This window comes from Mytilus californianus, unplaced genomic scaffold (genome assembly GCF_021869535.1).
Source record: "Mytilus californianus isolate M0D057914Y unplaced genomic scaffold, xbMytCali1.0.p SCAF_8, whole genome shotgun sequence".
Taxonomy (NCBI): Eukaryota; Metazoa; Mollusca; class Bivalvia; order Mytilida; family Mytilidae; genus Mytilus; species Mytilus californianus.
In genome coordinates, this window is record NW_026262734.1 from 113,420,263 (window position 1) to 113,492,351 (window position 72,089).

Below are 72,089 nucleotides of genomic sequence, written 5' to 3' on the forward strand. Positions count from 1 at the left end.
TTCAGGAATTCTGGATTGGGACTTTATTTTTGCCAATTCTGGATTTACACTTATCAAGAATCAGAAATTAATGATTTATTTTCAGGATCAGAGAAAGAATGCTTCATTTTTCAGCTGTTTTTTTTTCCTGTGAATTCAAGATGACACCCCTCCTCTTGGTACTTGGCCTGGTCTGTTGAACTACAATATTGTTTTGTAATTCCTGATATCTTATACATGTTTTCAGATAACAGAACTAATAAATGAATCAACAGTTTTCCAATTAAATCCATGAAAAGCAGTGTCCCATAAATAATAATGAGTCTATAGTTTATCATTAGTTTTCATTGAAAAGGAAGTTGCATTCAAAAGACATTTTAAAGTTATTTCCATATTTTTATAAAAAAATATCTTTTAATTTTTACTGTAAAGAGAGCAATCCTCCCTTCCTAATCCTCTCTTCCTTCTGAAGCTGCAATACATTTATATTGCACATAACAATGGTAGTTCCATGTCAGAGTAAAATTTCATGATGGAATGTTCCATGTGTTGTTGCTATGGTAACTACTATGAGTAGATATTCCTTGTTACTATGGATTTCTTTACAATATTAGAGAAAGTTTGTCTGACTATGCTGTGTAGTTCCTCAAATTGTAAAGAGAGTTCAGGAGAAAGTAAACTATATCTTGATTTCTTTTTGCTGGGTTCAAAGTTCAAATCTGTCTGTTCTGTTGCTATGATATTACTGTTACATGATAACTGAGAAACACAGACTCTACCAAGTTGTAATAATAGGGAAGTCACATCCTCAAACAATGGTGGGAAAGCCTGACACACCTTTACCAAATATGGAACGGTCTCAAGGAAAAACTCCAATTTGTCACCAGCTCCCAACACTGCAAAGAAATTAATAAAATTTGTTAAATTCACTACATAAATTCAACTGAACAATCATAAAGTATGCACCAAAAGCTGGATGTGATTGATTGACCGATGGCTCAACACCAAATATAACATGCATATTTAGGATGTTGATACTAATGAGAGTCTGGCTTGTAGAAAAGGTAACATTCTGGTCATTAAAGAATTTGGATTTCATTCAGGGTATAAGACACTTGTTTATTGCTGGTGATTATATAATGATCGCTGTACATCTTTAGGTTTTTTCTTTTTTTTTTTTCTTTTTATTATTTTCAAGAATTACAACAAATACAACACATCAAACATACATACAGTAATATTAGCAATACATTTGAATATCTATTTATTTATAACAATAAACATTGTTGAAAATTCAGTTTTATATTTATATGAAAAGAGAACATAAATACGGAAGAAAAGATAATTTGAGTTAAATTTTTAGTTTTAGGTTTTTTCTAGCTGGATTGTTGTCTCGTTGGCAATTACCCTCCACCACTTTTGATTCATAATCGAAATGGTAGTAAAAACATAAACAGTACCAATTTTTCTGCACCAGATGCGCATTTGGACAATAAATGTCTCTTCAGTGATGCTTGAGGCCAAATGGTAGTAAATGTAGATTTGCTATTATCTTTATTGAAGTCATTTTATATTTTCAAATTTACAGATTTTATTCAGGTAAGCATAGGTTACATTTCTCATTTCCACAGAACCCTATGTTGCACATGCGATTTCTGTTGTAAGTGTAAATGGGTAATGTTGATTGCCAAAAACTAAATCTATTTATTAGTAAAGTACGGAAATTTTCTTTTCTTCAGCTGCTATTAAGACAGAATATAGAACTGTATGTTTTTCTTCAGATGCTATTGTAACAGAATATAGAACTGTATGTTTTTCTTCAGATGCTATTATGACATAATGTAGAATTGTATGTTTTACTTCAGATGCCTTCATGACAGAATGTAGAATTGCTATGTTTTTCTTCAGATGCTATAACAGAATATAGAATCGCTATGTTTTTCTTTAGATGCTATTACAACAGAATGTAGAATCGCTGTGTCTCACTTCCACAACAAAATGCTGCAGGCTAGACAAAAACATTAATAGGACGATGTCATATTGGTTCATACTTACCATTAACCATTGTAAACATCACATTTACAGCTAGCTTGGCAATATTTAGAGATTTAGGCAAAGCATATTGGCAACATAAATGGGCCATCATCTTAATGGCAAATATCTGCAAAATAAAGAGAAATCTTAGCAAAAATACCTCATTATCTTCAAATCATATAATTCCAAAAAATAAAGATCAAGTAAAAGAAATAAGTAGTATCATATAAAATTCTATTTAGCAGCATATCAACAGACATACATTGTACATCTTTGCAGCATATCAACAGACATACATTGTACATCTTTGCAGCATATCAACAGACATACATTGTACATCTTTGCAGCATATCAACAGACATACATTGTACATCTTTGCAGCATATCAACAGACATACATTGTACATCTTTGCAGCATATCAACAGATATACATTGTACATCTAAATGTGAAAAATCTGAAATTCCAAATACTTTGTTTAGGGCATTGCACAAGATCTTGTCTTTCTGTACTGTTTATGGCACTGCTGTATGAAAGCCTCTATGGATGTTGGATGGCATGATTTCATATCAGGAGATTAAGCACTTTTAGATAGCTTTCTTAAATTGCAAATATTCTTGTATATGGTATTGTTAATAGTTGTTTTCTTTGTACTGTGTTGTGTTATGTTTTAATTATACAGAGACGTACAAAAAGTATTCGGTCACAATGGCTGCGTGTTTATGTTCTTACATGTTTATGTTCTTACAGCTGACTCAATTTTAAATGGCCTTATCCTTTGTCATTCACTGATGATTAAAGTATTTATCTTTAGCGTTGGGCATCACATGGTCTACCCTCATGTTACGTTTGATGTTGTCTGCTATTTTAGTATCGTTGGAACAAGTTAAATAACAAGATGGGTAGAAAAGGTCAGGAAGTTTCAACGGGTGTCAAAAACATCATATTAGAATTGTTCCAGAATGTCAGAGTATTTTTTGTCGAAAATTGGTGACATACTTAAAATCCCCAAGTCAACAGTTATTGACATAGTTTATAAATTTTCTCAGATGAGAGTAAAATTATGATTTGACATGATCAACGTGTGTACGTATGTTGAAAAAAGGCCAGGGGTGGAGATTGGACTTTGTTCAATTTTACAAACAAGATTTTGGGGTAGAGATTAATATTGATTCTGTTTAATATCAAGAAATATTCGATGAACATTTGGGGCCAGTAACCTGCTCGACATTTTCGTGGAGGGGATTATTTTTTCAAAGATGACAACACCCCTGTCCATCATGCAGAGTCCAGCGGAGATTTTGTAGCCTGGAACGGAACAGAATTAACAGTATGACCTTGCCTGCCCAGTCTTAAGAGCTTAATGTGATTGAAAACGTAAGGCTATTTACCAAAAGAAAACTTCAAACATGTACTAGGATGTATACATAATACTAAGAATACCAATTTTGGCAAAGGTAAAGCATGAATTTAAAGATTCAATGAAGTTTAAATTTTCTATAGGCTTGTATGCAGACTTTGGCAAAACCATGAAATTAAATATCAACGAGAACATAATTTTTCCTTAATCCATGAAAATTGTTATTCATGAAAATAAATGAATCCACTGTAAATTTCTTCAAAGGGCATAGAGATATGAACATTTAAGTACCTGTTTATTCATCTGAGGTTGACTCAGTAGCTCTGGTACAAAGTCTAAACAGATATGCATGGAAGGAATCCCTGGTACAGTTATATTTAGTAATTCTTCTGGATAACCCTATTTCAAAAATAAACAAATGGTCATATAGAATGAAAGTTATCATATATATGAATCTTTTAAGAGATAAACTGTTTTTTTCAATCAGAAATAAAATCCTCTTTCAGCTAAGTTCTTTTTTATACTCTCTTAAATGCATCATAACAAATATTAGATTATTGAAGATTACTTAATATTTAAAAAAAAAAAAGAACTCAAATAGTAAGAGTGACCTATTTTTGTTGAAGCCTTCTATACTCCTCAAATTGCAACCTTACTTGAAGTTATATGATTATAAGTCACTTCTTTTAATCTTTGAAAACTGAATCCCTGTGTAAAATTAAATCAAAGTCAATAAAGCTTAAAATATAGCTCAGAGTGCAGGATGATATACTATGAAAAACCAAGTTATAAGATTGTTTGTCACTTAGTATCAAAGATCACACAAATGGCTGTGGTACACCAATTGTGTCTCTTAACTTCCTCAAGGAAAACTTACTACATTTGAATTTTGAAAATATCAAATAAATTACCAAAACAAACTTCATCTGACTTTTATCAACCTATATTAACGGTAAGTCTTACTGTAAATTCTAAAATTATTGCGAGGTTTTTATTAATGCGAATAATGCGACTGGGTGAGTATTGCAATAATAAGAACTCACATTCTGATAACTGAATCATAGATCTGTATGCAGATTTTTTTGAAATTGCTTTTATTTAACTCGCATTTTTTTGTCCATTCTTGAAAAATTGCAATAATAAATGCATGCAATAATTTCTGAATTTACAGTATTACAAATTTTACCTGGAAATGTACAAGTTTAGCAAGATGTGGATCAGAAATAAATATTTTATGGATGAATGAGCATGTAACACATTGAATTTCTCTTCTGTTGTGAAGTAGACCTTCTTCCTCCTAAAATAAAAATAGTACAAATTATCACAGATGTCTTCATGAAATCAGTTGATTTCTAGAGTTTCATATCATTTTATATATTAAAACAATTTTTTGGCAGAAGGCAAATAATGTAATGTTTTTATACAAAACACACAAAAAAATTTCTGCTTCAAGTACAATTTCAGCTTGTTAATTCAGATAATTTATAATAAAAACTTATTTCAGGTTCGAGTCCCATAAGGAAAATGTGTAATTTTATGTATATCTTTCAAATTAGCACAAAAATGTGGTTTTTGAAGGATACACGTTGAATATAAATAAATGACATAAAAATCTCATCATCTTTTGGCAGACAATATTGTCAAATCCACCTGTTGGTTGATCCTTACAGAGAATTGATGTTAAATTTCAATATTGTCAAAGGCCTAGAATATGGATTTTTGATGATATTCAATACCTCATCTTCCTTTGGTAGACAACATTCTAAGAGTATTTGTACAACAGCACTATCTTGGGCCATGATCAGTGCATTTTTGAGATCCCTTCTCTCCTGGTCATTCTGACTGGCATGGTCAAGGATTGGGTTGACCAGAGTGTGGTTATGTAGATAGACCTTAGAAGCCTGCATGTACGCTGACAGAATACACAGGACAATCTCCAATATTGGTGGACATCTGGATTGAAAACAAACAATTACCTTAATTTTAGTCTTTAAAAGAATCCACTTAGTTTCATATTTCTTTAAAACTAGTTGATCTCTTTTTAGAAGCCTTTTTACTTTACATTCAATGTAATTATAATTCTTACCATGATGAATTCTTTTAAGAAAATGTTTAATTTTTGTTTATTTGCAAAAATATGCAAATTATATGCAAATGAGCTATACCCTGCTGCTGATGCATATTGATTCCATTTAATCTAATATAGATTTAAAATCAGATTCTGAGTTACATAATCTTAACATGAAATTCAAATTTTGCTATGCATTTTAAAAAAAGTCCCTGCATGAAAATAATAAAATATCATAAAAGTGTCTTCTTAAGGCCACCAAATTTATTGAGATGTTAAAACTTGAGGTGATTTTGTGGAAATTTTCATTTTTTCATATTCATGTATATCAAACATAAGCAAACAGACCTATCTCTATTTCACCTAACTTTTTACATTTTCGTCACTGAATGAAATTCTGTTGTTTCAAACTTCAGCAGAATTTTTTTTATGGTAATGATTGAAAAGGAAGCAAGTACACCTCAACAAGAGGCAAACCTTTCATATATAACAGCCACTTTTGAATGATTATTGGGTCCAATATAAGAAGATAAATAGACTCTAATAACTGTTTGCGAAAAAAAAATTGTACTAACCTGTATACCCTGTTATCACACCTGAGTATAATTAGTGGGTCTATAGTCACATCATTTTCTGTATACTGTGTAATGACTGCTCCCCTTTTATTACTTTCTCTTAACGCATTTACTGTAGCCAGTCGAATACTGAAAGTAAACAATTCCTTTCCATTTATAAAGCTGTAATTTTTTTTTACCTCCAAGCAATTATAATATCAAAATTATTAAATCTTAAACATGTTATTTTCCCTCAGTCCTTTGGGACCTCAGGGATACAACCTTTTCTCAAGGCCATGATTATTTTGTTATAAATAATTGTTTATAAGAAATAAATAATAACAAGAATGCAAGGGTTGTTGTGATAAGCATATTCAAAAATTTTAATGAATGGAAAACAGGCAGTAGATGTCAGATATACCCATAAAGCATGCACATGTTACAACTCATCTATTGAGCTGCAGACCAAATATGACGTCATTCTGTTCAGTGGATTTGGAGAAATTTATGACAAAAAAATTGAATTCTGTCAACATATTGAAAATTCAAAGTAAAGGCATACAGGAAGAAGGTATCTGACAGATCTAAAAGTGTTCACATGTTACAACTTATCACTGTCAAGTCACTCATCAAATATGAATTTGCAATATAGAGAAGGGGTATAATATGCCACCTCCCCCAAAAAAGACTGTCCCCAAAAATTGCCTAAAGAACAAGTCAACAGCTAGCACACTTTTATAGGCTCTTCTATGAGAAATTTAGACCTTGACATTTTGTACCAACTCCGGTCTATTGTTAAAGACCAGATGTTTACCTGTAGTTGTTTTTCAGCTTTTTGTGTTGTTGTCTCATTTACGCTTATCCAACTATATCTATTATTCTTACCTTCTAGGGGAAATAGAATGTAGTTTGATCCAGACCTTCCTGACAAGGTCTACAACTTTCCTGGGAATTCTTGTGTCTAAAATTAGTATCAAACAACCAAGGAACTTGTCTGAGAACTGTAATATGGTATCTACTGGCATCCTTAATAACGTCTGTAAGGCTACAATCATTTCTGATGTTCTCATGGGTAAACCATCTATAGCTAAAAATACATCAAAATGAAAAAATGATGTACAGGTAACTAAACCGTCCATAGCTCTAAAAACAAATCCTTAAAATGTTAACAGCTTTGTGTCTGTTCTTTTTTGTGTTGTTGGATTGCTGCCTCATTTAATCAAATTAAAATCATCTTTTAATCGTAGAAAAGACACAAAAACAAAGAGTATTCATCATACCTGATTTACTGGTATGAAGACTGTCTATATGATAAAAATTTCTTAAACATTTTTGTACATGTATACTGGGAATTACAACTAGAGGCTCTAAAGAGCTTGTGTCACTCACCTTGGTCTATATGCATATTCAACAAAGGACACTCTCCAACATTGTAGACAAGAATAGAAATGATGACAAAAATATCTGTTTTGTTTATTTTGTATTGCTGATGATTTAGTCTCTTTAGTTTCTCTCTATTTTCTTTAGTTTTTGCTCAAAACACAAAAGAGGATAAAAAAAAATCCTAACTTAAGGGCAATCACTCCTTTAAAGAATGACAGTCTACTAACTATATCGGCAAAATTTTACTTGTTAGTAGATCTTGTCTTGCTGATCATTTTTGCTTATTTAAGTTTCTATCTATCTATTATAATTTTTACCATATAAGGCAAAATGCCAAAAAAAAAAGGGAAAAATCGTCATTAAGGGACAATAACTTCAATAAAGGAGTCTTTGGACAATTTCCTCCAAAATTAATGTCTTGATTGTAGATCTTGTCTTGCTGATCATTTTTGCTTATTTAAGTTTCTATCTATAAATAAATAAATAAATAAATAAATAAATAATCTTTATTTCAAGAGGATAATCCCATTAGTTAAAACTAATCTTCCTGAGAGTCCTCAAAATAATAATACCGTATTTTGCGGATTAAAAAGCGCACCCCTAAATAAGGCGCACGGCCGTTTTTGGGGGTGAGGATTGTTTTTTTCCTTACATAAAACGCACCTGCATATAAAGCGCACCCTGAAGAAAACGTACATGCATTCTACTGACCTTAGCGTAATGAATGTTCACTCCTTCTTGTAACTCACTCCGTAACATGTTTCATTTTTATTTTCAGATTGTTGAGAAAGTTGAAAGACATTTTGTATATATTTATTTGTTTCATATTAAAATAAATAAATGTTAATAAAATTATTATAATTTTCTTATTGTTTTAATCATGCCAGATTCATTAGTTGTTTTTTGTCAACAATGGCCATGTGTTGACAGCTTGGGTGTCCATTGAACCTTGTTGTTTTGATTAAAATTAGTTCGGTGTTGATTGCTTATTTATTGTTTGAATTGGAATCAAGGATTTTAATTAATCTTGAAAAGGTATTCATTAAAAGTTACCCAAGCCATAAAACTGCCATTGTTTACCTTGATTATGACCTACTTAATTACCTGTACCCACGTGTGAAAACTGTTCACCCATAAGTCAGGAAAAAAATTATTAAATTAAATCTAAAGAATTTTATTGTTGTTTATAAAATAAAAGTTTAAGTTTTATAAGTAACAAACATTTTTCAATTTAAACTTGGTTGAAAACTGCAAAAAAACCATTCAGTTTCTGCAAGTCATTGTCTATTTTTAACTGAAAGTGAGATGGGCCACGGAAAGGGGAATTCAAATAAGACGGCGATATATAAATGTCTTATCATATTGAATTATGAAAATTAATATTCATTTTTTTTATTTCTTACACCAATATGTGGCTACAATATTTCATAAAGATATTCATTTTGAAACAATAAAACAACAAGCAGTTACTCCTCAATAGTATATCCTGTATGGTACCTCTTTTCAAACACGCTTATCTTTCTTTGTTTATGAAACACTTTAAAGGGTTCATTTCAGCACATGGTTATCACCATCGTCATTAAAAGAGACTTGAAATATTGGAAAGAAACACAATCACTTCCTTTATTATTTCTAAAGAAGATTTTATTTAAAAACACATTACAACAACAAACAATTACATATTTATTGTAAATACACAATTAATATCCTGTATGGTACCTCTTTCAAACACGGTTATCTTTCTTTGTTTATGTAATAAACACATGGTTATCAACTCCGTAAGCCAACAATGAAATAAAGAACAAATGATAAAGTATATATATTTTTATTCATAACAAAATATGCCACATGAACAATTTATCAAGTCACTGCAAGCACTTGACAATCTGACGGTCTCCATAAAAAAAAATACAGATATATATTTTTTTTCACGCTTGCCCTGAAACTGAAAAAAATACATACATAAAGCGCACCTGAGTATAACACGCAGGGACAATGACAGAGAAAAAAACCTGCGGCTTATTTAACGAATTTAACGGTAACATATTTATAAGTACATACAATATTATAATGATATATTATACACAATATACAATTGTATCTAGATAATAATGAAAAAGCATATTAATTTGCACAATTGATGAAAAATTTGTAACATTTTGTTTTAAAAGATACAAGTGTATTACTCATTTTTATTTCTATTATATCTATTATAGTTTTTAAGATATAAGGCAAAAACGCATAAATTTGGTAAAAATCGTCATCAAAGGGCAATTACTCTAATAAGGAGTCAACTGACGGTTTCAACATTTAGACTTATTTGTTGAACTTGTCTTGCTGATCATTTTTATTATTTAAAGTTTCTCTCTATCTATTATAGTTTTCAAGATAATAGGCAAAAATGAAAAAAAATGGTAAAATTTAAGGGCAATAACTCTTCCTATAAGAAGTCGTCTGACAGTTTTGACATAAATACATGATATATGGACAATTGGTAGAGCTCATCATTCTGAACATTTCTGCTGTCAGATATTCTCGATTTATAACGGTTTTCAAAATAATAGACAAAACTTGCATTTTACCCCTATGTTCTATTTTTAGCCATCTTGGTTGGCAGGCGGGGTCATCAGACTCATTTTTTAAAATAGATACCCCAATGATGATTGAGGCCAAGTCGGTTGAATTAGGCCCAGTAGTTTCAGAGAAGATTTTTGTAAAAGTTAACAGACAACGGTGATTGTTGTCTTTAGAGTGAGGGGTGATATTTCCTGTTATATTGACTGTATTGTTATTACCTAGCTGAAACTGTCCCAGGGTGATAGATGTCTTTGAATAGTGAGGGGTGATATTTCCTGTTAATTATTACCTTGTTGGAACTGTACCAGGGTGATATATATATTGACTGTGATACTGACTGTATTGTTATTACCTTATTGAAACTGTACCAGGGTGATAGTTGTCTTGGTGAGGGGTGATATTTCCTGTGATATTGACTAAAGTTATTACCTTGTTGAAACTGTTCCAGGGTGATAGTTATCTTAGTGAGGGGTGATATTTCCTGTGATATTGACTGTATTGTCAAGCTCTCTTCTAACCAATCTTCAATAGTACATAGATGTGGATAATGTGTGACCAGTAATCTACAAAAATATAGATGTACCTATGTCAATTCAGACAGTATTTCCAAGGGCGTAGAGGTTGTAATACACAGTTAGACTAGTACAAGAGCCCAATAATACAGCTGGAAACGACTTGAAAATTAGATAAGTCTCAAAAGATAATGTCAGGACACCAAATGAGGCACTTTAACAAATGGACATCCATTATACATCATACATTATTTAAAAGAACTATGGAAATTCATCAGCAAGCATCACATTTTTCCCACAGTCAGATCTTATGTAAAGCTTGGACACACGATCTGTAATCTAATCAGATTGATTTTACCCATGTCAATACGCCAATCAGAAACCTAATGCATATTTGATAATATTTTCAAAAGCGTACACTAAAATATTGTGATTGGGCAACAATGTATTAACCTATTGAAATTTAAACAAATGATTATGAGTTTATCTTGGCACAATCAATGAAATTACCCATAGTCCTTTAGATTGGGAAATGATATATAAGTACATATAAATTTTACATGCCTAAACTACTGTAAATTTAGAAATTAGTGAATGCATTTACTATTGCGATTGTTTGATATTCGACACAAATGTGAGTTTCCCTATTCCCTATTGCGATTGTTTGATATTCGACACAAATGTTTCACCATTGAGATTGTTTGATATTTGACACAAATGTTTCACTATTGCGATTGTTTGATATTCGACACAAATGTGAGTTTCACTATTGCGATTGTTTGATATTCGACACAAATGTGAGTTTCACTATTGCGATTGTTTGATTTAACACAAATGTGAGTTTCACTATTGCGATTGTTTGATATTCGACACAAATGTTTCACTATTGCGATTGTTTGATATTCGACACAAATGTGAGTTTCACTATTGTGATTGTTTGGTATTCGACATAAATGTGAGTTTCACTATTGCGATTATTTGGTATTCAACACAAATGTGAGTTTCACTATTGCGATTGTTTGGTATTCAACACAAATGTGAGTTTTACTATTGCGATTGTTTGATATTCGACACAAATGTGAGTTTCATTATTGCGATTGTTTGGTATTCGACACAAATGTGAGTTTCACTATTGCGATTGTTTGGTATTCGACACAAATGTGAGTTTCACTATTGCGATTTGCGGAAATGCTGCATACAAATAATGCTATCAAAATCTAGAATGTGAGTATTTATTTTTGTGACACCTATCCTGTCGCAATTTTCACATTAATAAAAACTGAGCAATAATTCATGAATTTACAGTTATGTTGATGTTCCATACACTTACTTTAACAATGAAGGAAATAGTCCTGGATACTGATGCTGATTTTTCTGAGCTTGCTGTAGTAAGAAATTGATAGGAATCTTAGATAGAACTCCATCTGGGTATGTCTTTACTTTTCTGTCTCCTGAAACTGATAAATAAAGAGGTGATATTTAAAACAGACAAAAGTTGACTCAGATATTAATGAAAAAGATAATAAGTACATGTTTACACATATATAATGAAAGAACCTTAGTAAGCGCGCTCACATACCCCACGTCCCCACATTGTCATTGGAGAAATAAAATAAGTGTAAGACAAAAAAATTGTATCAGAAAAAAAAATTGAATCATAATTTCCTATCAATATGCACATCTACATAGTATGTCCTTATTATCTACACAGTTTCATGAAATTCTGTTGTGTGGTTTGAGAGGAGTTGCGATGACGAAAGGTTGCAGTAGTGTATTGGGCAAATAAGTTCAAAGGGGCGTAACTCCTGGAAAAAAAATTGAATTGTAATTTCCTGTCAATATGCACATCTACGTAGTATGTCCTTATTATCTGAAAAGGTTTCATGAAATTCTGTTGTGTGGTTTGAGAGGAGTTGCGATGACAAAAGGTTACAGTAGTATATTGGGCAAATAAGTTCAAAGGGGCGTAACTCCTGGAAAAAAAGTTGAATCGTAATTTCCTGTCGATATGCACATCTACGTAGTATGTCCTTATTATCTACACAGTTTCATGAAATTCTGTTGTGTGGTTTGAGAGGAATTGCGATGACAAAAGGTTGCAGTAGTACATTAAAGTGAATAAGTTCAAAAGGGCAACTCCTGGAAAAAAAATTGAATCGTAATTTCCTGTCGATATGCACATCTACGCAGTATGTCCTTATTATCTGAAAAGGTTTCATGAAATTCTGTTGTGTGGTTTGAGAGGAGTTGCGATGACAAAAGGTTGCAGTAGTATATTGGGCAAATAAGTTCAAAGAGGCGTAACTCCTGGGAAAAAATTGAATCGTAATTTCCTGTCGATATGCACATCTATGTAGTATGTCCTTATTATCTGAAAAGGTTTCATGAAATTCTGTTGTGTGGTTTGAGAGGAGTTGCGATGACAAAAGGTTGCAGTAGTATATTAAAGTAAATAAGTTCAAAGGGGCGTAACTCCTAGAAAAAGAATTGAATCGTAATTTCCTGTCGATATGCACAACTACATAGTATGTCCTTATTATCTAAAAAGGTTTCGTGAAATTCTGTTGTGTGGTTTGAGAGGAGTTGTGATGACAAGAAACAGGACTGAGGGACTGACGGACTGACGGACTGACAGACTGACAGACTGACGGACTGACAGACAGACGGACGGACGGACAGACGGGTCAAAAATATTATACCCTCCGCAACTCGTTGCGTGGGGTATAATAACAACTGATTATAGCAAGAAATTGAATGTCATGCTCAGCATACCTACATTAGTAATTTAAAGTATAAGCAACAAGAGGTAGGTATATGAAAGATCCTAAAAGTACGCACACATTAAAACTCATCACTGTCAGGCTAATGACCAAATATGATGTTAATCAAAAGAAAATTGTGGCAGAAATATTTGTTTGACATACAGACACCTGGACAAACATAAACCTGTTAGTCAGGGCGATTGTGATAGAGTCTCCACAGGGACAAACAAAAAACTGTTGGTCAGGGTGATTGTGATATAGCCTCCACAGGGACAAACAAAAAACTGTTGGTCAGGGTGATTGTGATATAACCTCCACAGGGACAAACAAAAAACTGTTGGTCAGGGTGATTGTGATATAGCCTCCTCAGGGACAAACAAAAACTGTTGGTCAGGGTGATTGTGATATAGCCTCCACAGGGACAAACAAAACACTGTTGGTCAGGGTGATTGTGATATAGCCTCCACAGGGACAAACAAAAAACTGTGGGTCAGGGTGATTGTGATATAGTCTCCACAGGGACAAACAAAAAACTGTTGGTCAGGGTGATTGTGATATAGCCTCCACAGGGACAAACAAAAAACTGTTGGTCAGGGTGATTGTGATATAGTCTCCACAGGAACAAACAAAAAACTGTTGGTCAGGGTGATTGTGATATAGCCTCCACAGAGACAAATAAAAAGCTGTTGGTCAGGGTGATTGTGATACAGCCTCCACAGGGACAAACAAAAAACTGTTGGTCAGGGTGATTGTGATATAGCCTCCACAGGGACAAACAAAAAACTGTTGGTCAGGGTGATTGTGATACAGCCTCCATAGGGACAAACAAAAAACTGTTGGTCAGGGTGATTGAGATACAGCCTCCACAGGGACAAACAAAAAACTGTTGGTCAGGGTGATTGTGATATAGCCTCCACAGGGACAAACAAAAACCTGTTGGTCAGGGTGATTGTGATATAGCCTCCACAGGGACAAACAGAAACCTGTTGGTCAGGGTGATTGTGATATAGCCTCCACCATGACAAACAAAAACCTGTTGGTCAGGGTGATTGTGATATAGCCTCCACAGGGACAACAAAAACCTGTTGGTTAGAGTGACTGTGATAGAGCCTCCACAGGGACAAACAAAAAACTGTTGGTCAGGGTGATTGTGATATATCCTCCACAGGGACAAACAAAAAACTGTTGGTCAGGGTAATTGTGATATAGTCTCCACAGGGACAAACAAAAAACTGTTGGTCAGGGTGATTGTGATATAGCCTCCACAGGACAAAAACCTGTTGGTCAGGGTGATTGTGATAGAGCCTCCACAGGGACAAACAAAAAACTGTTGGTCAGGGTGATTGTGATAGAGTCTCCACAGGAACAAACAAATACTGTTGGTCAGAGTGATTGTGATATAACCTCCACAGGGACAAACAAAAAACTGTTGGTCAGGGTGATTGTGATATAACCTCCACAGGGACAAACAAAAAACTGATGGTCAGGGTGATTGTGATATAGCCTCCACAGGGACAAACAAACACTGTTGGTCAGGGTGATTGTGATATAGCCTCCACAGGGACAAACAAAAAACTGTGGGTCAGGGTGATTGTGATATAGCCTCCACAGGGACAAACAAAAAACTGTGGGTCAGGGTGATTGTGATATAGTCTCCACAGGGACAAATAAAAAACTGTTGGTCAGGGTGATTGTGATATAGCCTCCGTAGGACAAAAACCTGTTGGTCAGGGTGATTGTGATATAGTCTCCACAGGGACAAACAAAAAACTGTTGGTCAGGGTGATTGTGATATAGCCTCCACAGGGACAAATAAAAAACTGTTGGTCAGGGTGATTGTGATATAGCCTCCACAGGACAAAAACCTGTTGGTCAGGGTGATTGTGATATAGTCTCCACAGGGACAAACAAAAAACTGTTGGTCAGGGTGATTGTGATATAGCCTCCACAGGGACAAATACAAAACTGTTGGTCAGGGTGATTGTGATATAGTCTCCACAGGGACAAACAAAAAACTGTTGGTCAGGGTGATTGTGATATAGCCTCCACAGGGACAAACAAAAAACTGTTGGTCAGGGTGATTGTGATATAGCCTCCACAGGGACAAACAAAACACTGTTGGTCAGGGTGATTGTGATACAGCCTCCACAGGAACAAACAAAAAACTGTTGGTCAGGGTGATTGTGATATAGCCTCCATAGGGACAAACAAAAAACTGTTGGTCAGGGTGATTGTGATAGAGCCTCCACAGGGACAAACAAAAACCTGTTGGTCAGGGTGATTGTGATATAGCCTCCATAGGGACAAACAAAAAACTGTTGGTCAGGGTGATTGTGATAGAGCCTCCACAGGGACAAACAAAAACCTGTTGGTCAGGGTGATTGTGATACAGCCTCCATAGGGACGAACAAAAAACTGTTGGTCAGGGTGATTGTGATACAGCCTCCACAGGGAAAAACACAAAACTGTTGGTCAGGGTGATTGTGATAGAGCCTCCACAGGGACAAACAAAAACCTGTTGGTCAGGGTGATTGTGATATAGCCTCCACCAGGACAAAAAGAAACCTGTTGGTCAGGGTGATTGTGATATAGCCTCCACCAGGACAAACAAAAACCTGTTGGTCAGGGTGATTGTGATATAGCCTCCACAGGGACAACAAAAACATGTTGGTCAGAGTGATTGTGATAGAGCCTCTACAGGGACAAACAAAAAACTGTTGGTCAGGGTGATTGTGATATATCCTCCACAGGGACAAACAAAAAACTGTTGGTCAGGGTGATTGTGATATAGTCTCCACAGGGACAAACAAAAAACTGTTGGTCATGGTGATTGTGATTTAGCCTCCACAGGACAAAAACCTGTTGGTCAGGGTGATTGTGATATAGCCTCCACAGGGACAAACAAAATACTGTTGGTCAGGGTGATTGTGATACAGCCTCCACAGGGACAAACAAAAAACTGTTGGTCAGGGTGATTGTGATAGAGCCTCCACAGGGACAAACAAAAACCTGTTGGTCAGGGTGATTGTGATATAGCCTCCACAGGGACAACAAAAACATGTTGGTCAGAGTGATTGTGATAGAGCCTCTACAGGGACAAACAAAAAACTGTTGGTCAGGGTGATTGTGATATATCCTCCACAGGAACAAACAAAAAACTGTTGGTCAGGGTGATTGTGATATAGTCTCCACAGGGACAAACAAAAAACTGTTGGTCATGGTGACTGTGATAGAGCCTCCACAGGGACAAACAAAAAACTGTTGGTCAGGGTGATTGTGATATATCCTCCACAGGGACAAACAAAAAACTGTTGGTCAGGGTAATTGTGATATAGTCTCCACAGGGACAAACAAAAAACTGTTGGTCAGGGTGATTGTGATATAGCCTCCACAGGACAAAAACCTGTTGGTCAGGGTGATTGTGATAGAGCCTCCACAGGGACAAACAAAAAACTGTTGGTCAGGGTGATTGTGATAGAGTCTCCACAGGAACAAACAAATACTGTTGGTCAGAGTGATTGTGATATAACCTCCACAGGGACAAACAAAAAACTGTTGGTCAGGGTGATTGTGATATAACCTCCACAGGGACAAACAAAAAACTGATGGTCAGGGTGATTGTGATATAGCCTCCACAGGGACAAACAAACACTGTTGGTCAGGGTGATTGTGATATAGCCTCCACAGGGACAAACAAAAAACTGTGGGTCAGGGTGATTGTGATATAGCCTCCACAGGGACAAACAAAAAACTGTGGGTCAGGGTGATTGTGATATAGTCTCCACAGGGACAAATAAAAAACTGTTGGTCAGGGTGATTGTGATATAGCCTCCGTAGGACAAAAACCTGTTGGTCAGGGTGATTGTGATATAGTCTCCACAGGGACAAACAAAAAACTGTTGGTCAGGGTGATTGTGATATAGCCTCCACAGGGACAAATAAAAAACTGTTGGTCAGGGTGATTGTGATATAGCCTCCACAGGACAAAAACCTGTTGGTCAGGGTGATTGTGATATAGTCTCCACAGGGACAAACAAAAAACTGTTGGTCAGGGTGATTGTGATATAGCCTCCACAGGGACAAATACAAAACTGTTGGTCAGGGTGATTGTGATATAGTCTCCACAGGGACAAACAAAAAACTGTTGGTCAGGGTGATTGTGATATAGCCTCCACAGGGACAAACAAAAAACTGTTGGTCAGGGTGATTGTGATATAGCCTCCACAGGGACAAACAAAACACTGTTGGTCAGGGTGATTGTGATACAGCCTCCACAGGAACAAACAAAAAACTGTTGGTCAGGGTGATTGTGATAAAGCCTCCATAGGGACAAACAAAAAACTGTTGGTCAGGGTGATTGTGATAGAGCCTCCACAGGGACAAACAAAAACCTGTTGGTCAGGGTGATTGTGATATAGCCTCCATAGGGACAAACAAAAAACTGTTGGTCAGGGTGATTGTGATAGAGCCTCCACAGGGACAAACAAAAACCTGTTGGTCAGGGTGATTGTGATACAGCCTCCATAGGGACGAACAAAAAACTGTTGGTCAGGGTGATTGTGATACAGCCTCCACAGGGAAAAACACAAAACTGTTGGTCAGGGTGATTGTGATAGAGCCTCCACAGGGACAAACAAAAACCTGTTGGTCAGGGTGATTGTGATATAGCCTCCACCAGGACAAAAAGAAACCTGTTGGTCAGGGTGATTGTGATATAGCCTCCACCAGGACAAACAAAAACCTGTTGGTCAGGGTGATTGTGATATAGCCTCCACAGGGACAACAAAAACATGTTGGTCAGAGTGATTGTGATAGAGCCTCTACAGGGACAAACAAAAAACTGTTGGTCAGGGTGATTGTGATATATCCTCCACAGGGACAAACAAAAAACTGTTGGTCAGGGTGATTGTGATATAGTCTCCACAGGGACAAACAAAAAACTGTTGGTCATGGTGATTGTGATTTAGCCTCCACAGGACAAAAACCTGTTGGTCAGGGTGATTGTGATATAGCCTCCACAGGGACAAACAAAATACTGTTGGTCAGGGTGATTGTGATACAGCCTCCACAGGGACAAACAAAAAACTGTTGGTCAGGGTGATTGTGATAGAGCCTCCACAGGGACAAACAAAAACCTGTTGGTCAGGGTGATTGTGATATAGCCTCCACAGGGACAACAAAAACATGTTGGTCAGAGTGATTGTGATAGAGCCTCTACAGGGACAAACAAAAAACTGTTGGTCAGGGTGATTGTGATATATCCTCCACAGGGACAAACAAAAAACTGTTGGTCAGGGTGATTGTGATATAGTCTCCACAGGGACAAACAAAAAACTGTTGGTCATGGTGATTGTGATATAGCCTCCACAGGACAAAAACCTGTTGGTCAGGGTGATTGTGATATAGCCTCCACAGGGACAAACAAAATACTGTTGGTCAGGGTGATTGTGATAGAGCCTCCACAGGGACAAACAAAAAACTGTTGGTCAGGGTGATTGTGATAGAGCCTCCACAGGGACAAACAAAATACTGTTGGTCAGGGTGATTGTGATAGAGCCTCCACAGGGACAAACAAAAAACTGTTGGTCAGGGTGATTGTGATATAGCCTCCACAGGGACAAACAAAAAACTGTTGGTCATGGTGATTGTGATATAGTATCCACAGGGACAAACAAAAAACTGTTGGTCAGGGTGATTGTGATATAGCCTCCACAGGACAAAACCTGTTGGTCAGGGTGATTGTGATATAGCCTCCACAGGGACAAATAAAATACTGTTGGTCAGGGTGATTGTGATACAGCCTCCACAGGGACAAACAAAAAACTGTTGGTCAGGGTGATTGTGATAGAGCCTCCACAGGGACAAACAAAAAACTGTTGGTCAGGTTGATTTCGATACAGCCTCCACAGAAACAAACAAAAAACTGTTGGTCAGGGTGATAGTGATATAGCATCCACCGGAACAAACAAAAACCTGTTGGTCAGGGTGATTGTGATATAGCCTCCACAGGGACAAACAAAAACCTGTTGGTCAGGGTGATTGTGATATAGCCTCCACAGGGACAAACAAAAAACTGTTTGTCAGGTTGATTGTGATATAGCCTCCATAGGGACAAACAAAAACCTGTTGGTCAGGGTGATTGTGATATAGCCTCCACCAGGACAAACAAAAACCTGTTGGTCAGGGTGATTGTGATATAGCCTCCACAGGGACAAACAAAAAACTGTTGGTCAGGGTGATTGTGATACAGCCTCCACAGGAACAAACAAAAAACTGTTGGTCAGGGTGATTGTGATATAGCCTCTGCAGGGACAAACAAAAAACTGTTTGTCAGGTTGATTGTGATATAGCCTCCATAGGGACAAACAAAAACCTGTTGGTCAGGGTGATTGTGATATAGCCTCCACCAGGACAAACAAAAACCTGTTGGTCAGGGTGATTGTGATATAGCCTCCACAGGGACAAACAAAAAACTGTTGGTCAGGGTGATTGTGATACAGCCTCCACAGGAACAAACAAAAAACTGTTGGTCAGGGTGATTGTGATATAGCCTCTGCAGGGACAAACAAAAAACTGTTGGTCAGGGTGATTGTGATAGAGTCTCCACAGGGACAAACAAAAAACTGTTGGTCAGGGTGATTGTGATATAGCCTCCACAGGGACAAATAAAATACTGTTGGTCAGGGTGATTGTGATACAGCCTCCACAGGGACAAACAAAAAACTGTTGGTCAGGGTGATTGTGATATAGCCTCCACAGGGACAAACAAAAAACTGTTGGTCAGGTTGATTTCGATACAGCCTCCACAGAAACAAACAAAAAACTGTTGGTCAGGGTGATTGTGATATAGCCTCCACCGGAACAAACAAAAACCTGTTGGTCAGGGTGATTGTGATATAGCCTCCACAGGGACAAACAAAAACCTGTTGGTCAGGGTGATTGTGATATAGTCTCCACAGGGACAAACAAAAACCTGTTGGTCAGGGTGATTGTGATATAGCCTCCACAGGGACAAACAAAAAACTGTTTGTCAGGTTGATTGTGATATAGCCTCCATAGGGACAAACAAAAACCTGTTGGTCAGGGTGATTGTGATATAGCCTCCACCAGGACAAACAAAACCCTGTTGGTCAGGGTGATTGTGATATAGCCTCCACAGGGACAAACAAAAAACTGTTGGTCAGGGTGATTGTGATACAGCCTCCACAGGAACAAACAAAAAATTGTTGGTCAGGGTGATTGTGATATAGCCTCTGCAGGGACAAACAAAATACTGTTGGTCAGGGTGATTGTGATAGAGCCTCCACAGGGACAAACAAAAAATTGTTGGTCAGGGTGATTATGATAGAGCCTCCACAGGGACAAACAAAAAACTGTTGGTCAAGGTGATTGTGACAGACATAAGACTGTGAATTCCTTCACACAATTACATTTATTCCATGTAAAGATAATAAAATCAAGAATTACCTTTACATATTTGGAACTATTTTAAAGTTATCTCCCTTACTTGACCATTAATTTATAACTTACCTATTATTTTCATGTGATTCAGAACTGTATCCTCATACAACAGCAGATAATATAACACAATTAACTGTGGTGTCAAGTTATATACAGAGTTATCTCCCTTATGACTGGATACAGAATTATCTTCATGACTAAATGAGTTATCTCCCCTGATTTGACCAAACACTGATGATTTATACACATCTAAGACTTCCTGGTTACTTAGTGGTTCATTAAGATGGTCAGTCTTTGTACTTTTGATGATGATTGAGTTCACATAGACCTCAATAAGGGATGGTAGTAAATTGTGGAGTGGACACCCACTACTACAAATCTGTCTGTAGATCCAGTCCTGTAAAAGTTAAATAATATAACGCTGTGAATTCATTTATATCTCCTTCTATTCTTAAGCATTGCTCATTTGAAATTCCTTCAGGAAGGATATCACATTTGCCTCACTTACTAAATTACTGTAAATTCAGATATTATTGGGATTGTTGAAGAATGGACAAAAATGCAAGTTCGATTATTGCAATTTCAGGAAAATCTGCATACGGATATATGTATCATATACCAAAATGCGTGTTCTTATTATTGCTATACTCACCCAGTCGCGTTATTCGCTTTAATAAAAACCTCGCAATAATTTCTGAATTTACAATAGTTGATTCACAGTATATTTTTGTGACCATCTTTCATGTAGGGATATCCATTTTTTTTTTTAAATACAAGCATTTGAGAAAGATTTTTCAAGAAATATTTTAAATCTTCATTGTTTAATGACAGTTATAATAACTTACTTTTATAGGAACTTTGTACTTTGAAAAGGACCTTGTTTTCAGAAGCTGATAAACACTGTTGATTGGTAGATATCCAGTCATATGACCATTCAAATTAGGTGTGACTGGTACCTTGACTGCATGTGTAGTTACAACCTACAAAATAAAACCAGATCTTAACTTGCTAACATTCACTGATGTGTGGCATGAAGGGTTATTAATCCCCCATTCAGGTGATCTAAAATCCTCAAGGTAGGTAAGCAGCCTTTAGAAGTTCTTTATTAAGTAAGTGTTCACAAAAGTTTGAGATTTTTTGAAATAGTAAGGATTTTCTACCCCAGGAATAGATTACCTTAGCTGTATTTGGCAAAACCTTTAGGAATTTTGGGTCCTCAATGCTCTTCAACTTCATATTTAATTTTTTTATATACCTGTTCTTTGAATATCTCCTGAGTAAATATCTGTCTTAGTCTAGGTAAGGCAAACCACCTACCCCTATACACCTCTAGCCTACAGCCTTGTTTTATATACCTGTTCTTTGAATATCTCCTGAGTAAATATCTGTCTTAATCTTGATAATGCATTTCCCTTCACTGGAGCCTGAAATTATCAATTAAGGTCATAGGTTAAATTATAAACTTGTGTTATTATAATTCATTATTAATAAATGCATTATCTATGCAAAGTCATGATAGAAAATTCTTATTATCTTCATAACCATAGATATTATTTACGGTTAGTTCATTTATATTCATTGTTATCAACTTCTGTGGTTGTGGTTGAATAAAAATGTGCTCTTTAGATGGATAATTTCATGGTTTTATAATAATGAGTCAACAGTACACATAAAAATTCTTATCCAGATTTTAAGAAGAAAACAACTGCATGTTTTTTTTCTGTATCAATACAACACAACACAATATTTTCATTAAACTAAGTATGAACTCATTGAGGGGAAGATTACAAACATGACAGTACTTCAATCAGTGAAAATAACAGTACACAGAATTTACAGTATACAATATTGAAAGAGAAAAACAAAACATTTAAATTTTCAACATGTTGTAATCAATATATTAGTTATCTCCCTTTGATCATAAATTTATGCTAATTTTGTTTCAGAAAGACCTGATGAAGGATATGTCAGAATATCAACAACATTTCCAATTCATTCTAAATGAAAACATAGAGGTGAAACACTAGCTATGAATAAGCCTTGCATGATTCATGTTAAAAGACAGACAATTTGAGCTAATCGATTATCCCATCACATCCTATCTTGATTCTTTAAAATTGCCAATCAAAATTTCAAAAACTCAATGAAAAGAAATCAGCATTTAAAAAATGTGTAGTACATTGTAGTTACAAATTAAGGAGGGGGTCATAATATAATGTTAAATGTTAAAAATTATCTCCCTTGTAATGGTGCATTTAAATAAAAAATTCTTGTACACTGCTTTATTATATTCTTAGTTCATCAATGATTATAAAAACATAAAGCATTTCTATTCTCATTCAGTTTTAAAATTAAGCATCTATATATATCCAAATAAACTGCTTTGCTGAGCGCAGCTAGATACGCCCGCAGAGGTCCAACCCTGAACAGTTGGGGCAAAAATGGACACAATATTCAAGCTTGATTCAGGTCTGAATTTGGATTGTAATTAAATATTTGACATATTATAGGTTTCTGAATAAATGTAGTCAAAGAACTTGAAATTGGTTATATGAATTGAATTTATATTCAATTAAAGATTTCTTGCTGTTGTGCAATACTTAGTATATCTGTTTTCAGACTATAAACAAATAAAGTTCAATTTATTCTCAATGTCATATTAGAAATTTATGAAAATAAAAAGGGAGCTTACATCAATAGATATAAACAATTCACCAAACTTTCATGAGAATTGGTGACAGCAAATTTGAGTTATTGTCCAAAAACTGGAAAATCACCCCTTTTTTTAATGAATAAAACCCCACAACTCAGAAATGTAAAATGTAAAATTTATAAAATTCTAAAGGGAGCTTACATCAATACATACAAACAATTCACCAAATTTTCATAAGAATTGCCGAAAGCATTTTTGAGTTTTTGTCCGAAAACTGGAAAATCCCCCCCTTTTTTATGAATAAAACCCTGTAACTCGGAAACGTAAAATCTAAAATTTATAAAAATCAAAAGGGAGCCCATGTTAATAGATATAAACAATTCACCAAAGTTTCATGAGAATTGGTGACAGCAGTTTTGAGTTATTGTCCAAAAACTGGAAAATCACCCCTTTTTTTAATGAACAAAACCCCATAACTCAGAAATGTAAAATGTAAAATTTATAAAATTCTAAAGGGAGCTTACATCAATACATACAAACAATTCACCAAATATTCATAAGAATTGCTGAAAGCATTTTTGAGTTTTTGTCCTAAAACTGGAAAATCCCCCCTTTTTTTATGAATAAAACCCTGTAACTCAGAAACGTAAAATCTAAAATTTATAAAAATCAAAAGGGAGCTCATGTCAATAGATATAAACAATTCACCACAATTTCTTGCAAGTTGGTGAAAGCATTCTTGACTTATTGTCCGAAAACTGGAAAATCCCCCTTTTTTTTAATGAATAAAACCCCATAACTTGGAAACGTAAAATCTAAATTTTATAAAAAACGAAAGGGAGCTCACATCAATAGATATAAACAATTCACCAAAGTTTTATGCAAATTGGTTAAAGCATTTTTGAGTTAATGTCCGACATGTTGACGACGGACAGACGGACGGACAGACGGACAGACGGACGGACGGACAGACGGACAACGGTATACCATAATACGTCCCGTAAACGGGCGTATAAAAAGACAAAAAACTTGAAGTTATTTAAATCTTAAGCCCTTTCTACATTGTATTAATACTAGTTAATATGTTCCAAATTTTTAGATTAATTTAATTAAGTGAGCTGAATATCAGACACTTGCATACTAGTGTATGTGTAGAGTATTTTTCAAGGCAAGTTTGATTATACAAAACTTGCCTCAAATAAAATCATAAAACCCTTCAAATTGCAAAAACTTCTAACAAGAAACTTCTGCAAAAGTTGTATTCTTTTTTATTATTATTAGTATTGAAACAACAAAGCCAAAAAAACTTACATTATCAAATAAAAAGTGTTTTAAGTATTTATTGATCCTTTAAATTAACCTTATGCATCTTCTGTCATGGAAAAAATCAAAAAGGGCAACTAATTAATTGACATGCTCATGATCATATATATAACTGATGAAACAGTTCAATGCGTTTTTAAAGGATAATAGTATATATGTATACAACTTTGTAATATATTTTTACTGTGTCTCATAAGTCTATTTGTTTGGCTGGGTTTTAATTATTTTATATCACATATGTTTAATTGTATATTGTCCAACTGTTAATCAATACGTGACATTATTTAGTCACTAATAATACATTATTATAATAATTATAGCAGATATCCTTGAAGATGTACTTATTATTGTTAATCCAGAGTTCAACAAACATTATGAGGTAATAAAAATAACAGTCAATATCAAAATAAGAAGATGTGGTATGATTGTCAATGAGAAAACACTCCATCAGAGACAGAAGATGTGGTATGATTGTCAATGAGACAACACTCTATCAGAGACAGAAGATGTGGTATGATTGTCAATGAGACAACACTCCATCAGAGACAGAAGATGTGGTATGATTGTCAATGAGACAACATGATTGTCAATGAGACAACACTCCATCAGAGACAGAAGACGTGGTATTATTGTCAATGAGAGAACACTCCATCAGAGACAGAAGACGTGGTATGATTGTCAATGAGAGAACACTCCATCAGAGACAGAAGACGTGGTATGATTGTCAATGAGACAACACTCCATCAGAGACAGAAGGTGTGGTATGATTGCCAATGAGACAACACTCCATCAGAGACAGAAGATGTGGTATGATTGCCAATGAGACAACATTCCATCAGAGACAGAAGACGTGGTATGATTGTCAATGAGACAACACTCCATCAGAGACAGAAGATGTGGTATGATTGTCAATGAGACAACATGATTGTCAATGAGACAACACTCCATCAGAGACAGAAGACGTGGTATGATTGTCAATGAGACAACATTCCATCAGAGACAGAAGACGTGGTATGATTGTCAATGAGACAACACTCCATCAGAGACAGAAGGTGTGGTATGATTGCCAATGAGACAACACTCCATCAGAGACAGAAGATGTGGTATGATTGCCAATGAGACAACACTCCATCAGAGACAGAAGATGTGGTATGATTGTCAATGAGACAACACTCCATCAGAGACAGAAGACATGGTATGATTGTCAATGAGACAACACTCCAACAGAGACAGAAGACATGGTATGATTGTCAATGAGACAACACTCCATCAGAGACAGAAGACGTGGTATGATTGTCAATGAGACAACACTCCATCAGAGACAGAAGGTGTGGTATGATTGTCAATGAGACAACACTCAATCAGAGACAGAAGACGTGGTATGATTGTCAATGAGACAACACTCCATCAGAGACAGAAGACGTGGTATGATTGTCAATGAGACAACACTCCATCAGAGACAGAAGATGTGGTATGATTGTCAATGAGACAACACTCCATCAGAGACATAAGATGTGGTATGATTGTCAATGAGACAACACTCCATCAGAGACAGAAGATGTGGTATGATTGTCAATGAGACAACACTCCACCAGAGACAGAAGATGTGGTATGATTGTCAATGAGACAACACTCCATCAGAGACAGAAGACGTGGTATGATTGTCAATGAGACAACATGATTGTCAATGAGACAACACTCCATCAGAGACAGAAGATGTGGTATGATTGTCAATGAGACAACTCTCCATCAGAGACAGAAGATGTGGTATGATTGTCAATGAGACAACACTCTATCAGAGACAGAAGATGTGGTATGATTGTCAATGAGACAACACTCCATCAGAGACAGTAGATGTGGTATGATTGTCAATGAGACAACATGATTGTCAATGAGACAACACTCCATCAGAGACAGAAGATGTGGTATGATTGTCAATGAGACAACACTCCATCAGAGACAGAAGACGTGGTATGATTGTCAATGAGACAACACTCCATCAGAGACAGAAGACATGGTATGATTGTCAATGAGACAACACTCCATCAGAGACAGAAGATGTGGTATGATTGTCAATGAGACAACACTCCATCAGAGACAGAAGACGTGGTATGATTGTCAATGAGACAACACTCCATCAGAGACAGAAGACGTGGTATGATTGTCAATGAGACAACACTCCATCAGAGACAGAAGATGTGGTATGATTGCCAATGAGACAACACTCCATCAGAGACAGAAGATGTGGTATGATTGCCAATGAGACAACACTGCACCAGAGACAGAAGATGTGGTATGATTGCCAATGAGATAACTCTCCACCAGAGACATAAGATGTGGTATGATTGCCAATGAGATAACACTCCACCAGAGACATAAGATGTGGTATGATTGCCAATGAGACAACACTCCATCAGAGACAGAAGATGTGGTATAATTGTCAATGAGACAACTCTCCATCAGAGACAGAAGACCTGGTATGATTGTCAATGAGACAACACTCTATCAGAGACAGAAGATGTGGTATGATTGTCAATGAGACAACACTCCATCAGAGACAGAAGATGTGGTATGATTGTCAATGAGACAACATGATTGTCAATGAGACAACACTCCATCAGAGACAGAAGATGTGGTATGATTGTCAATGAGACAACTCTCCATCAGAGACAGAAGACCTGGTATGATTGTCAATGAGACAACACTCTATCAGAGACAGAAGATGTGGTATGATTGTCAATGAGACAACACTCCATCAGAGACAGAAGATGTGGTATGATTGTCAATGAGACAACATGATTGTCAATGAGACAACACTCCATCAGAGACAGAAGATGTGGTATGATTGTCAATGAGACAACTCTCCATCAGAGACAGAAGACGTGGTATGATTGTCAATGAGACAACATGATTGTCAATGAGACAACACTCCATCAGAGACAGAAGATGTGGTATGATTGTCAATGAGACAACACTCCATCAGAGACAGAAGGTGTGGTATGATTGCCAATGAGACAACACTCCATCAGAGACAGAAGATGTGGTATGATTGTCAATGAGACAACTCTCCATCAGAGACAGAAGATGTGGTATGATTGTCAATGAGACAACATTCCATCAGAGACCAAATGAAATAGAAGTTAACAACCAACTATTTCATAGCCATTTGCAATCAATCTTCCAGTGAACAAAAATTTAGTGCCAACTAACACTGCTTTGATTTATTATATTATATATGTTGATATACTATTAAAGTCAGCAGTTACATGAAAATTTCCCACAACCTCTAAATCAAATGCCCAGCAAAAAACATATCAAAGTCAGGAACTAGTAATACAGTGGTTGTTGTAGGTTGCTGTCTGTAATCCAGTGGTTGTCATAGGTTGCTATCTGTAATCCAGTGTTTGTTGTAGGTTGCTGTCTGTAATCCAGTGGTATTCGTAGGTTGCTGTCTGTAATCCAGTGGTTGTCGTAGGTTGCTTTCTGTTATCCAGTGGTTGTCGTAGGTTGCTGTCTGTAATCCAGTGGTTGTCGTAGGTTGCTGTCTGTAATCCAGTGGTTGTTGTAGGTTACTGTCAGTAATCCAGTGGTTGTCGCAGGTTGCTTTCTGTGATATTTGTTTTTGTTCATAGTTGTAGTATAAATTAGGCATCTGCTTTATTTTTGGGAGTTGATTCAAATGTTGTCTTCCAGTGGTACCTAGTGTGTGTCATACCATATGTATGGGTTTGTCTTCCCGTGGTACCTAGTGTGTGTCATACAATATGTATGGGTTTTGTCTTCATGTAGTACCTACTGTGTGTCATACCATATGTATGGGTTTTGTCTTCCCGTAGTACCTACTGCGTGTCATACCATATGTATGGGTTTTGTCTTCCTGTGGTACCTTCTGTGTGTCATACCATATGTATGGGTTTTGTCTTCCCGTAGTACCTACTGCGTGTCATACCATATGTATGGGTTTTGTCTTCCCTTAGTACCTACTGTGTGTCATACCATATGTATGGTGTTTGTCTTCCCGTAGTACCTACTGTGTGTCATACCATATGTATGGTGTTTGTCTTCCTGTGATACCTACTGCGTGTCATACCATATGTATGGGTTTTGTCTTCTCGTAGTACCTACTATGTGTCATACCATATGTATGGTGTTTGTCTTCCCGTGGTACCTACTGTGTGTCATACCATATGTATGGGTTTTGTCTTCCCGTGGTACCTAGTGTGTGTCATACCATATGTATGGTGTTTGTCTTCCCGTGGTACCTACTGTGTGTCATACCATACTTATGGGTTTTGTCTTCCCGTGGTACCTAGTGTGTGTCATACCATATGTATGGGTTTGTCTTCCCGCGGTACCTACTGTGTGTCATACCATACGTATGGGTTTTGTCTTCCCGTAGTACCTACTGCGTGTCATATGGTGTTTGTCTTCCCGTAGTACCTACTGTGTGTCATACCATATGTATGGGGTTTGTCATCCCGTAGTACCTACTGTGTGTCATACCATATGTATGGGGTTTGTCTTCCCGCGGTACCTAGTGTGTGTCATACCATATGTATGGGTTTTGTCTTCCCGTGGTACCTTCTGTGTGTCATACCATATGTATGGGGTTTGTCATCCCGTAGTACCTACTGTGTGTCATACCATATGTATGGGGTTTGTCTTCCCGTAGTACCTACTGTGTGTCATACCATATGTATGGGGTTTGTCTTCCCGTGGTACCTAGTGTGTGTCATACCATATGTATGGTGTTTGTCTTCCCGTAGTACCTACTGTGTGTCATACCATATGTATGGTGTTTGTCTTCCCGTAGTACCTACTGTGTGTCATACCATATGTATGGGTTTTGTCTTCCCGTAGTACCTACTGCGTGTCATACCATATGTATGGGTTTTGTCTTCCCGTAGTACCTACTGCGTGTCATACCATACGTATGGGGTTTGTCTTCCCGTGGTACCTAGTGTGTGTCATACCATATGTATGGGGTTTGTCTTCCCGTAGTACCTACTGTGTGTCATACCATACGTATGGGTTTTGTCTTCCCGTGGTACCTACTGTGTGTCATACCATATGTATGGTGTTTGTCTTCCCGTGGTACCTACTGTGTGTCATACCATATGTATGGGGTTTGTCATCCCGTAGTACCTACTGTGTGTCATACCATATGTATGGGTTTGTCTTCCCGTGGTACCTAGTGTGTGTCATACCATACGTATGGGTTTGTCTTCCCGTAGTACCTAGTGTGTGTCATACCATACGTATGGGTTTTGTCTTCCCGTGGTACCTAGTGTGTGTCATACCATACGTATGGGTTTTGTCTTCCCGTGGTACCTAGTGTGTGTCATACCATATGTATGGGTTTGTCTTCCCGTGGTACCTAGTGTGTGTCATACCATACCTATGGGTTTTGTCTTCCCGTGGTACCTAGTGTGTGTCATACCATATGTATGGGTTTTGTCTTCCCGTGGTTCCTACTGTGTGTCATACCATGAGTATGGGTTTGTCTTCCCGTGGTTCCTACTGCGTGTCATACCATACGTATGGGTTTTGTCTTCCCGTGGTACCTACTGTGTGTCATACCATACGTATGGGTTTTGTCTTCCCGTGGTACCTAGTGTGTGTCATACCATATGTATGGGTTTTGCCAAAGATATTTTCACTAACCACTAAATGTTTATATCAAGATATATAGTACACTTCCACAGACTAACAAATTTGATACCTACATACACTTCCAACAGTATTTGCTTTTACCTTCATGCCCAAGGTAGAACTAACTAATTCTCCAATGGCAGTTGTATTGTTGCTATGGAAATGAATGGCAATCAAAAATAACATTTCTCCATAACTATCACCAACAGTTCTGCAAAATATAGAAATAAAAATGTCATTGTCACTTTAAATCAGAGTTTTTCACCAAAACACATTGAAAACCCTTGTTTTACTATGGGAAACTCCACAAATCAATGTGATCAAAAAAGATTTACTAATTAACAAGCAGTAGGATAAGGGAGGACATTTACTAAGTAATAAGTGGTAGGGATGAGTAGATGGAAAAGTTCACAATTTCAAGCTATATTGCATATGATTCCTTCACCAATAAAAACTAACCGCCACGAAATAGCACAAAAGTGCTGAAAGTGGCCGTAAACATTAAACACCAATCATTGTATATGATTAAGTCAGGAAAATAAATAATTGATGAATTATAAGTATCTAAAAGTAAATAGATGTTGATTTTTTTTTCCAGATTCTATTAAAATCTCAGTTGTAAATAAATCAGATATTTGCAAATTTGATTATCTCTCCATGAAATAGCATAATCATGATAGCTATTTAATAGTTTTTGTCAAAAAATATATGATAAGTTATATATTTTTGCTATTCAATATATGAAAAATGTGGGGTATTGGATGTCTTAGCTGCTCATCCCTACCACAAAAGGATTGAAGTGCCATACCACCATCCCTTCCTCCCACCGCAACCCCCATAACCCAAGACCAATATATTGATAGAAAAAACACAAACAGTACAACTATTTTCCCCTGTCAAAGATATCAAGGCTTGTTTTATATAGTCATTTGTTTCCATGGTTACCTCTGGCCTTTTTTTTTTTTTTTTTTTAATGTTAGTTCAATTATTTGTTTGGGGATAAAGTGTGGTCCATTTTCACTGAACCAGTACACATTTCTGTTTAGGGGCCAGCTGAAGCCCGCCTCCGGGTGTGGGATTTTCTCGCTGTGTTGAAGACCCATTGGTGGCCTTGGGCTGTTTTCTGCTCTTTGGTCGGGTTGTTGTCTCTTTGACACATTCCCCATTTCCATTCTCAATTTTACCAATTTTTGTGGATTAAGGATTATGCATTTCAGTGAATATTTTAGTGCTGTGGCTTTGAAAATTTCTGCATATATATATATATATATATATATAAGTGTGAACATTTCATTTTATTTTCTTTAACACTGAAATTTGTAGGTAGCCATATAATAAAATTTACTATTAAATCACTGTATGCAATTGGCAAATACTTTACTGAAATCAATATATGTAACATAAAATATTTTCAACGAATATAAACAACAATGTCAAATTTAATATAAATGTTAGGTACAGTGACCATGACTCATGCTTTTGAATATAAACCTTCATCAAGATCAAATGAGTCAGATGCCAAATCCGGAGTATTTAGGAGTGTCATAAATGGAAGGGGTCATGCAGTACCATCACAGGTCAATCGTTTACCAAGACTGATAAGGAAATGAACTGATTTATAGTACAAAATGGACAAATAGTTTTTAAATACTTTAATAGTTTGATAAGGAAATAAAGAGTAATCAACAATACAACAATGGTCAATGATTTTAACATTCTCAGAACCAGGATAAGGAAATAAAAAAAAGATCAACGTGATGTTTTTCAATACCTAAAGAAACACAGGAAATATGATAATGGAAGGAAGTTGGCTTCCAGTTTCAATAGTTGTGTTTAAATAGGTACAATAGCAAAGGAGTGTTTAACAGGAAGTTGAGTGTCAAGGAAGATCATTAGTGCTGATTTCATTCATTCAATATCAATTTACGTCCCGATATTTGAATTTTAGAGAAAGAAAAATTGGTTTATGAACAGCAACATAAATTTTAAGATTTTTGGGAAAACCCTGGCCGTGTTAGGCGCAACTTTTTGGAAGTTTTGGTCCTCGGTGCTCTTCACCTTTGTACTTGTTTTGGCTTTCAAACTTTTTTCATCTGAGCGTCAATGGTTGGTCTTGTGTGGACGAGACGCACGTCTGGCGTATTGAATTTTAAGCCTAGTACCTTGTGTTAGCTACTATTCGTGTGTTTCTTTGTCCTATATGTTCTCCCATTTATTTGTATTGCGGTCCTGTCATGTGATGTTGTCGTTTTGGTGTTGTGTTTGACGTTGCCATAAAAGCGGGAGGTTTGGCATGCCACAAAACTAGGTTCAACCCACCATTTTTTTCTTAAAATGTCCTGTACCAAGTCAGGAAAATGGCCATTGTTATATTATAGTTCGTTTCTGTGTGTGTTACATTTTAATGTTGTGTTTTTGTTGTGTCGTTGTTCTCCTCTTATATTTGATGCGTTTCCCTCAGTTTTAGTTTGTAACCCGGATTTGTTTTTGTCTCTATTGATTTATGAGTTTCGAACAGCGGTATACTACTGTTGCCTTTATTTCTCACAGATGTAGATGACAAAGCTGGATTTAAATATAAAATTTAGTCAAAAATTGTTTGTTGTAATAAACTATATTTGTAAATATAATAAATGTATTTAAAAATACATGCTGAAATATCTTTGTGTTTTTTTTTTTTATTATATAAACATCAATTCACTAGTCTGTAGTCTGAGATTGTATATTTTGTTAAAAAAAAAAATTAAATATACCAAAGCTTAAGTTATTTTTCCAAAGTACTGTATTTTAAAATAGGTGGGGCTATTTTTATAGGACGCTACCACAAGACCACTGAGGGAATATGAAGGCACATTTCTTATATGTTTATACAATGTTCTACTGCTAGCTGAACTCACTGTTCAAATTCCTCTTGTCTGTCCATCAGCCATCTAATCCATTCTATAACATGCTTCTCTTGTTCACCATTCCTATTAAAGTAGAAATAATATGATGTAATTCCAGACAATCATTATCTCGTAATGAAGTCTTTTTCTTGTTTTGCTTTTATATATTTGTGGTAATGTATTTCCAACCACAAAGAGAAAACTAGAGAATAGTGATGGGAGCCATAGCTGATGGCTGCTACCGAGTAATCAATTATATTGTGGTGGGTTATTCAGAGAAAACTAGAGAATAGTGATGGGGCCATAGCAGATGGCCACTACCGAGTAATCAAGTATATTGTGATGGGTTATTCAGAGAAAACTAGAGGATAGTGATGAGAGCCATCACAGATGGCCGCTTCAGAGTAATCAAGTAAATTGTGATGGGTTATTCAATTCAAATATAGCTTATACCCACAGAAAGTCAGAAATTTTCTGATTGACCACTAATTCCTCCTCCCACTTCCAAAGGTTTAGAGTTATAGAGCTGAAACATTACTATAGTATAAACAGTGTTGGCTGAGTTCAAATTAAGTTATTAACCACAACTTTCAATATATGGTTTTCGTCCTTATACCAGACAAACCTTTTTGTAATATTGAATAATCATGCCACGCTTCATTACCAAACTACTAGGGATTGCCATGGTCTATAACATTTAGTAGATTGTGTATGCCTTACAATTGAAATAAGCATCAACATAATATTTTTATACAACTATTTTTTGTGCTTTTAGTGAAAGACGAAGATACCACAAATTCAAAATTTCAACTGTATATCTACGTGCATTATCAACATTGCAAGCATTTATCGAATACAAAGAATACACAAGTTTACAAACATACTTTTTGTCTTCTGCTGAAACTCCAATTTCATCAAGGAAAATGTACATTATAAAGTTATCCTTCATTATTTCAAAAGTAATAAATTCAAGATTTTAAAATCCAGAAATCTTTAAATTAAAAAATTTTAAAACATTTTTACTTTGAACTTAAAATTTGGAAAAACATGGAAACGTACGTGAGAAGATAAGGACACAACATAATCATTGACAATCCAAGGGAGACAAATCTTGATCCAGCTTTATTCTGTAGTGGATGTGATGTTACTAGTCTCAAAAGTAATCTCATTTCTTCATCAGAAAATCTGGAATAAAGAGAGAATAAAATACAGCAAATTGGAACAAGACTTCATCTGAAAAGGGAACAAAAATTATATCAGATAAAAAGTTTTGAAAATATAAAACAATATATTAAGCCTTGTTTTTTCTGTTACTTAGCTTCATGTTTTGTCAAACATGCTTATTTGTCAAGTGTGTGCAGTAATTTGTGCCATAAATTATCCAGTGGTGGATTCAGGGGCCTACAGGGTGTACGCCTCCCTTTGTACAAATTGCCTCTTAGCTAAATCAAAGTTTTAAATATGCAACTTTTAGTGTTATAAATAAGTAGAATCATATATTTTTCTATCAGAAGCTTAGAAACAAAATAATTGAATAATGCTTAGATACTAACATGAAATGTAGGTCAAATGACTTATTATGAAATGTAGGTCATAGATACTAACATGAAATGTAGGTCAAATGTCTTATTATGCATACACAGCTTCATTCGCATGTGTAATATTTTTTTTTTGTATCATTACTCCGAAGTACTGATAATGCACCAAAATAATGTAGTATTATTCTACTTATAGTTTACAGAATTTGTTTTATGTTCAACCAGCATGAAATTTAAAAGACTCAAACTTGAACTTTAATGTTTGTAATAAACAAAACAATACAACCCGTGTAAAATGCACATTGTAATGCTTTTCTCAGTGCAAAAGACTGTAGTCATAGAGAGTTATATCCACGAAATAGACCATCCCAGAAAAGGCATCTCAAAGTGAGGCTAAAGATACTAAAGGGATATTCAAACTCATAAGTTAAAAACAAACTGACAATGTCATGGCAAAAAAGGTAAAACAACGAAAAGACAATAAACAGTACACAAAACACAACATAGAAAACTAAAGACAAACCAATTGAACTCCACCAAAAAAATGGGGTGATCTCAGGTGCTCTGGAATGCTAAGCAAATTCTGCTCCACATGTTGCACCCATCATGTTGCTAATGTAAGTACAAAGCTGTTGATAAGTCTAATTAGGTAGGTCACATTTGAGGAAAAGAGGACGGGATTGTGGTTACAAATATTGGAATATATCTGTCTTCATCTGTGAAACATATGTTCTATAAAGTTCAACCAACTCTTGATGGCATCCGTAAAGTTTTGGAATCGATGATTTCTACTTCACCACTTGCAAATTTGGGTTCAATAGCTTCCTTGTAAGCAGCAACCCTTTAAATGTACCAAAACAGATGACCATAAATAAACCACACAAGAGAACATTTCTTAAACTTCAATCGACCAGTACTGACCTGTATCAATTGGTTTTTAACTGGTATTGATTTGGTTTTTATTACCATAATTACTATACATACTTAAATCCACCAATTCCCTTCAGTACACAGAATGGCCTGATAAAGGAGCTATACATACTTAAGTCCACCCATTCCCTTCAGTATATAGTATAGCCTGATAAAGGAGCTATATATACTTAAGTCCACCCATTCCCTTCAGTACACAGTAAAGCCTGATAAAGGAGCTATACATACTTAAGTCCACCCATTCCCTTCAGTACACAGTAAAGCCTGATAAAGGAGCTATACATACTTAAGTCCACCCATTCTCTTCATTACACAGTATAGCCTGATAAAGAAGCTATACATACTTAAGTCCACCCATTCCCTTCAGTACACAGTATAGCCTGATAAAGGAGCTATACATACTTAAGTCCACCCATTCCCTTCAGTACACAATATAGCTTGATAAAGGAGCTATACATACTAAAGTCCACCCAATCCCTTCAGTACACAGTATAGCCTGATAAAGGAGCTATACATACTTAAGTCCACCCAATCCCTTCAGTACATAGTATAGCCTGATGAAGGAGCTATACATACTTAAGTCCACCCATTCCCTTCAGTACACCAAAATGTATTGTAATAAACGAATAAAACTCTATACTTTGCTTTGTGTTACTTTTATGATCAAAATCTATATCGAAGGCGCCCATACAAAGGTACAAATTAACGTCATAAACATAAGACGTAAATACGGGAAGCATAACGTTAACATTTGCAGTATATTCTCAACAGCCTGATAAAGGGGCTATACATACTTAAGTCCACCTATTCCCTTCAGTACATAGTATAGCCTGATGAAGGAGCTATACATACTTAAGTCCACCCATTCCCTTCAGTACACAGTATAGCCTGATAAAGGGGCTATACATACTTAAGTCCACCTATTCCCTTCAGTACATAGTATAGCCTGATGAAGGAGCTATACATACTTAAGTCCACCCATTCCCTTCAGTACACAGTATAGCCTGATAAAGGAGCTATACATACTTAAGTCCACCCAATCCCTTCAGTACATAGTATAGCCTGATGAAGGAGCTATACATACTTAAGTCCACCCATTCCCTTCAGTACACAGTATAGCCTGATAAAGGGGCTATACATACTTAAGTCCACCCATTCCCTTCAGTACACAGTATAGCATGATAAAGGAGCTATACATACTTAAGTCCACCTATTCCCTTCAGTACACAGTATAGCTTGATAAAGGAGCTATACATATGTAAGTCCACCTATTCCATTCCGTACACAGAATGGCCCGATAAAGGAGCTATACATACTTAAGTCCACCCATTCCCTTCAGTACACAGTATAGCCTGATAAAGGAGCTATACATACTTAAGTCCATCCAATCCCTTCAGTACATAGAATAGCCTAATGAAGGAGCTATACATACCTAAGTCCACCCATTCCCTTCAGTACACAGTATAGCCTGATAAAGGAGCTATACATACTTAAGTCCACCCATTCCCTTCAGTACACAGTATAGCCTGATAAAGGAGCTATACATACTTAAGTCCACCCATTCCCTTCAGTATATAGTATAGCCTGATAAAGGAGCTATATATACTAAGTCCACCCATTCCCTTCAGGACACAGTATAGCCTGATAAAGGAGCTATACATACTTAAGTCCACCCATTCCCTTCAGTACACTGTATAGCCTGATAAAGGAGCTATACATACTTAAGTCCACCCAATCCCTTCAGTACACAGAATGGCCTGATAAAGGAGCTATACATACTTAAGTCCACCCAATCCCTTCAGTACATAGTATAGCCTGATGAAGGAGCTATACATACTTAAGTCCACCCATTCCCTTCAGTACACCAAAATGTATTGTAATAAACGAATAAAACTCTATACTTTGCGTTGTGTTACTTTTATGATCAAAATCTATATCGAAGGCGCCCATACAAAGGTACAAATTAACGTCATAAACATAAGACGTAAATACGGGAAGCATAACGTTAACATTTGCAGTATATTCTCAACAGCCTGATAAAGGGGCTATACATACTTAAGTCCACCCATTCCCTTCAGTACACAGTATAGCCTGATAAAGGGGCTATACATACTTAAGTCCACCTATTCCCTTCAGTACATAGTATAGCCTGATGAAGGAGCTATACATACTTAAGTCCACCCATTCCCTTCAGTACACAGTATAGCCTGATAAAGGGGCTATACATACTTAAGTCCACCTATTCCCTTCAGTACATAGTATAGCCTGATGAAGGAGCTATACATACTTAAGTCCACCCATTCCCTTCAGTACACAGTATAGCCTGATAAAGGAGCTATACATACTTAAGTCCACCCAATCCCTTCAGTACATAGTATAGCCTGATGAAGGAGCTATACATACTTAAGTCCACCCATTCCCTTCAGTACACAGTATAGCCTGATAAAGGGGCTATACATACTTAAGTCCACCCATTCCCTTCAGTACACAGTATAGCATGATAAAGGAGCTATACATACTTAAGTCCACCTATTCCCTTCAGTACACAGTATAGCTTGATAAAGGAGCTATACATATGTAAGTCCACCTATTCCATTCCGTACACAGAATGGCCCGATAAAGGAGCTATACATACTTAAGTCCACCCATTCCCTTCAGTACACAGTATAGCCTGATAAAGGAGCTATACATACTTAAGTCCACCCAATCCCTTCAGTACATAGAATAGCCTAATGAAGGAGCTATACATACCTAAGTCCACCCATTCCCTTCAGTACACAGTATAGCCTGATAAAGGAGCTATACATACTTAAGTCCACCCATTCCCTTCAGTACACAGTATAGCCTGATAAAGGAGCTATACATACTTAAGTCCACCCATTCCCTTCAGTATATAGTATAGCCTGATAAAGGAGCTATATATACTAAGTCCACCCATTCCCTTCAGGACACAGTATAGCCTGATAAAGGAGCTATACATACTTAAGTCCACCCATTCCCTTCAGTATATAGTATACCTGATAAAGTACCTATACATACTTAAGTCCACCCATTCCCTTCAGTACACAGTAAAGCCTGATAAAGGAGCTATACATACTTAAGTCCACCCATTCCCTTCAGTACACAGTAAAGCCTGATAAAGGAGCTATACATACTTAAGTCCACCCATTCCCTTCAGTACACAGTATAGCCTGATAAAGAAGCTATACATACTTAAGTCAAACCATTCCCTTCAGAACACAGTATAGCCTGATAAAGGAGCCATACATACTTAAGTCCACCCATTCCCTTCAGTACACAATATAGCTTGATAAAGGAGCTATACATACTTAAGTCCACCCAATCCCTTCAGTACATAGTATAGCCTGATGAAGGAGCTATACATACTTAAGTCCACCCATTCCCTTCAGTACACAGTATAGCCTGATAAAGGAGCTATACATACTTAAGTCCACCCATTCCCTTCAGTACACAGTATAGCCTGATAAAGGAGCTATACATACTTAAGTCCACCCATTCCCTTCAATACACAGAATGGCCTGATAAAGGAGCTATACATACTTAAGTCCACCCATTCCCTTCAGTACACTGTATAGCCTGATAAAGGAGCTATACATACTTAAGTCCACCCATTCCCTTCAGTATATAGTATACCTGATAAAGTACCTATACATACTTAAGTCCACCCATTCCCTTCAGTACACAGTAAAGCCTGATAAAGGAGCTATACATACTTAAGTCCACCCATTCCCTTCAGTACACAGTAAAGCCTGATAAAGGAGCTATACATACTTAAGTCCACCCATTCCCTTCAGTACACAGTATAGCCTGATAAAGAAGCTATACATACTTAAGTCCACCCATTCCCTTCAGAACACAGTATAGCCTGATAAAGGAGCTATACATACTTAAGTCCACCCATTCCCTTCAGTACACAATATAGCTTGATAAAGGAGCTATACATACTTAAGTCCACCCATTCCCTTCAGTACACAGAATGGCCCTATAAAGGAGCTATACATACTTAAGTCCACCCATTCCCTTCAGTACACTGTATAGCCTGATAAAGGAGCTATACATACTAAAGTCCTCCCAATCCCTTCAGTACATAGTATAGCCTGATGAAGGAGCTATACATACTTAAATCCACCCATTCCCTTCAGTACACAGTATAGCCTGATAAAGGGCCTATACATACTTAAGTCCACCTATTCCCTTCAGTACACAGTATAGCATGATAAAGGAGCTATACATACTTAAGTCCACCTATTCCCTTCAGTATACAGTATAGCTTGATAAAGGAGCTATACATATGTAAGTCCACCCATTCCCTTCTGTACACAGAATGGCCCAATAAAGGAGCTATACATACTTAAGTCCACCCATTCCCTTCAGTACACAGTATAGCCCGATAAAGGAGCTATACATACTTAAGTCCACCCAATCCCTTCAGTACATAGTATAGCCTAATGAAGGAGCTATACATACTTAAGTCCACCCATTCCCTTCAGTACACAGTATAGCCTGATAAAGGAGCTATACATACTTAAGTCCACCCATTCCCTTCAGTACACAGTATAGCCTGATAAAGGAGCTATACATACTTAAGTCCACCCATTCCCTTCAATATATAGTATAGCCTGATAAAGTCTGAGCTATACATACTTAAGTCCACCCATTCCCTTCAATATATAGTATAGCCTGATAAAGTCTGAGCTATACATACTTAAGTCCACCCATTCCCTTCAGTACACAGTATAGCCTGATAAAGAAGGTATACATATTTAAGCCCACCCATTCCCTTCAGTACACAGTAAAGCCTAATAAAGTCTGAGCTATACATACTTTAGTCCACCCATTCCCTTCAGTACACAGTATAGCCTGATAAAGGAGCTGGCCTGTAATGTATCACTGATGGGTTCTCGTCCTGCTGGTAGTATAGATACAAGATGTTCTAATAGGTGGTGTCTTAGTGCCTGCAGAGTGGAAGCCTGAGGATCCTGTCTTTTCTGAAATAACAAAAATAAATAATCAGTATTTCTTTCATTAACTTGACTTACTGTAGATAAGACATGTCCCGGGGTACTTATTATTGTGGATTTCGTGGGTATCGGTGAACCACAAATTTAAGTTTAAACAATGTACAATTTCTTATAAGCTTGAATGTAGAATTATCAAATACCACAAAATCAAGTATCAAAAATTACAATTTTTTTTATTCAATGCATGATAATTTGTAAGGACCCAAATACTTGAAAAATTTTATGAGGGCTCTATTTCCATAATTTTAAGTTAAAAGGCACATAAGCACGATTTCCTGTCTAAAAGTTTTAACATCCTGATTCCCTGTTTCAAACACTTGAAATGTTAAACAGAAAAGCCATGAACTTTATCTTTTAAAAATTTTGTATTGACACTGAAATACCATTTAAACTTTACACTTACTTTTTGACCTAGTTTTACATATTGTGAAAACCAGCTCCTAACATTTAAATTGTTGCTTAGCAACAACCCACATACAAAAGCAATAACATCAGCTGTTTTATCTTTGATATCCATAGCGACACCGTGATAATCTTTACTTGTCAACAATGTTAAGGCCACAGCTAAACCAGGCATTGTGCAATGTTCAACCTGAATCCAAAAAAAATATTAATGACATATCTAAATAATTAATGGACTTTAACCATATTATATGTAGTACATTGTAGAATGTGTGCACATTTTTATTACCACTTACATTGAAGAAATAAATGTGTCAGTGGAGGTATGTGTTATCTCAATACTTTATTTAAAAGTAACAAGACATGACACTTTTAAGAGTAACAAGACACGTTTGAATGGTTTTACACTAGTAATTTTTGGGTCCCTTTATAGCTTACTGTTCGGTGTGAGCCAAGGCTCCGTGTTGAAGACCGTACTGTGACCTATAATGGTTTACTTTTATAAATTTTGACTTGGATGGAGAGTTGTCTCATTGGCACTCATACCACATCTTCTTATATCTATAACACTTTTAAGAGTCATATTGATATGTTCAAGCTAATTATTGAAGACTTCTGGATAAGACACACAGAGCTTTAGTAAGAGATTATCTCAAAATGTGAACAGAGCTTTAGTAAGAGATTATCTCAAAATGTGAACAGAGCTTTAGTAAGAGATTATCTGAAAATGTGAACAGAGCTTTAGTAAGAGATTATCTGAAAATGTGAACAGAGCTTTAGTAAGAGATTATCTTAAAATGTGAACAGAGCTTTAGTAAGAGATTATCTGAAAATGTGAACAGAGCTTTAGTAAGAGGTTATCTCAAAATGTGAACAGAGCTATAGTAAGATATTATCTTAAAATGTGAACAGAGCTTTAGTGAGAGATTATCTTAAAATGTGAACAGAGCTTTAGTAAGAGGTTATCTCAAAATGTGAACAGAGCTTTAGTAAGAGATTATCTCAAAATGTGAACAGAGCTTTAGTAAGTGGTTATCTCAAAATGTGAACAGAGCTTTAGTAAGTGGTTATCTCAAAATGTGAACAGAGCTTTAGTAAGTGGTTATCTCAAAATGTGAACAGAGCTTTAGTAAGTGGTTATCTCAAAATGTATCTAGATAATCTCTATCCAACATGTCCTTTTTTCAACAACAGTAAAAACATTTTCTTGTCTTTTACGATTTTGCTAGACACACTTTTCAGACTTTACTTGTTTAAATCATTAATATGTAAGCAATTTTGACACTAGACCTTATGAAAATACAATCAAACAATCTATTAATCCCTAGTACAGACAGACAGACAGACAACCTACACAAAGAGCCCTGATGTTTAACATTTCTCCAGGATTCATGGTACACAGATTCAACAAGACTTCCATTCTCCTTCTTCCACTCATTGATTCTTCATCTTGTGTTTCTCCATTAGCCACCAGACTGGTACAAACTACAAGAAAGGCACAATAGAAATTGCTAATTCCACAAATGTCAATTAATGTTAAAAGATGTTTTAATCTTATTGATTAATTAAATTTGTTGTATTTGTAAATGATATAATGAACAGGTAATTTAAAACATCATTTAATATTGATTGACGTTATAACAACCCAGTGCTGTTCATGTAGGGAATTATAAAACATTTTCTGAGGTAAAATGTGAGAACCATTCTATCTATACAAATGCCTAAAACTAAGTCTAAGCTTTCAAAATTAATCTTCAAACAAATGATTAATTACAATAGTAAACGTTTAAGACTTCTCCAACTTGAAGTAAATCAAATATACCTTCTTTAAAGCTGTCAGGAGAGTTAGCCACCAAACGACACAACAACCAGCCTCCATTTGGTAAATGCAATAATGTCTCTGCAACATCTTTTATTTGAAGTAAAGTAGGAAGCTCTACAAAAACAAAAAATGTAATCTCTATTATTATTCTTGTTGTTGTTAAAACTTTCTTTTGTTTTAATTTTGTTTTTTCTAGCATTTAATTTGATAAAAGAATATGCTTTACACTTCTGGTGCAGTTCATATTAAGGAAATTTGCTGGTGAATTTCAAAATAACAAGGTTCTACAAAAACTGTAAACCTACTTATTATCGCATGAATTATTGATATTGCAACTTTCAAAAATAAAAAAAATAATGTGAATATAAACCAGATAAATCATCATGAATATGTCCGACTTAGATCTTCTCTTATATGTAAATGAATACAGGAACAGAGTTCCAAAATCATGAAAATAAATCAATACAAAGTCGGGAAGAAAGAGCTAAATGTGGATATAAAGTTGGGAATAGGAAAAGGCTAATTGTGGATATAAAGTCAGGAAGAAGAAAATGGCTGAATGTGGATATAGTCAGGAAGAAAAGGCTAAATGTGGATATAAAGTCAAGAAGAAAGGGCTAAATGTGGATATAAAGTCAGGAAGAAGAAAGGCCTAAATGTGGATATAAAGTCAAGAAGAAAGGGCAAAATGTGGATATAAAGTCAGGAAGAAAGAGCTAAATGTGGATATAAAGTCAGGAAGAAGTAAGGGCTGAATGTGGATATAAAGTTGGGAAGATGAAAAGGCTAAATGTGGATAGAAGCAGGAAGAAGAAAGGCTAAATGTGGATATAAAGTCAGGAAGAAAGGGCTGAATGTGGATATAAAGTTGGGAAGAAGAAAGGGTTAAATGTGGATATAAAGTCAGTAAGAAGAAAAGGCTAAATGTGGATAGAAGCAGGAAGAAGAAAGGCCTAAATGTGGATATAAAGTCAGGAAGAAGAAAGGGCTAATTGTGGATATAATGTTGGGAAGAAAGGGCTAAATGTGGATATAAAGTCAGGAAGAAAGAGCTAAATGTGGATATAAAGTCAGGAAGAAGAAATGGCTAAATGTGGATATAAAGTCAGGAAGAAGAAAGGGCTAAATGTGGATATAAAGTCAGTAAGAAGAAAAGGCTAAATGTGGATAGAAGCAGGGAGAAGAAAGGCCTAAATGTGGATATAAAGTCAGGAAGAAGAAAGGGCTAATTGTTGATATAATGTTGGGAAGAAAGGGCTAAATGTGGATATAAAGTCAGGAAGAAAGAGCTAAATGTGGATATAAAGTCAGGAAGAAGAAATGGCTAAATGTGGATATAAAGTCAGGAAGAAGAAAGGGCTAAATGTGGATATAAAGTCAGGAAGAAGAAAGGGCTAAATGTGGATATAAAGTCAGGAAGAAGAAAGGGCTCAATGTGGATATAAAGTCAGGAAGAAAGAGCTTAATGTGGATATAAAGTCAGGAAGAAGAAAGGGCTAAATGTGGATATAAAGTCAGGAAGAAGAAAGGGCTGAATGTGGATATAAAGTCAGGAAGAAGAAAAGGCTAAATGTGGATATAAAGTCAGGAAGAAGAAAGGGCTAAATGTGGATATCAAGTCAGGAAGAAGAAAGGGCAAAATGTGGATATAAAGTCAGGAAGAAAGAGCTAAATGTGGATATAAAGTCAGGAAGAAGAAAGGGCAAAATGTGGATATAAAGTTGGGGAGAAAGGGCTAAATGTGGATATAAAGTCAGGAAGAAGAAAGGGCTAAATGTGGATATAAAGTCAGTAAGAAGAAAAGGCTAAATGTGGATATAAAGTCAGGAAGAAGAAAGGGCTAAATGTGGATATAAAGTCAGGAAGAAGAAAGGGCTAAATGTGGATATAAAGTCAGGAAGAAGAAAGGGCAAAATGTGGATATAAAGTCAGGAAGAAAGAGCTAAATGTGGATATAAAGTCAGGAAGAAGAAAGGGCTAAATGTGGATATAAAGTCAGTAAGAAGAAAAGGCTAAATGTGGATAGAAGCAGGAAGAAGAAAGGCCTAAATGTGGATATAAAGTCAGGAAGAAGAAAGGGCTGAATGTGGATATAAAGTTGGGAAGAAGAAAGGGTTAAATGTGGATATAAAGTCAGTAAGAAGAAAAGGCTAAATGTGGATAGAAGCAGGAAGAAGAAAGGCCTAAATGTGGATATAAAGTCAGGAAGAAAGAGCTAAATGTGGATGTAAAGTCAGGAAGAAGAAATGGCTAAATGTGGATATAAAGTCAGGAAGAAGAAATGGCTAAATGTGGATATATAGTCATGAAGAAGAAAGGGCTGAATATGGATATATAGTCATGAAGAAGGCTAAATGTAGATATAAACAGGTTTACACTAGTTGTTACATATTGAGACATTTCTTGAGAAGTAAATCAAGCCAGAATTACTACAAGTACATTACTGTTTGCTTATTAATGAGATACATATATAATTATGATAATCATTTCAAAATTTGACAGAAATCAGGAGTCATCTTGATTTTTCATATATATTTTGCATAGGAGTGTTTTTATGGCAGGTTACCTGCTCTTGATACATACATATGTATACACATTAAAAAGTGGTTATTGGTTTGCTGACTGTCTTCTTATTTGATTTTTTGTTAAATATACATGTTAATTGTTTTGTCATAAATCTGGCCATATGTGTTGCTCATTGTTGAAGGCTGTACTGTGACATAAAGTTGCTTACATCCACATCATTTCATAGGACTCTGTTGAGAAAGCTGTATAATTGGCTATCATACCATATCTCCTTATTTTCATATATGAAAGTGCAGTCTCTACAACATGTATTTGCTATACACATGTTATTTGAGGCTCTACAAGATGCATTTTACCTGCATTTGCTGTACACACTTAGTTAAGTATATGTGTATGCTACCTGCTTGTGCACATGATTTAAATGTATGCTACATGTTTATTACCTGTTTGTGCTATACACAATACATCTGATACTTCCTCAAGATATAGGTATGTATTACCTGCTTGTGCTATACACAATACATCAGATACTTCCTCAAGGTATACGTGTATATTACCTGCTTGTGCTATACACAAGACATCAGATACTTCCTCAAGGTATATGTGTATATTACCTGCTTGTGCTATACACAAGACATCAGATACTTCCTCAAGGTATATGTGTGTATTACCTGCTTGTGCTATACACAAGACATCAGATACTTCCTCAAGGTATACGTGTATATTACCTGCTTGTGCTATACACAAGACATCAGATACTTCCTCAAGGTATACGTGTGTATTACCTGCTAGTGCTATACACAATACATCAGATACTTCCTCAAGGTATACGTGTATATTACCTGCTTGTGCTAAACACAATACATCAGATACTTCCTCAAGGTATACGTGTATATTACCTGCTTGTGCTATACACAAGACATCAGACACTTCCTCAAGGTATACCTGTGTATTACCTGCTTGTGCTATACACAATACATCAGATACTTCCTCAAGGTATACGTATATATTACCTGCTTGTGCTATACAAAAGACATCAGATACTTCCTCAAGGTATACGTGTATATCACCTGCTTGTGCTATACACAAGACATCAGATACTTCCTCAAGGTATACGTATATATTACCTGCTTATGCTATACACAAGACATCAGACACTTCCTCAATGTATATGTGTGTATTACCTGCTTGTGCTATACATAAGACATCAGATACTTCCTCAATGTATATGTGTGTATTACCTGCTTGTGCTATACACAAGACATCAGATACTTCCTCAATGTATATGTGTGTATTACCTGCTTGTGCTATACACAAGACATCAGATACTTCCTCAAGGTATACGTGTGTATTACCTGCTTGTGCAATACACAATACATCAGATACTTCCTCAAGGTATACGTGTATATTACCTGCTTGTGCTATACACAAGACATCAGATACTTCCTCAAGGTATACAATACTCTCCAGTAATTCTGAAGACTTGAAATAAAATTCTGCCTTGTTTTCCTTCATCTGAAACAAATAAAATATTGACATATTTAGAATAATCTCAAAATTTCAGTAAAAAAAATTACTTTTGCTGCTTGTAACCATATACTGTATATAAACAGTAAGCTTAAGATTTAAATCATAATAAGCAATTGATAAGTTAACTCAATAGAAAACCTTTTTAAAAATGCTCAATATACAAATGATAAGATAATTTACCTGTGATGCTACAAAGAGAAGTTCACTTAACAACAGGCGAATTCTACGAGCATGGTCACTTCTTTCAAACTCCATAGCAAGCCCACACTGTAACTGAGATATAAGGACACTGTCAGTCTGTGATGTACCAATCTTTGTCCTGCAAGGAATAAGGTAAAAGAATTTTTGATTATTATCATGCAAAAGAAGCAAATATGTCATCACTTATAATGTGCGTTTGGACAGATAATCTTGAACAAATTTTCCAATAAGTTTTCCTCATTCCACATGTTCCATGTAGAAAACACCTCCGGTAGATTTTGTCATTTCTTTTTGCTGGGTCCTGCACTGAGTTGACAGTTCTCTTTTACCCACTCAAATTTAACCAAACATATGGTGAAAATATTAATACAAAATTAAAGCTTAAGACTAAATAAGTCATTTTTTCAAGGTGAGGTACATGTAAGCAAGTCTTAAATATGATCAAAGAAGTCATTTTTCCAAGGCCATGTATACGTATGAGCAAGTTTTTCGATGACAGAAAAGATATAGCATTTCCATTCCATTTAGACTGGCCACATAGTACCATTAAGTCATGATGACTAACGACTCACGTTAGTAGTTTTGCCTGCTCTATTCCACTCTCACTGTGGAGTGGTAAAAATGAGAAAATGGAGATAGACTCTTATTTTTTAATGATCAACGAAGTTTACAACATCATGGATTATTGTGCATATCCTCCTATAGCATCATAACTCCTTCATCTTTCAACTAGAGGCTGTATCCTAACTAATGCAGTTTAAATGGTTCTTTCATCTGAAGGTCTGATGATTATAACTACTTACTGGCCATTCATCTGAAGGTCTGATTATTATAACTACTTACTGGCCATTCATACATACTGATGATTATAACTACTTACTGGCCATTCATACATACTGATGATAATAATTCAATTTAATGAAATTTGTTTGGAGCTTTACTACTGATTTTTTTTTCTTAAACAGCTATACTCAACTAACTTTCTGTTGCAAGCATATTTTGACCCTACTTTCCAAATAATGTGCAGGGGTATGGGTCGTAGTACATAAGACACACACCACATTTTGTGCCTTGTAAAAAGACAGACCATGTGTTGTTCATTGCTGTTTTGTCTTTGTTGGTCACCCACAGATGCCACTCATTTTTTTAGGGTCCTGCTGTTTTGGATTATGGTCATTTCCCTACAGAGCCTACTGCAATTAATCTTTTAGTAAGACTGTTATAAGTATTTCCGTTGGATGCAATCAACATTTTGATGGCAGACATCTAATTTCATAATTGACCTGTTACAAATTAATACACAAATACAGCTTCTTTCCTCGTACCATCAAAGACTGGAGAAGATTACCAACAAAACTTTTAGATATAGATGATGCAGAGACATTAAAGAACAGCCTCGAGTCTTGCATGACTGCTTTATTAGATAAGATGTGAGCTCACATCTTATCTAATTTAAATCTGCACATGTAAATATATTTTAAATGAGCACCATATTGAATGACTGATTTAGTACTTATGTGATGGGTATTATACCCTTTGCATTTCAACGATGTACAGAATGATGTATATCATGTGTATAGACAGTGATTTTGTCTCAGAGGGGTTTGTAACGGTAAGTCACTACTAACTAACGTTGCAGATCAAAATGTTTACTGTCGAAATAAGAGCGAAGAATGAACGCTTTCAATGTTTGGAAGAAAAGTGTTCACTTCTATGTTTGTAACCTACCCTTATTACTGTCATTATAATACTTTGAACATTGGATGAAGTGATTCCTATTGCCAACTTTGCTTTGGTTGAAAAATTTAAAACTTTGGACATGTTGGATGTTATACAGTTACATGTACATGTGTATACAAACATGACAAACGCAGTCCGCGAAAAAATTGATACATCAAAAGAAAAGTTTGACAGCAGTTCAAACTAAAATACAGACTTCTGTATGCTGGTATCCATGGAGAATTTTGTTTAAATTCAAATGAAGTACATGTTTATCCAATTAATTGTTTGCCGAGTTTATGAGCTTCAGTCCTTGCTTGGAAGTTGACATATTACTAGTCCCAGCATTCATTCATTTATGTATCATTGTCATTTTGCTTAGTTTCTTTTGTTACCTATTCTGACATCGGACTTTTTTTAAACTGAGTTTTACTGTGCGTATTGCTACGTGTTTCTTTATCATACATTGGCTAGAGGTATAGGGGAGGGTTGAGATCTCACAAAAATATGTTTTTTAATTTTAGTTCATTTATATGTTTTGGAGTTTAGTGTGACGTCCATTTTCACTGAACTAGCATACAATTTTATTTAGGGGCAGGCTGAGGATCACCTCCGGCTGCGGGATTTTCTTGCTGCATTGAAGACCCATTGGTGGCCTTAGGCTGTTGTCTGCTCTTTGGTCGGGTTGTTGTCTCTTTGACATATTCCCCATTTCCATTCTTAATTTTATTAAAGTGCATTACTTTAACATAACAATCATGACAATAACACAACGTAACTGTAGCCACAGATATAATGAATATTATTGTTACGTTCGTAATTAATCGGTTCTTAAACCAACCTAGCATTCCGGCAATTACTGTCCAATGTAACAATAACTTTTTTATTATTGTTACATTTCAACGTGATCTTAGACAGTGCCTATAACTGTTTTTGTGGTGTACCTGAGCTGTTGTTCTTTTTTTACGTCTTGTTCTAAAGCATGAAAATCAATAGATAGCAATGCCACAATGCCATTCACAACTTCAATCCCAGATAAGATTTTTAAGACTTCTTTTTTAGCTTTTGTCCAGTTGGAGCTCTCATCAAGTGGTTTACACAAAGCCATTCTAACAAGACATGGAAGAACTGGACGCAAATCAAATTCCTTCGAATCACTCAGTGAAGAGATGTCAACATCTCGTACTGCTCTGAAGATTTCTGGCTTCACACTACACTTTAGGTTCTGCATTGTTATTGGTTAACCTCAAAAATGTTAAGAATTTACTAAAATTTTAGCACTCAAATTTTTCCATGGGGGCAGCCATTTTGTTTTATCAACGTCAGTAGGACGCTTTCTTATAATTGCGTTTCTTACAAGCGCGAAGAAAATACAGATCATATTTTGGTTATGGCTGCAGCTGCAAGACAGAATTCTTCCCATGGTAAAATAATTGGTGTTCTAGATAGCTGCGGAGCCCAAAATAGAGAGTACAGTTCCCCTCTACCCTTATAGTTATGTCATACACATTGTTGTTCATAAATACTTGTCAATGCCAAAACAATATGAAAATCATTTGAACTGCATTGTGCAGACAAAGCTTTTTACAACTCAATTTCAAACAGCAAAAATAAATTGATTTAATCATTTAATATATTTTATGGCCCTGCAACAAAGAGGTCGGGGCGATATAGTTTTACCCTTATCCGTCATTCCACAACAAACAGTTATACACACGGTGACATGGACAGCCTTTTTTTCTAAACACCTTCACATACATGTATAATATATTGAGCTGCTTTTTGGTATGCAAGTCTTACTATGATGAGTTACAGATCGAGTTTAGGTTTTAATAGTTTCGCTCAGCTGATTTTTGCCGACATAACAGCCTTTCAACTTTAAAAATTTTGTGAAAATAATAGTTATACAGACTTTTTTCTGAAGGCCTTCATACATATTGAGCTGATTTTTATGCCCCACCTACGATAGTAGAGAGGCATTATGTTTTTCGGTCTGTTCGTCCATTCATCCGTCCGTCTGTCTGTCCCGCTTCAGGTTAAAGTTTTTGGTGAAGGTATATGTAGTTTTTGATGAAGTTGAAGTCCAATCACATGTTCCCTATGATATGATCTTTCTAATAATAATGCCAAACTAAGTTTTGACCCCAATTTCACGGTCCACTGAACATAGAAAATGATAGTGCGAGTGGGGCATCCATGTACTATGGACACATTCTTGTTAGTATGTGGGTTTACTATGATGAGTTACAGATCGAGTTTACGTTTGGTTCCACTCCGATGCTCTTTGCTGAAAAAACAGGCTTTGGACTTTGAAAATTTTGTGAAAATTAAAGTTAAACAGACTTTTTTCCTAACTGCTTTCACATATTTTCATCACATTATTCTCAGAAACTGCAAATCAGAGCAGTTAAAATTTGGTATCCTAGTGTTATCAGTTTTTTGAAAACATACATTTGTTTTTGTGTAACAAACATTCTGATTGTATCACAAGTTTGTTTGTGTTATTAATTTATATACTATATTATTTTGTAGTAAAACACACAGCATTCCCTGTGAAACAAAGAACAAAAACAAAACATTTTTTTTTTATACGACCGCAAAAACTTTGCGTTTGTATAATGCTATCATGTTATCCGTGTCATCGTCCGAAGACACATTTGGTTTCCGGACAATAACTTTAGAGTTTAAGTGAATGGATCTCTATGAAATTTTAACAGAAGGTTCAATACCACAAAAGGAAGGTTGTGATTGATTTTGGGGTTTATGGTACCAACAGTTTAGGAATTAGGGGCCAAAAACAGGCATTTTTGTAGTTTCCGGACAATAACTTGTGTGTAAGTGTATGGATATCTCTGAAATTGTACCACAAGTTCCATATTACAAAGGGAAGGCTGGGATTGAGTTTGGGGGTAATTGCCCCAAACGTTCAGGAATTGGGGGCAAAAAAGGGGCCAAAAACAAGCTTTTTTTCTAGTTTCCAGACAATAACTTGTGTTTGAATGTATGGATCTCTCTTAAATTGTACTACAAGGTTCCATACCATAAAGGGAAGGCTGGGATTGAGTTTGGGGGTAATTGTCCCAAATGTTTAGAAATTAGGGGCAAAAAAGGGGCCATAAACAAGCATTTTTCTTGTTTCCAGACAATAACTTGTGTTAAAGTTTATGGAACACTCTGAAATTGTACATTTTTCTCCGAAAAAGAAAATAATTTTTAAAATTTCAAAAAGAAAATTGGAGGGGGGGATTTTTTTTCAAATTTTTTTTTTGGAGGGGCTCATATTTTTTTTTCTTCAAAATTTTTGAAAAAAATTTTTTTGGGGGTTCATCCTTTTTTTCTTCAAGATTTTTCAAAATTTCAAATTTTTTCCAAAATTTTTTTTGGGGGGGATTTTTTTTTTATAATTTTTGGGTTTTTTTTCCACAAAAATTTTCCATTTTTACAATGATTATTTCTGATTGATATATAAAAGCAACAAATACTGATATGGCAGGAGATACTCACCAAAAATGGTGTGTAAATTATTATATATAACCGGTTAACTAAGTATTGTGCAACAGCACAGTATTGCGCAATAGCACAGTATTGCACAATAGAAGGAAATATTCAATTGTGGCAGAAACCTATATTATGTCAAAAATTTGATCACAATCCAAATTCAGACAGTATCAAGCTTAAATATTGTGTCCAAACTTGCCCCAACTGTCCAGGGTTTCGACCTCTGTGGTCGTATCAGGCTTCGCTCGGCGAAGCATTTTATTTTCTTTGTTAGTCCCCTACCGACGAAGTCGAAGGGGACTTTAGGTTTGCACTCCATCTGTCTGTCCATCCATCAGTTCAGCAAATCAGTTTTCCACACTTTTTTTCTTTGTGCTTGAAGATATTGATTTGATAATTGGTATATAGTTTTATCATGACAGGTAACAAATCGAGTTCGAATTTTGTTCCGATCTGATGATTTTGTGCAGAGTTATGGTCCTTGGACTTAGAAAATTCACTTAAATAATCAGTTTTCCTCACTTTTTTTTCGTCATGCTTGAAGATATTGAACATGTTGAATGGATAATTGTATAAAGTTTTATCATGACAAGTTACAGATAAAGTTCTAATTTTGTTCCAGTCTGATGATTTTCTGCAGGGTTATGGTCCTTGGACTTAGAAAATTCACTCAAATAATCATTTTTCCACACTTTTTTTCGTCATGTTTGAAGATATTAACTTGATATGTGTTTTAAAGTTTACAGCATGATATAGATCAAGTTACCATTTTGTTCCAGTACAATGAATTTTTAACTGGTAGAGGACTTTGTATTAATATTGCCATGCAATACTCTCAGAATGCTTGTTTATAATCATAATAATGGCACTAATTCATCATCTCTGGATAGTTTTTAAAAGTATGGTAGCTCTGGCATTCCTTTTTGTAAATCTTTTGCATTGGTCCAAAACAGGCAACATCCAAACTGAGAGGTTGAAGAAAATAATTACAGTCATGACAGTGTGCAAGTAGAAGTTGTATAATGACACATGAATGATGTGTTTACAACCGGCCCATTCTAATAGTTCAATCATCAATTAATGTCTGTGGGCCAACTATATACATTATCTTTGTGGAAAACACTGAATATCATTAAGATCACTTATCTTTTAAATGAAAAATATATAACTTTTTCAGAAGCAGATGAAAGAGTGAGATTCCAGACAGAGTTAGAATTTGTACAATGTTTGGCTAATCCTAATTACCTTAATTGTGAGTATACAACGTTTGGCTTATCCTAATTACCTTAATTGTGAGTATACAATGTTTGGCTAATCCTAATTACCTTAATTGTGAGTATACAATGTTTGGCTAATCCTAATTACCTTAATTGTGAGTATACAATGTTTGGCTAATCCTAATTACCTTAATTGTGAGTATACAATGTTTGGCTAATCCTAATTACCTTAACTGTGAGTATACAATGTTTGGCTAATCCTGATTACCTTAACTGTGAGTATACAATGTTTGGCTTATCCTAATTACCTTAACTGTGAGTATACAATGTTTGGCTAATCCTAATTACCTTAATTGTGAGTATACAATGTTTGGCTAATCCTAATTACCTTAATTGTGAGTATACAATGTTTGGCTAATCCTAATTACCTTAATTGTGAGTATACAATGATTGGCTAATCCTAATTACCTTAACTGTGAGTATACAATGTTTGGCTAATCCTGATTACCTTAACTGTGAGTATACAATGTTTGGCTTATCCTAATTACCTTAATTGTGAGTATACAATGTTTAGATAATCCTAATTACCTTAATTGTGAGTATACAATGTTTGGCTAATCCTAATTACCTTAATTGTGAGTATACAATGAATGTAAAAACCAATTCCTATGCAGCATGACAAGTATAGATAAATGGAGAATGTGTCTATGGGACAGATGATGCCCCTGCCTGAATATAACGTTATAAAGTGACATACCTCCAGAAGGGCATGAAGGGTAAAAGTGACAACACCTAAATTCGAATTTGATCTGTGTTTTGTGGTAATAAGCATTGTATATAATCTTCATAACATTTGGTTGAGGCAAACTAAAGTTAGAGAATGGAAACTAATTTTGGAATGTACAGATGGACAAGGGTAACACTGAATGCCTAGACCTTAAAATGTACAACCTCTTTTAGGTTGGATGACATCTACTGTCAATATTCCGCATTAGACGGTCAGTCATTGGCAACAAAACTGCCAAATCTCAGATGACATTAATTGGATATCTCAAAAGTTTTATTTTGAAACATTTTAAGATATTGCATAAAATTAGGAATAAAAATACATGAACTTCACCTGAAGATTTGCCACTGATTGTAATAGATGTAAGACAAGTTGGCAAACTGGCAAAGACCCCTTAAAGAGTTGTTACAAGAATTCTTTAATTTGCAGTTAATATTAAATATTGCTCTCTCCCAACATGACCCATGGCATTTGACATTACTGTTTTAATAAGATTGGAATCATATTGCATATTGTATCCTTGCATGTACTTATATACAGTTAAGGGTGTTGGAGCTGTAAAAAAAATACTGTTGATTTTTTTTTATAGTTTTAGCCCAGAGAGGATTCTTCAAAGATCAGACATTTATTAATTACCTGAAATACCTACAATACTGGAAAGAACCTAAGTATGCTAAATACCTCAAGTAAGTTGGTTTAATATGCGAAATACCTCAAGTAAGTTGGTTTAATATGCTAAATACCTCAAGTAAGTTGGTTTATTTTCACTTATTTTGTGGCCGTCAATAAAACCATGAAAATATCCCGTCATGTTCGTCTTAATTTTATCTTAAAGGATATTAAGAATAACGGACAAGAAAAACCTAAATTTTAAAATGCAAAGCAACACAAACAGGTTTTGCCCTTGAAATTGCGAAATTCAAACTATGCCAAAAAATGAACTACTCTTACAGTATGGGAGAAGATTATAAAGATTGTGTGTGCATCTGACAAGTTTTATTTAAACATGATCTTGTTAATATAAAAATAAAGAGATTTGGGATGATTGTCAAGGAAAAGAGTTCAGATGACATGGTTGTACAGCAATTATAGGTCATGTACACCCTTCAACAATGAGAAAAAAAACCATACCATATAGTCGCTATTAAAGGCCCTGACATGAATTCAAATGAGAAAAGTAGCGGCTTAATTTATAACAAACAGTTTACTAAAAATGAATATGGCAGACATGAACCAATGACACATTTGTTTATTTATCCTTCCTCTAGTCTTTATGCTTGTTGATGTAGTATGGATTGTTCATTGTTTAATGGGGTTTGTTCTGTTTCCTTGTACAGTACACACAAAGTGAATCACTTTTCTTGTGGTTAATAGTTCATGTCGATGATAAGATGATAACACTATTATCACCATGTTATAGATTTTTTTGAATTATACAGGAATATTATTTAGAATGATTCACCATACAATCACTGCAAAAAATCATCACCAAAGTACAACATTTGTGTGTGGCATATTTAAAAATTATGCTATATATCAAAATATTAAAGAAGATGTGATATGATTGCCGATGAGACAACTATCCACCAGAGACCAAATGATGTCTATATATATAACTATAATAGAAAAACAAAGGAAATGGGGTATCTATCCAATCAGTACATGCACAGCAAAAAACATACAAAAAGCAAAGGAACAGTGCTTTTATTGCTGTTCTTCATCTCAAAGTCACAATGAGGCCTTCAACACAGACAAAAAATCTCTCACCTCACTACAAGTTTAAGACGGCCCCTAGCACCTACTTGAGAGGAATTCTTTGTTATTGCAAAATTAACACCAAATTGGGTCCGGTCATATAAGAACATACTGGAAAGAAGTACAGATTCAAAACAAAATAGTTCCTACTCATAGGTGTAAATATAAACTATGTAGAATATAGGTCACCACTAGTCCTAGAAATTTGCCTATTATGAAAATTAATTTAATTCTCATTTCTACTTGTAACAATTTACACTTACACTTCCTGTTAACATGGTTAATAACAAACTGTGTATTCATTTATTTTCATGGTTACTAACAGCCTTCACGATAAACTTTTGAGTCCACAAGCCCAAAGCTCAATTTTTCGAAAAAACTTTAGTTGGTTTCTGTTGGCTTGTAGAGAAGAATTTTACAAGCCTGAAAGCAATTTTACAAGCCATGGCCGTAGGACTTGTGGTTAAGTGTGAAAACTGTACTAATTTTCATGAATTGAAGAAAAATTGCTTTACCCATGAAATCCACAAAAATTGGTTTCCCAGGAATAATAATGAATTGACAGCATTGTTTTGGTGTTCTTGATATTTGACAGATATTTACCATCTTCCTGTAATGTTTTACATCTCTTGCAATAGTTAGACTCCTCCCTCTACTAATCAAGGGTTTACATAATGATGAGAGTGGGTGTTTTCAGTACTTTCCTCCTCTTGATATTCAACCATCTCCCAATTAGGAGTCTGTAGTTGTGTATAATACGCACCCCCTCCTACCAACTACATTTTTGGGGTAAAAAAAGGGTGTATTATACACGACTAATTACGGTAGTGGTTAGGTACCTGTCTTAAACTCCTCCATGCCAGTGAATAGTTTTTCATGAAATTTCAGTAACAAATAACAATTTTTCTCTAATTCTTCGTCAATTTATCCCTTTCTGCACCCATTGTATAAAAAAAATTTAATCAACGTGTGGTTCGTTTGATCTCAGTTCTTCATTGGTTAAAATCCGATTATGACGTCGAATTTTCTTGCTTTCCTCTGAATTTCCTATTGTGACGGCATGAAAAAAGGGGACCATGCCTGATGACGTCACATAGAAAGAACACATCTTTTTGCAGATCATTCGAACAGAAGGAATAAATTTGCCTGCGTATTGTTTGAAAATCATTAGAGAAACAGATTCCACCACCAAATCTCGTGTAATACGGCGAGCCTCGCGTTTTAAATTTGAAAATTTAACTGTCTCGAGTGGATAAATATCGTATCACACTCGATGCAGTGGTAGAATCTATATGTATACATGTATAGCATTATAGATTAATGATTTTCCCATAGTATATCTTGTTTAGAATTAAATCTCTTGCAATATTATTTTTTTTTATAGATATCCACAATGTTTACATTTGTTGGAGCTGTTACAATATGAACACTTTAGAAAGGAATTAGTGAATTCACAATGTGCTAAGTTTATAGACGATCAACAGCTCTTACACTGGCAACATTATCAGCGGAAGCGGATGAAATTATTGATGGACGAAGCAGAACGACACAAACAGGATCAAAAAGATAAAACTAGCTGACACAATGATAAATATTTTAAGTATAGTTTGATTGGTCAGAGGTATTCTCTGAAACGTAATGGCAGCTATGTGGATGGTCAAAATTATTGTCATCTTTTTTAAACATTCAAAGAGAACAAAAGTGGTTATTTGTCATACACATTACATGTACATGATGTATTACATGTATTAAGCAGTAAATTTTTCATCTCTATAAAAAGTTTTCAGGTAGTTTTATAAACTATATAAAATAAAGAGATGTGTTATTGTCATGGAATAGAAGATCTTTTATAAAATTAGTTCCAAATGGAAGAAATATTCTTGAATATTATTTTCACTGGAAGAAATATTGCAATATTTGATCTAATGGGAACAGATTACATAGCATTGTTTACAACAAAGTTTCCATACAAACTTCTATTTGGCAGAACAAATATATGTTGACAGAAAGAATGCCAATGAGATAACTATCCACCAGAGTCCAAATGATGTAGATGTTGGAAACTGTAGGTCACTGTACCGCCTTCCACAATGAGCAAAACCCATACTGTATAGCAAGCTATAAAAGGCCAAGATATACTAGTTCGTATTGTTATACACTCATTCCGAAGGAGGAGAACTGGTTTACATTTGTTCATCTATTTGTCATCTCTCCCATGAAATTTCCCATTATTCTCAGGAATTACAAATCAGAGCTTCCTGAAATTTTGTTGCATAGTTCATGTTCACATGTTATACTGTGTGATGCATTTTCACATTAACCACTTATCAACTACTGTAAATTCAGAAATTATTGCCAGGTTTTTATTAATGCAAATATTAAATGTGATTGGATGAGTATCGCAATAATGAGAACTACATGTAGCATTCAGATATCTGATACATATATCTCAATGGAGATTTTCCTGAATCACAATAATTTATCTCACATTTTTGCACATTTTTCAAGAATCGCAATGATAAACAACACAAGAATTTCTGAATTTACATTACCTGTTTTTTCCCATTCTTATATATTCTTACAAACACTGGTGATGTATGACTTTGAGACAGAATATCAGTTTCCTAAAATTGGGTCTTAAGTTTTAAATGAGTATGCTATACTGTATGATATATATAAAACAATAAGGAGATGAGGTATGATTGCCAATGAGACAACTATCCAAGTTCAAATGAAGTGGATATAATCATTTATAGGCAACAGTACGGCCTTCAACAATGAGAAGAAGCCATACTATATATTCGGCTATAAAAGGCCCTGACATAAAAAATATGAAACAATTCAATTGAGAAAACTAACGGCCTAATTTATAACAAAACAATTAACAAAAAACATATATGACAGATATGAACCAACGACCACTGAGCTACAGGCTCCTGACTTGGGGACAGGCACATAAACAATGTGGCGGGGTTAAACATGTTTGTGAGCTCTCAACCCTCCCCTAACCTGGGACAGTGGTGTAACAGCACAACATAGGAACAAACTATAAAAATCAGTTGAAAAAGGCTTAACTCATCAGATGGATACAAAGCAGAAAAACATCAAACATAAACACAGACGTGGCATGTTCACATGCATTGCTCGTCAACTCTTTGTTGGCCAAATACTTATAGCGCAGGGGTATCAACATCTCAAATATGAGAACTAAATAAATGACTAAATACAAAATATGTATTTGGTTAATTATGATAAGACATCAACCCAACAACTCAGTGCAGACAAAATAGATTTAATAGACCAAGGTATTATATATATTAATGACAACACATTGGAGAGAAAGGTGATCTGTAATATATTTATGTTCAGAGCATTTACACCAAGGTTAAGGCTATTCTGTTTATGTCCTTGTATCAATTTAGAATTTGGCTATTCTGTTTATGTCCTTTTGGTCGTTCAGCTTCTAACATGGCAACGTATTTACGCATCCTTGGCTTTCAAATGTTCGGGTTTGAACATTCCTTTTGAAGGTAAATCGACTTCGGGCACACTAAATTTATAAAGAGAGAGTATCAATTTAGAAAAATCCTGACATCTATTTGGTTAAAACTGTAAAAAGTTGCATAAAAAAAACAAAAATCAAAACAATCAATACAGCTCAAATTTTAAACAATTCTATAAGAAACAACACAACCGAGAAAATACTTTCAATGTTCTATGTAGGAAGCAGGGATCCAGTTCAGACTACCACAATTGGCCAATGTTTAAGAAAGTTATAATACTAGATGATTAGACTACTGCACATGTCAATACCAGAGCTTATACTACTCAGTTATATTAGTTTTGTTCTTGTTCTATAAACTCAGTTTACTGTACAAATTGGAGTGATAAATGAATGAATAAATATATCCTGTTAAAAAAAAGGCTGAACTACATACTGTACAAGTTTTTCTAGATTTTGCACTGAATTAGGACGGAAGAAAGATAAATTTGTTTACAATTTTTTAAAGTTCAAGTAGAATTGAAAAAAGGCTAGACAAACGAGGAACATTTAATTCGTTTGAATTTTTTTTATTTTTATCTCACAATTAAAATAAGAACCTTCCTGTGGAACTATAGCTAAGGAAAGCAATTAATGTATGGTCTTCCTGTAGTATTGTATTGATATTTGAAGTTATTAAAAAAGGAAGGAAATTACTGTTAAGTATTTAAATGAAACAATATTAAATAAGCATGAGAACATTAAAAAAAAGTATACTCAGAGGTCAGTTCATGTTCAAAGGTCAGTTCATATGTAAAGGGTTTGGTGGAAAATATATGACCTTGAGTGAGAGAGGTCATTGGTTTTATCCCTGGTTTGGTTAAACCAAAGACTCTGATATAGGCATTTGCTGCTTCTCTTGGAAGCATGCAGTTTTCTAAGAGTAAGGCCATATAAAATAAGGAGATTTGGTATGATTTACAATGAGACAGCCAGCCAACAGAGTCCAAAAAGATTGATTTAAGCAACTATAGGTCACTGTATGTCTTTCAACAATGAGCAACACTTATAATGTATAGTCAGCTATATAAGACCAAACATAAAAAATGTGAAACAATTCATATGAAACAACCAGCAGTATGATTTATGACAGAACTATAAACAAACAAAAAATATGACAGTCAGCAACCCAACAACAACCTCTTAATTACAGGGTTCTGACTTGGAACAGGCAACAACAACCTCTTAATTACAGGGTTCTGACTTGGAACAGGCACATATAGAATGTGGTGGGGATAAACATGTTTGTGAGCTCTCAACCCCCCCCCCCCCTAGCCTGGGACAGATGTGTAACATCGCAGCAAAAGAACAAACTGTTAATATCAGTAAAAAAAGGCTACAGTTATCAGATTGGCACAAATTAAATATAACCACTAACATAAGGACAAAAGGCTACAGTTATCAGATTGGCATAAAGCAAATATAACCACTAACATAAGGACAAAAGGCTACAGTTATCAGATTGGCATAAAGCAAATATAACCACTAACATAAGGACAAAAGGCTACAGTTATCAGATTGGCATAAAGCAAATATTACCACTAACATAAGGACAAAAGGCTACAGTTATCAGATTGGCACAAAGCAAATATAACAACTAACATAAGGACAAAAGGCTACAGTTATCAGATTGGCACAAAGCAAATATAACCACTAACATAAGGACAAAAGGCTACAGTTATCAGATTGGCACAAAGCAAATATAACCACTAACATAAGGACAAAAGGCTACAGTTATCAGATTGGCACAAAGCAAATATAACAACTAACATAAGGATCAATGAGTTTACATGGATCCTTTCTAAATTTATAGGCTTTATAAAGAACATTACTGTAAAAATTAGAATGTAATATCCTATTTTTCATAAGATAAGGATAAGGTACAGTGAAACTTCAAAACCAATCTTTGTATCTATGAAAGAATTTAGTAAATTTTACTGGTTAGCTTGTACATATAGTTGGAAGTATATAAAAATAATATTTAGAAAAGTTACTTATATAATTAATATTTAAAATAAACTCGTTTTCAACATTACTTGTATAGGTAATTTTAAAAGTTACTTGTTTAAGTAATGCCCCTGACTGTTTATGTTTCATGTAGGCTGTCAAGTCTCTTATATTCTTGAAATACATTCTTCTATGTCTCATGTACGCTGACACATCTCCAACGTTCTTGAATGACATACTTTTATGTCTCATATAGGCTGTCAGGTCTCTTATCTTTTTGAATGACATACTTTTATGTCTCATGTAGGCTGTCAAATCACCTATATTCTTGAATTACATAATTTTATGTCTCATTTAGGCTGTCAAGTCTCCTATATTCTTGAATTATATATTTTTATGTCTTATGCAAGCTGTCAAGTCTCCTATATTCTTGAATAACATACTTTTATGTCTCATCCAGGCTGTCAAGTCTCCTATATTCTTGAATAACATACTTTTATGTCTAAAGCAGGCTGTCAGGTCTCCCATATTCTTGAATTACATACTTGTATGTCTCATGCAGGCTGTCAGGTCTCCTATATTCTTGAATTACATACTTTCATGTTTCATGCAGGCTGTCAAGTCTCCTATATTCTTGGATTACATACTGTTATGTCTCGTGTAGGCTGTCAAGTCTATCTTCTTGAAATACATACTTTTATGTCTCATGTAGGCTGTCAAGTCTCCTATATTCTTGAATGACATACTTTTGTGTCTCATGCAGGCTGTCACATCTATGTTCTTGAATGACATAGTTTTATTTCTCATATAGGCTGTCAGGTCTCTTATCTTCTTGAATGACATACTTTTATGTCTCATGTAGGCTGTCAAATCTCCTATATTCTTGAATTACATAATTTTATGTCTCATTTAGGCTGTCAAGTCTCCTATATTCTATATTCTTGAATAACATATTTTGATGTCTCATGCAGGCTGTCAAGTCTCCTATATTCTTGAATTACATACTTTTATGTCTCATCCAGGCTGTCAATTCCCATATATTCTTGAATAACGTACTTTTATGTCTAATGCAGGCTGTCAGGTCGCCTATATTCTTGATTTACATACTTTTATATCTCATGCAGGCTGTCAAGTCTCCTATATTCTTGAATTACATACTTTTATGTCTCATGCAGGCTATCAAGTCTATCTTCTTGATTTACGTACTTTTATGGCTCATGCATGGTGTCACGTCTCCTATATTCTTGAATTGCGTACTGTTATGTCTCATGCAGGCTGTCATCTCTACTATATTCTTGAATTAAATATTTTTATGTCTCATATAGGCTGCCAGATCTCTTATCTTCTTGAATGATATACTTTTATGTCTCATGTAGGCTGCCAAATCTGCTATATTCTTGAATTACATAAATTTATGTCTCATTTAGGCTGTCAAGTCTCCTATATTCTTGAATTACATATTTTTTATGTCTCACGCAGGCTGTCACGTCTCCTATCTTCTTGAATTATATATTTTTATGTCTCATGCAGGTTGTCAAGACTTCTATATTCTTGAACTACGTACTTTTATGTCTCATGCAGGCTGTCAAGTCTCCTATATTCTTGAATTACATACTTTCATGTTTCATGCAGGCTGTCATGTTTCCTATCTTCTTGAATTACATACTTTTATGTCTCATGTAGGCTGTCAAGTCTCCTATATTCTTGAATTGCATATTTGTATGTCTCCTGCAAGCTGCCAAGTCTCCTATATTCTTGAATTAAATATTTCAATGTCTCGTGCAGACTGTCAGGTCTCCTATATTCTTGAAATACGGACTTTTATTCTCATGCAGGCTGTCAAGTCTCCTATCTTCTTGAATTACATATTTTATGTCTCATGCAGGCTATCAAGTCTATCTTCTTGATTTACGTACTTTTATGGCTCATGCAGGGTGTCACGTCTCCTATATTCTTGAATTGCGTACTGTTATATATCATGCAGGCTGTCATGTCTACTATATTCTTGAATTACATATTTTTATGTCCCATGCAGGGTGTCAAGTCTCCCATATTTTCCTTTTTTTTCCTATTTACTCGGACTTCCTTTGTTTTCCTCTTTTAGACATAGATAGGCCAATTTAAAGTATACGGACATGTGGGACTCCTTCCAGACCCTCCTGTATTAAAGAGCTTAAAACATACAGCAAAGTTATAGCAGTAATACATTTATATTGTATCAACTGCTTATTATACCCCCGCTTTAAAAAAGTGGGGTATACTGTTTTACCTCTGTCTGTCCGTCCATCCATCCGTCAGTCCATTCGTCAGTCTGTCCGTCCGTCCCATGAATATTTTTCGTCGCATCTTTCTCAGGAACTACATAACAAGGATTTCTGAAATTTTGTTTCAGGGTTTATATGAGTCAGCTATACCGTGTGATGCGTTTTCAGATTCATCACTCAACAACTTCCTGTTTACCTTATACTTTTAGCGAGGCGGGGGTATCATTGGTGAGAAGTAGCTCACAGATTCACTTGTTTCTATATCTTGTCAATATTTGCTTTATTATTATTTTTTGATAAATCATATTTTTCAGAAATAATCTTTTTGGATATTGTACTTTCTAAAAGCCATACTTGCAGAAACAACAATGTACAATCTTACATTGGCTATTATATCTGAATGACTAGTCGTTGACTTATTTTTCAAGTGTTGAGGAATTAAATGTTCCGATAATTCATCACCACTTGTCAGTTAGAAATGATATCGGAAATTATCATTTTTAACCAAGGATTTGTATCCTTGTTTTAACTAACAATTTTTCTAGACGATTTAGTATAAGATATTTTCTTGAGTAATTCATGGTGGAAGAACAACCTTTGACCTCTCTTGAGGAATTACTAAAGCTGATAATAATGATTGTGAAAACACTTAGTGTTATTGAATGCTGGTTCCACTGTTTACTAATTTTGTTGTTTATGGTGCATAAAAGAAGCTTTTGTTGAAAATCCATTACAACAACATACCAAAACACAAAAAAATATACAAGTATAGTGTAGGATTGAGAACAGTTCAACTTAGTTATAAATCAAGATAAATCACTAGAAGCACTTGAATAGGGAATAAAGGGCTAAATAAATTAGGAATAGAGAATAAAGGGCTAAATAAATTAAGAATAGAGAATAAAGGGATAAAGGGCTAAATAAATAAAGAATAGAGAATAAAGGGCTAAATAAATAGAGAATAAAGGGCTAAATAAATTAAGAATAGAGAATAAAGGGCTAAATAAATAAAGAATAGAGAATAAAGGGCTAAATAAATAGAGAATAGAGAATAAAGGGCTAAATAAATAAAGAATAGAGAATAAAGAGCTCAATAAATATAGAATAGGGAATAAAGGGCTAAATAAATAAAGAATAGAGAATAAAGGGCTAAATAAATAGAATAGAGAATAAAGGGCTCAATAAATATAGAATAGGGAATAAAGGGCTAAATAAATAAAGAATAGAGAATAAAGGGCTAAATAAATAGAGAATAGAGTATAAAGGGCTAAATAAATAAAGAATAGAGAATAAAGAGCTAAATAAATAGAGAATAGAGAATAAAGGGCTAAATAAATAGAATAGAGAATAAAGAGCTAAATAAATAAAGAATAGAGAATAAAGGGCTAAATAAATAAAGAATAGAGAATAAAGAGCTAAATAAATAGAATAGAGAATAAAGAGCTAAATAAATAAAGAATAGAGAATAAAGGGCTCAATAAATAAAGAAAAGAGAATAAAGAGCTAAATAAATAGAATAGAGAATAAAGGGCTAAATAAATTAAGAATAGAGAATAAAGGGCTAAAGGGCTAAATAAATAAAGAATAGAGAATAAAGGGCTAAATAAATAAAGAATAGAGAATAAAGAGCTAAATAAATAGAGAATAGAGAATAAAGGGCTAAATAAATAAAGAATAGAGAATAAAGAGCTAAATAAATAGAATAGAGAATAAAGAGCTAAATAAATAAAGAATAGAGAATAAAGGGCTAAATAAATAAAGAATAGAGAATAAAGAGCTAAATAAATAGAATAGAGAATAAAGAGCTAAATAAATAAAGAATAGAGAATAAAGGGCTAAATAAATAGAATAGAGAATAAAGGGCTAAATAAATAGAATAGAGAATAAAGAGCTAAATAAATAAAGAATAGAGAATAAAGGGCTAAATAAATAAAGAATAGAGAATAAAGAGCTAAATAAATAGAATAGAGCATAAAGAGCTAAATAAATAAAGAATAGAGAATAAAGGGCTAAATAAATAGAATAGAGAATAAAGGGCTAAATAAATAGAATAGAGAATAAAGGGCTAAATAAATAAAGAATAGAGAATAAAGAGCTAAATAAATAGAATAGAGAATAAAGAGCTAAATAAATAAAGAATAGAGAATAAAGGGCTAAATAAATAGAATAGAGAATAAAGGGCTAAATAAATAGAATAGAGAATAAAGAGCTAAATAAATAAAGAATAGAGAATAAAGGGCTAAATAAATAAAGAATAGAGAATAAAGGGCTAAATAAATAGAATAGAGAATAAAGAGCTAAATAAATAAAGAATAGAGAAAATCAAAGAACAACTCTTCAGCTGTTTCGGTTCTTGTACATCATTGGCCACGGTTTTCAGATATTTGGCTTTGAGCATTCCTGATGAAGGTATATCCAGAAAAGCTCTTCGAACGCATGAAATTTATATGTTGTTTTCTTTTTGTCGAGCCTTCGACTTTTGTCGAAAAAGCGAGACATAGCGATCCTACATTCCGTCGGCGTCGTCGTCGTCGTCGTCGTCGTTGTCGTCGGCGGCGTCCACAAATATTCACTCTGTGGTTAAAGTTTTTGAAATTTTAATAACTTTCTTAAACTATCCTGGATTTCTACCAAACTTGGACAGAAGCTTGTTTATGATCATAAGATAGTATCCAGAAGTAAATTTTGTAAAAAAAAAAATCCATTTTTTCCGTATTTTACTTATATATGGACTTAGTTTTTCTGCCAGGAAACATTACATTCACTCTGTGGTTAAAGTTTTCAAAATTTTAATAACTTTCTTAAACTATCCTGGATTTGTACCAAACTTGGACAGAAGCTTGTTTATGATCATAAGATAGTATCCAGAAGTAAAATTTGTAAAAAAAATCCATTTTTTCCTTATTTAACTTATAAATGGACTTACTTTTTCTGCCAGTTTACATTACATTCACTCTGTGGTTAAAGTTTTTTTAAATTTTAACAACTTTCTTAAACTATCCTGGATTTGTACCAAACTTGGACTGAAGCTTGTTTATGATTAAAAGCTAGTATCTAGAAGGAAAATTTGTTAAAATTTTGTTCCACTTTTTCCGTTTTTTACTTATAAATGGACTTTGTTTTTCTTCCAGTTAACATTACATACAGTCTGCAGTTTAAGTTTTTAAAACATTTATTAGATTCATAAACTATCCTGGATTTTTACCAAACTTGGACAGAAGCTACTTACAATCAAAAGATAGTATAGAGAGGAATATTTTTATTAATTTTTTTCCTCATTTTTGTTGAGCCTGCGATTAACAGCAAAAGTAGGCGAGACACTGGGTTCCGCGGAACCCTTACGAATTTTTTACAGCACTGAGTCGATACCTCTGCTGGTGGACTATCAGTCCCCGATTGTATCATAAGCTCAGTAGTCAGTACTTCGGTACTGACATGATTTATAACAAACCTTTCTACAATTGTCAATTTTATTTATATTTTTAAATCATAAAATAACCCCCCAAAAAACATAAGGTTTTAACTCCCTCAGGCAAAGTTGACCTTAGATGGATTTGGCTATTTTTAGGTCCTTTTGGTCATATAGCTCTTCAACCTTTTAGATCACAGTCTTATACATCATTGGTTTTCAAATATTCGGCTTTGAACGTTCATGATGAAGGGAGCATGAAATTTATAACGTGTTGTTTTGATATTTTTTTTTTTTTATTTTCAACCATTTAACAATAAAATGTGTTTACAGCAGAAATTGTTCTGGATCTCAAAAACAGCCAGATCTGATCATGATGAGCTATATAAATAGTAGAAACATTTAATTCTAAGTGTAATTGCCAAATTTATGGAAATGTTCAGCTGCTCAATATAATATCCTTCACACATGCCTTCCTTTATTTTCCTATAATCTAACCTATGTATACCTATTTTTGTTATTTTTTATGGCCTGGTAAGATCTGAAAAACTATAATCTTGCCCAAGACTGGACGAAAAGGCATATTTTGTAACTTAAAATTCAGGCAATAACACCAATATGAAAACTTAAACCCTAATCTATGTGACTTTGATAGACGACTGATTCATGATTCAGATCCTATATTCAGATACAAATGCCATATTAAGATACAGGATATCTCATTTCGAACATTTCTAGCATTCAGAAAAAAACCAATTTGATTAAATTCATGAGGACCAGGATTTGGATTGACATCCTTGTCATGGACTAACAGCAACATTAGGATAAACATATACAAAAATTGAGGTGAAAGGTACATCTATTACTTGGGTAATATCATATGACATAATAAAAAGATAAGTATTCCTTTCAGGATGTGAAAAAGAAATATTTTGTATACAATTCAATATAAACACGATCATACTTATATACACTCAAGTGTAAGTAGGGTTTTGATCTTTGTCGAATAATTCAGGAGATATTTGATTGCGCTCTCTTTCAATAAATTACTTTTGTGACCTAACATATATATCACTTTTTCCCCAGAACAAAACATACTTTCTGTGCTTTGTAAAGTTTGACATTTTCATAGGCAGCTCTAGGCATTATTAGACGTTTATGAGATTATGATATGTTCCATAGAGATGACTTCAATTTTTCCCATTGTTAACGTTCCAGAACTATAACGCAACATTCCAGCATTACCTGAATAGTTCAATCTCTCAGTTAATACGATATTTGGCGGGGTTCTCGTTGTTCAGTTTTTGTTTGCTCCTGCGGCGTATAAGCTATTTGTATGAAGCTTTATATCTTAGAATGTAATAGACCTGGATGTTTCATACCTTGTATACATATACCTTATGTTACGAAGTTGCCGTCTATCATAAGCCCATTGTCCTTGACCTCATTTTCATCGTTTAGATCAGCTATAGAGTCTTTCTGTCACGTGTAGTTCTCACTAGTTGTGAGTAATAGGATAACTATATTTGGTATATGGAAACCTTATGGTCTACATTTGAGTCGTACAGGGTTCCCCTGACCTACGTGACCTCATTTCATAGCATCAGTTATCAAGTTTGAATTTTCGTGATTAGGTCCGTTTCTTAGATACTATAATCAGTAGCTCAAATATATTCGGTGTATGGAACTTAGTGACTGTCTGCATGGTTCACATGTCAGTCTTGCAGGTTTCTTATGATCTTGACTTCATTTTCTTGGTTCATTGGTCAATGTTAATTTTTTGTTGTTTAATCTAAGTTTCTCAGATATTACGAGAAATAGATCAACTATGATTTGCGTATAGATTGATTGCAAGGATTACATGTTTCTATTATATGGCACGGTTCCTCTGAGCTTGGCATCATGTTCATGGTTCATTGCTCAATGTTAAGTTTTTGTTGTTTAAACTGTTTCTCAGATACTAGGGATATCAACTATGATTGGAGTATAGATTGATTGCAAGGTGTACATGTCTGTATGAGGGGCCTGATGGGGGGGGGGGGTCTCATCACGATTCACGAGTTGATTTTTTTGTCAATCACGATTCACAGAAAATAAATTTCCATGATCACGGATCACGAAAATATAAAAAAAAAATCTGTAGAAAAACGGATCACGATAGCGAAAATGCTCCGATCACGAAGAACGAAAATAACCCATCAGGCCCCTCCTGTATGGCAGGGTTCCTCCGAGCTTGGCATCATTTTTCCTTGTTTATTGGTCAATGTTTATTTTTTTGGTTAGGTCTGTTTCTAAAAAAATATAGACAAACAGTCAACTATATATGGTTAATGAAATGGTTGTATTGCGTACATGTCCGTCTGGTAGGATTCATCTGACCTTCAATTCATTTTCATGGTTCATTTGTCAACATCAAGTTATCGTGATTAGGTCTGTTTCTCATATATATATATATATATATATATACTATAATTTAAGCAATAGGTTAAATTTGTTTTGGGTATGTAATTTTTATAAGGTGTAAATATCAGCCTGGCAGGATTCCTCTGATCTTGACCTCATTAACAAGAATCATTGATAATGTTAAACTTATATTAAGACTTTCAACATTAATTCAATCATGATCTGTTAAGCAGGAGAGACATTTTAGCGTGAACACGGTTGTTAATTCTCTGTGTAGTGTTTTAAAACGTTTGTTTCTAGTGCTGTTTTTATATTTTGACCATGGAACGTGTCATCGGTTTTTGGTTGCTCCCTTGGTATCTTCAACCCCCCCCCAGTCTTAAATCTTTACTTGCCAATTGTCAAAGGCATCCCTTGCTAATGATTTGGACATTATTGTATTTCGGCTATTTTCTGATATTTAGTCACCTTTTATGCACTGACGTAGGAGCCCCCCGCCCCCAACCTCCCACTCATCCCACTTTTAAGTCCACTTATGACTAGGGTCTAGGATAATACCATCAGTGTTCTTTAAGATTAGCTTATTCCCTTAATGTCCTAAAATAGAGAATGGAAACGGAGAATGTGTCAAAGAGACAACTCGACCAAAGAGCACAAAACAGCTCAAGGCCACCAATGGGTCTTCAACACAGCGAGAAAATCCCGCACCCGGAGGCGGGCTTTAGCTGGCCCCTAAACAAATATGTATACTGGTTCAGAGAAAATGGATGTCACACTAAACTCCGAAACATATAAATAAACCAAAATTAAAAAACATACAAGACTAACATGATGATGGGTGGCTGCTTCAAGTCCAGCGGCAAATTAATATGCATATTTAGGACGAACACAAGACTAATAAAGGCCAGAGGTTTCTGACTTGGGACAGGCGCAAAAATGCGGCGGGGTTTAACTTGTACATTTCCTTTCCTTTCTTTTTCATAATCAATAAATCACAACCTACATTCATTCCTTTCTATAAACAAAGGCGCCCAGTAATATGTCACAAAATATGAATTTTACCACGGAAATATTTGTCACAGGATATATCTTTTCCATTTGACGGAAATAACAGCGAAGCTTTAAGTGTAATTAAAGTAGTGTACTTAAAATTTCATGATACTATGTGAGGGAGAGATGACATGAATGTTTACTGTGATTTTTAAAGTTGGATTTAAAATGATTCTAACATTTCTCGTTGTTTTTCTTCACGAAGTCTTGGGTAATATTTATTTATTGTTTTTGCTTGGAATTAACATACTCGGCTATGAATTCTTTATGGAGTAATTTTAAACTTGCCATAAGTAAATGTTTTTTATAATACAAAAACAACAACAACATAATAATAATAATAATAATAATAATAATAATAATAATAATAATAACAGCATTTTCCTCGAATTGACGATTAAATTCTTCGTGTAGTAGAAGGTTTTATGAGACTAGTTACAATTTGACAGACGACTATAACTTTTTTAGCACCGAAAAAGAATACAAATATGGAAAGTCATAACTCGGAAGTGGCGAATGTATATCAAATTAAGTAAACGATATTTATCGGAGCTACATGACTGAAATCGAGCTACGAACTTAGTTAAAATTTTTCTAAATCAAATGTTTTCCCGGTTTGAGATATTATAGATATGAATATGATGAAATATACACCTAATATTTCAATGTTATGCGTGCGTATTGTACGCCTGTATTAGCAAATACTACTCTTTTCAAGATAGCCTTTTCTTTGAGAGAAACATGAAACATTTAAAGTACAATTGTGTAAGATCATTTCGTAGTTACGCAGTTGAAGAAACATTTCGTAACCGACGTATAATGCGTCGCTTACTGTAAAACTCTTGGGTATAATCTTTAAAATTTATAAAACGTTATTTACCTTTTTTGTTTAATAGCTGCAGAGTCGGAAGAAATTCTCCGTGATCGCAGTGACATTAAAGTAAAAACACCAAACTACCCAGACAACTACCCACAAAATTCCACAAAGATATGGAGATTTAAACACAACTATGGGGTCTGGAGTGTTAGTATCGATCGATTCTTCCTGGAAAATTCTTTGGATTGTAGAAAAGATTTCCTGGAAATCAAGGAAAATAAGTAAGTTGAATAGATATTGTTGTAATTTCGAGGTCCAGCTTGCTATGCGGTATGGCATTTGCTCAATGTTGCAAGCCGTACGATGCCATTTAGTTGCTAACGCCTACGTCATTTTGTCTATGGTGGAGAGTTTCATCATTTGCAATCATACCACATCTTCTTATATTTATAAATGACATAAGACGAAAATCGTGAAAATTACTTGAAA

At 34.9% G+C, this 72,089-nt stretch overlaps 3 protein-coding genes and 1 long non-coding RNA gene across 7 annotated transcripts in view; 2 read left to right on the plus strand and 2 right to left on the minus strand.

Annotated features, from left to right (window-relative positions):
* Nucleotides 1-306: 306 nt before the first annotated feature.
* On the minus strand, nucleotides 307-50,229 carry LOC127712701 (integrator complex subunit 2-like). Its single transcript, XM_052219303.1, has 22 exons — nucleotides 49,857-50,229; nucleotides 47,173-47,311; nucleotides 46,875-46,977; nucleotides 42,937-43,050; nucleotides 42,469-42,599; nucleotides 41,116-41,304; nucleotides 40,516-40,679; nucleotides 34,262-34,387; nucleotides 33,215-33,286; nucleotides 30,420-30,528; nucleotides 22,045-22,113; nucleotides 21,535-21,669; nucleotides 20,759-21,086; nucleotides 11,797-11,923; nucleotides 10,384-10,517; nucleotides 6,880-7,081; nucleotides 6,016-6,144; nucleotides 5,109-5,325; nucleotides 4,559-4,669; nucleotides 3,664-3,771; nucleotides 2,035-2,140; nucleotides 307-875 (listed from the first exon to the last, which is right to left on the minus strand). Exons 1-22 carry the CDS (start codon nucleotides 50,141-50,143, stop codon nucleotides 547-549), a joined length of 3,429 nt encoding a protein of 1,142 aa, XP_052075263.1. The 5' UTR covers nucleotides 50,144-50,229; the 3' UTR covers nucleotides 307-546.
* A 30-nt stretch (nucleotides 50,230-50,259) lies between these two features.
* LOC127712702 (mediator of RNA polymerase II transcription subunit 31-B-like) lies at nucleotides 50,260-58,000 on the plus strand. The gene is made up of 4 exons (XM_052219304.1): nucleotides 50,260-50,336; nucleotides 53,588-53,662; nucleotides 55,004-55,100; nucleotides 57,554-58,000. The coding sequence occupies exons 1-4, from the start codon at nucleotides 50,303-50,305 to the stop codon at nucleotides 57,747-57,749; spliced, it is 402 nt and encodes a 133-aa protein (XP_052075264.1). The 5' UTR covers nucleotides 50,260-50,302; the 3' UTR covers nucleotides 57,750-58,000.
* Nucleotides 53,587-54,993, minus strand: LOC127712704 (uncharacterized). Of its 4 annotated transcripts, none has more exons than XR_007987247.1 (4): nucleotides 54,216-54,993; nucleotides 53,976-54,055; nucleotides 53,696-53,855; nucleotides 53,587-53,655 (listed from the first exon to the last, which is right to left on the minus strand). It is a non-coding gene; the product is annotated as an uncharacterized LOC127712704 (long non-coding RNA). The 4 variants fall into 4 exon arrangements; XR_007987250.1 differs by having other exon boundaries at nucleotides 53,696-53,775; nucleotides 53,936-54,055; XR_007987249.1 differs by having other exon boundaries at nucleotides 53,696-53,815; nucleotides 53,936-54,055.
* Nucleotides 58,001-70,831: 12,831 nt separating the features above from the next.
* Nucleotides 70,832-72,089, plus strand: part of LOC127710555 (cubilin-like) — a 6,479-nt gene continuing 5,221 nt past the window's right edge. The window contains exons 1-2 of the mRNA XM_052216486.1: nucleotides 70,832-70,994; nucleotides 71,680-71,881. Of these exons, the coding sequence (XP_052072446.1) occupies nucleotides 70,919-70,994; nucleotides 71,680-71,881 (278 nt within the window). The 5' untranslated portion in view covers nucleotides 70,832-70,918. The remainder of the gene's footprint in view (nucleotides 70,995-71,679; nucleotides 71,882-72,089) is intronic.

Bases quoted from the DNA above. Each gene is read 5' to 3' on its own strand.
- LOC127712702 (XM_052219304.1), top strand. From the start codon at position 50,303: ATGGCTGCAGCTGCAAGACAGAATTCTTCCCATG. The intron at 53,663-55,003 runs GTGAGTATACAA...TTTTTTTTATAG, and splicing joins TAATCCTAATTACCTTAATT to TTTTAGCCCAGAGAGGATTC. The intron at 55,101-57,553 runs GTAAGTTGGTTT...TTTTTTTTATAG, and splicing joins AAGTATGCTAAATACCTCAA to ATATCCACAATGTTTACATT.
- LOC127712701 (XM_052219303.1), bottom strand. From the start codon at position 50,143: ATGCAGAACCTAAAGTGTAGTGTGAAGCCAGAAATCTTCAGAGCAGTA. The intron at 40,680-41,115 runs GTAAGTGTAAAG...TTGTTATTTCAG, and splicing joins ATGTAAAACTAGGTCAAAAA to AAAAGACAGGATCCTCAGGC. The intron at 11,924-20,758 runs GTAAGTTATAAA...TTTATTTATCAG, and splicing joins GAATCACATGAAAATAATAG to TTTCAGGAGACAGAAAAGTA.